The sequence below is a fragment of the Dreissena polymorpha genome, chromosome 1, assembly GCF_020536995.1.
Source record: "Dreissena polymorpha isolate Duluth1 chromosome 1, UMN_Dpol_1.0, whole genome shotgun sequence".
In the NCBI taxonomy this organism is placed as follows: Eukaryota; Metazoa; Mollusca; class Bivalvia; order Myida; family Dreissenidae; genus Dreissena; species Dreissena polymorpha.
Window position 1 is genome coordinate 163,123,745 of NC_068355.1, and position 72,089 is coordinate 163,195,833.

General features: G+C 34.8%; 3 long non-coding RNA genes across 3 annotated transcripts; all 3 read left to right on the forward strand.

Annotated features, from left to right (window-relative positions):
• Window positions 1-18,802: 18,802 nt before the first annotated feature.
• Window positions 18,803-57,099, forward strand: LOC127858768 (uncharacterized). Its single transcript, XR_008039047.1, has 5 exons — window positions 18,803-21,309; window positions 48,150-48,243; window positions 50,354-50,503; window positions 52,464-52,581; window positions 54,426-57,099. It is a non-coding gene; the product is annotated as an uncharacterized LOC127858768 (long non-coding RNA).
• On the forward strand, window positions 26,146-27,472 carry LOC127858773 (uncharacterized). Its single transcript, XR_008039049.1, has 2 exons — window positions 26,146-26,344; window positions 27,350-27,472. It is a non-coding gene; the product is annotated as an uncharacterized LOC127858773 (long non-coding RNA).
• Window positions 57,100-62,438: 5,339 nt separating the features above from the next.
• Window positions 62,439-66,655, forward strand: LOC127858778 (uncharacterized). The gene is made up of 3 exons (XR_008039050.1): window positions 62,439-62,747; window positions 63,231-63,391; window positions 64,040-66,655. It is a non-coding gene; the product is annotated as an uncharacterized LOC127858778 (long non-coding RNA).
• The last annotated feature ends 5,434 nt before the right edge of the window (window positions 66,656-72,089 follow it).

Consider the following 72,089-nt stretch of genomic DNA (forward strand, 5'->3'; position numbering starts at 1 on the left):
ACTTTTTGGGATTGGGAACATAGCGAATTTCGGCTATAAAATTGGGGCAAAATAAACCCTGTTGGTGCTAAGGAGAAAATACTAGTAGCAAAAATTTAGATTTATGATGAAGACCCACATCATAAGCTTAACGCTAAATATATGAGTGTACCTGTCACTTTATGTGTGAGACAAAAAATAACAACTTACTTATTATCACGAATTTACTGTTATCAACAAGAATTGTTTTGCCAGTAAATAATTTACCAAACCATATTTAAATAAAATGTAATCAAATATTTTTCACCTGATTTTAATTTCATTATTTCGTTTATTTTCAATTCATTTAATTCATTTTCATGTTTTGAAAGTAAAAATATTCAGTCATTATGGAATGTGGCATAAAACATATAGACAGCAGCTGCGTATTGCATGTGAATGAGGCAGTTTCCACATGAATATGATTATAAAATAACAACCCAATTATTAAACTGCATGTACATCCCAATTGATTAAAGTCAAGTTTTTGTATGTTCAAGCTCATAAACAAAATAACACATTCAGTATGTTCATTTATACCCTTATCTTCTCGCTCTTGTTTCTGTGCACTCAACACATATAGTATTAGACACACTGTTATGATTTTGCATATATTCGGATATGTTCCTACCACGCGTTTGTTCGTTCAAAAACACGCTCAGTCATGGCACTAAATGTCAATGAGTTGACTTCATCAAAGATGTAGAACCAAAAATAATACTCCACTCATCCAGTACGCCTTCTATGAAGAAATAATAACAAGCAGTCATCAAATAACATGAATACCGTATCCTACACTTTCGCTTCTTATATGGTCTTCAAAAAATTAATCAGAGACAGTTGACAAGACTAAACTGCTTTTCGCTTATTTGCAATTTTTTCAAAGTGTCAGCATAATGTGTAAATAATAATGGTAATACACAACATGGTCTCAGGTGTGTCAAATGAATTTTTAGGCAAGGATTATTAATTATTGATATAAGTTTGTCACGTAATTACGTATCGTTCGTGAATAACACACAGTAACAAACAAAGTTCATTTCTGTTTTCATCAAGATTTATTTCTGTTAAATAATTTCTAACACAACGCTTCTAATGTTCATGAAGTACAATTTTACAGCGCGGCGGCCAATTGGTCGCCACGTGCGGCCAATTGGCCGCCACGTCAAGACAGCGTGACTGCTCTACTCGATTGTCAAACTAGGACTCTAGAATTCTCTTCTTACAACAAAGCACAGCATTTTATTCCAAGGTACATGAACATCAAATTTAGATATTTCTTATCTCATTCTTGGTTGGTTAACTGTTCTCTTCCCCCGATATTCTAAACCCACCCCTTTGAATAACCCTTGTTGATTGGATGAATGCTCATGCATCTATTACAGCAGAAAGTGAAATACACAATTATCACTTTGGGAACAGGAGACCTCATTTCATTTGCATACTTGATCATACAAACAGATGCTCTCTATGGACAAACCATATTAGTAGTGTGAAACCTAACACTCCTATAATCGATTACGTAAACCCCGATACCCATAAGATACACATTTAATCCGAACTTGTATTTGTTATGTACATTGGGAAATTGGATATTTCAATTATTTAGATTTCATTATATACCATATCTGAATTGGGACTTGTTATGTACGAGCCGAATTGTTAATCAAGGACTGAGACAAATCAACATATACTCCCGATAATTGAACTACATTGGAGAAATCAAACCATCCTTCCATAATCAATTTTTCAAACTTCATTACATGTCCCATCCGAACTGACATCTGTTATGTTTATTCCTAAATACCCGCAACATACAGCTAATTTACATACTCAAACATATTATTAAAATATTTCCCTATTATTAAATCTATCTGTACTTAAATTTCTATCATAAGAATAAAAAATATGGTTATGTCACAAGTTCAAGTGTACAGCACACTCTTTTGTAATAAAAATATTGCAAAGTGTGCTACTGGCACTGAATTATGCACATTTATATTTAAGCAAAAATTAACATTTATTGATATAATAAACAAGAAATCTGATACTTAAAAGGATCTTTTCACGCTTTGGTAAATTGACAAAATTGAAAAAAGTTGTTTCAGATTCGCAAATTTTCGTTTTAGTTATGATATTTGTAAGGAAACAGTAATACTGAACATTTACCATGGTCTAATATAGCCATTATATGCATCTTTTGACGATTTTAAAACCTAAAAATTATAAAGCGTTGCAACGCGAAACCATTGAATAATTTGGAGAGTTCTGTTTTTGTCGTTAAATTTTGTGAAACTACGAAGATTGCTTATATAAGGTATAAAATACATTCAGTATATGTACACGGCGGAATAGCTCAGTAGGTTAAAGCGTTTTTACTTCAGGACTCTGGCAGGACTCCAGGGGTCACTGGTTCGAAACCTGGTCCGGGCAATGTTCTTTTCCTTTTTTTAAATTTTATTCTTGATTTTTTACTGGAGCTTTTACGATCCAATGTTTACATTTATCGATATAAAGCATTTAATGAATAAGTTAAAAAATGCCAAAATCTGTGAAAAGGCCCCTTTAAAAACCACTTAGTAGATATTGTTTAATGTACAATGTATTACTCAAAGTCATCATCACACAATGAGACAACACAATGGTTTCTAAACAGAGTGTGCTTTTTAATTGTGGCATACATTTTATGAAATAATACTAGTAATAGAAATACAGAAAAAAGCGTCTAGAGCTGCCTGGGAACTATCATTTTTAATATCAATGATATTTTACGATTGTGTGATGATGACTTTTTCGCGAATTCGGAATTAAAAACGAGGTTATGAAACTTATACTTCTGTTCCGAAATAGCCGTTTTTGACAGTTTTGAGCACGAAAAGTCAGTTTTTCATGATTTAAAATGGCCGTTAATGTAAATATTCACGGCCATGTCAGGTTTGTGAATTGGCCGTGTGAAAATTGTGAATTGTCCGTCCACGGCCAATCGCAAAGAAGGAAAAAAAGCCCTGACTTATTGTATTTTTCTGAATCCTCAGGAATTAACAGTTGGTAAAAACTATCGCTTATGGCATACACAGATTGAACATTACTAGGTTGGTCAGGGTTTTTTCTCCACTTTTTGGGAAGATAGCCTATGGCTTTGGAATTGGGAATTTAAATTAATTAGCCTTTTTTCACACAAAAATCCACTGATGAGGGAAATACTAAATTTGATATAACTCTTTATAATCATTCAAATTAAAAGAACAAAATCATATAATACTTTGTATGATGAATTGAATTAAAATTGAGATAAAATACGCATTAGACACTTCTTTCTAAAAAAATTTTTTTTTTTGAAAATTGGGAATTTTTTGCCACATTTTGGGAAAAAAGTATACTTTTTGGGATTGGGAACATAGCGAATTTCGGCTATAAAATTGGGGCAAAATAAACCCTGTTGGTGCTAAGGAGAAAATACTAGTAGCAAAAATTTAGATTTATGATGAAGACCCACATCATAAGCTTAACGCTAAATATATGAGTGTACCTGTCACTTTATGTGTGAGACAAAAAATAACAACTTACTTATTATCACGAATTTACTGTTATCAACAAGAATTGTTTTGCCAGTAAATAATTTACCAAACCATATTTAAATAAAATGTAATCAAATATTTTTCACCTGATTTTAATTTCATTATTTCGTTTATTTTCAATTCATTTAATTCATTTTCATGTTTTGAAAGTAAAAATATTCAGTCATTATGGAATGTGGCATAAAACATATAGACAGCAGCTGCGTATTGCATGTGAATGAGGCAGTTTCCACATGAATATGATTATAAAATAACAACCCAATTATTAAACTGCATGTACATCCCAATTGATTAAAGTCAAGTTTTTGTATGTTCAAGCTCATAAACAAAATAACACATTCAGTATGTTCATTTATACCCTTATCTTCTCGCTCTTGTTTCTGTGCACTCAACACATATAGTATTAGACACACTGTTATGATTTTGCATATATTCGGATATGTTCCTACCACGCGTTTGTTCGTTCAAAAACACGCTCAGTCATGGCACTAAATGTCAATGAGTTGACTTCATCAAAGATGTAGAACCAAAAATAATACTCCACTCATCCAGTACGCCTTCTATGAAGAAATAATAACAAGCAGTCATCAAATAACATGAATACCGTATCCTACACTTTCGCTTCTTATATGGTCTTCAAAAAATTAATCAGAGACAGTTGACAAGACTAAACTGCTTTTCGCTTATTTGCAATTTTTTCAAAGTGTCAGCATAATGTGTAAATAATAATGGTAATACACAACATGGTCTCAGGTGTGTCAAATGAATTTTTAGGCAAGGATTATTAATTATTGATATAAGTTTGTCACGTAATTACGTATCGTTCGTGAATAACACACAGTAACAAACAAAGTTCATTTCTGTTTTCATCAAGATTTATTTCTGTTAAATAATTTCTAACACAACGCTTCTAATGTTCATGAAGTACAATTTTACAGCGCGGCGGCCAATTGGTCGCCACGTGCGGCCAATTGGCCGCCACGTCAAGACAGCGTGACTGCTCTACTCGATTGTCAAACTAGGACTCTAGAATTCTCTTCTTACAACAAAGCACAGCATTTTATTCCAAGGTACATGAACATCAAATTTAGATATTTCTTATCTCATTCTTGGTTGGTTAACTGTTCTCTTCCCCCGATATTCTAAACCCACCCCTTTGAATAACCCTTGTTGATTGGATGGATGCTCATGCATCTATTACAGCAGAAAGTGAAATACACAATTATCACTTTGGGAACAGGAGACCTCATTTCATTTGCATACTTGATCATACAAACAGATGCTCTCTATGGACAAACCATATTAGTAGTGTGAAACCTAACACTCCTATAATCGATTACGTAAACCCCGATACCCATAAGATACACATTTAATCCGAACTTGTATTTGTTATGTACATTGGGAAATTGGATATTTCAATTATTTAGATTTCATTATATACCATATCTGAATTGGGACTTGTTATGTACGAGCCGAATTGTTAATCAAGGACTGAGACAAATCAACATATACTCCCGATAATTGAACTACATTGGAGAAATCAAACCATCCTTCCATAATCAATTTTTCAAACTTCATTACATGTCCCATCCGAACTGACATCTGTTATGTTTATTCCTAAATACCCGCAACATACAGCTAATTTACATACTCAAACATATTATTAAAATATTTCCCTATTATTAAATCTATCTGTACTTAAATTTCTATCATAAGAATAAAAAATATGGTTATGTCACAAGTTCAAGTGTACAGCACACTCTTTTGTAATAAAAATATTGCAAAGTGTGCTACTGGCACTGAATTATGCACATTTATATTTAAGCAAAAATTAACATTTATTGATATAATAAACAAGAAATCTGATACTTAAAAGGATCTTTTCACGCTTTGGTAAATTGACAAAATTGAAAAAAGTTGTTTCAGATTCGCAAATTTTCGTTTTAGTTATGATATTTGTAAGGAAACAGTAATACTGAACATTTACCATGGTCTAATATAGCCATTATATGCATCTTTTGACGATTTTAAAACCTAAAAATTATAAAGCGTTGCAACGCGAAACCATTGAATAATTTGGAGAGTTCTGTTTTTGTCGTTAAATTTTGTGAAACTACGAAGATTGCTTATATAAGGTATAAAATACATTCAGTATATGTACACGGCGGAATAGCTCAGCTAAGGTTAAAGCGTTTTTACTTCAGGACTCTGGCAGGACTCCAGGGGTCACTGGTTCGAAACCTGGTCCGGGCAATGTTCTTTTCCTTTTTTTAAATTTTATTCTTGATTTTTTACTGGAGCTTTTACGATCCAATGTTTACATTTATCGATATAAAGCATTTAATGAATAAGTTAAAAAATGCCAAAATCTGTGAAAAGGCCCCTTTAAAAACCACTTAGTAGATATTGTTTAATGTACAATGTATTACTCAAAGTCATCATCACACAATGAGACAACACAATGGTTTCTAAACAGAGTGTGCTTTTTAATTGTGGCATACATTTTATGAAATAATACTAGTAATAGAAATACAGAAAAAAGTGTCTAGAGCTGCCTGGGAACTATCATTTTTAATATCAAAAATTCATTTGACATGCCTGATTGCAAATTGTTAATTTCACTATTTTCACATTGTTTTCGCACCTGATATTTGTTATGCTGTATATTCTTTTTGCTTACAGACATACAGAGTCTCTTCACAATAATTGCAGTTTCTTTACAGTCCACTAACGTTGAACATAACAGAGTCACAATTGCTAATGTTTCAGTCCCGGTCAAGCTTTATAGGTCCAGAATTGCTTCGTTGTTTAGTACAAAGCACGCAGTCAGTTTTGCTCGGCAGAATGCTGCATAGAATGTGTGAAGTCCAGCATTTGACAGAGCAGCTTCTAAAAGAAAATCAAAGAGGATCCATAAAATGTACATATGAATTAGTCTATTTCCAATGTGTATGTAAGCACAGTTTGATGTTTTACAGTTTGAAACAGTTTGGTACGAAAATGATCGAGTATGAGTCGGACTCGGAGATGCAATATTGTTTACAATCACAACGTAACTTAATACATCACAAAAGAAAGGGTCTTTAGAATAATCACGTAGAATATACTCAAGAAATAACTCCAAAACTTAATAAAATGATAACTTTTATGTGCCATTAGTTTGACTGAATAATAATCATAATGACCTTAAATTTAAAATCGGCGAAATTTTGTATGTGACGAAAACAGTTCCCATGCTATCAAAGGTAATCTTTAGCAATATAATTATAGATAGATGTTTTATTTAACCAAACGCAATATTTTAATTGAATAACTACTTACCAATCGAGTGCAATTTCCATTAATTTATTAAATTTCAACAATGTATCCACCAGAGTATGTCAGTTTCAGTTTTCACTTCTTAATGACGTATTGACGAAAGCTGCGAGTGACGTGACACAGACATGTATAGTTGTTGACGAAAGAAACGCGGCCGTTCATGTTGTGAACAAATTAAACTTTTTAACAATTGTTTATTTATGAAAAGGGATAATAATATTAACTATAGAATATTGGGTTCATTGAAGAAGTTAATTCGAAACTAATTTTATTCGATATTGTAACCAGAAGTACGCAAATAATTTAGACGGGTTATCTTTTTTAAGAATTTGTGAACAACATCTAGTGCAATTTTCAATTTGCAATGCATTATGGGAAACAGGAAGTGTCACACAGGGAGGCAAACAGACATATTTTGATCGTAGAAAATCATATAATGCAAGGAGATAGAGTACCATTACCTACAAAATAATAAATTTCTTGTCGTATTTTTTATTGAGGAATGCATCTACGTGTCATGTAGCGTTTGTCGAAGTGCCTATGTTGCTCCAGCGGTCTTTGATTTTCCATCGCGAAAATAGATGACGGCAGGAATTATTTGACTTGATAGCCTATAAGGTAATGTCTCTCTGTATTTCAGAAAACTACAAATAAACGGTCAACGCCCGCTTCGCGGGCTTTTGCCCGTATTAATAATATTTAAAAGCAAAAAAACTTTTTTATTTAATGAATTTGTGGAATTTAAGGAAAAGTTAATAACTTTACAACTTAAAAAAACTGTGCAATCAATTCATTAATAATAATTAATATAGTGATAAACTATTTAAAAAAAATGTTTGCATGATATTGTGCTAATCTCATCTTATCCCCCTTTAAAGATGTCACCTAATCTCATCAATGCTGATTAAAGGGCTTGTATATTGCACCCATTATAATCTAGCTGTTATCTTGTGTATTACACTTGCTAATCTAATCAAAGCTTGTATATTGCACCATAAGTGCCTAATATCTTGTATTATGGTAGGTGTGTGTTGTTATTTAATATAAGTGAAATAATGAAATTGCTGTCACATTATTTTGGCTACAAATTAAATTTATTTTTAAATTGGGATGATGAATGGTACTAGTAAAGATCTATGACACACTGATAGTTATTTATCAAAATTAAAGATAACACAATAGCCATGTATCCCAGTAAACCTGTTTAAAGGCAGGTGTAAACAAAATTAGACTGTAAAAAAATAAACACTAGGTATTGAATAAAATCTATATTTTTCTTAAGCCTTGTAACTCAGGGCTTTTTATGTCCCCCACTACTATAGTAGTGGGGGACATATTGTTTTTGCCCTGTCTGTTGGTCTGTCTGTTGGTCTGTCTGTTTGCGCCAACTTTAACATTTTGCAATAACTTTTGCTATATTGAAGATAGCAACTTCATATTTGGCATGCATGTGTATCTCATGAAGCTGCACATTTTGAGTGGTGAAAGGTCAAGGTCAAGGTCATCCAATAAGGTCAAAGGTCAAATATATGTGTCCAAAATCGCTCATTTTATGAATACTGTTGCAATATTGAAGATAGCAACTTGATATTTGGCATGCATGTGTATCTCATGGAGCTGCACATTTTGAGTGGTGAAAGGTCAAGGTCAAGGTCATCCTTTAAGGCAGCGATTTTCCTCCTTCTTTATAAAGTACCGGTAAACGGTACTTTCCCAATCGAGCGAAAATTCCCAAATTCCCAATCGGCATCTGAAAAAATCACAATCGGCGTCCGAATTTTTTCTCAAAACGATCGAAAGTTTCGTAACAAAACCCAACTTTCGGCGAGCGAACAAAGAAAATCGTATAGTTGTGTGTAACCATGCGCTCGATTAATATCGGGTTTTATTATTCAGCGCGTTTAATCAATAGAGTCGTTACTGTTTGCGGTTCTTTTGTCAGGCAGCCAGGGTACTGTTTGACGTCGTTTTGAAACCTTATCATAGTTTGAAATGCCCTCCAGCACTGCCTCTGTGGAAAGGTTGTTCAGTCTAATGAACAATCTTTGCACGACCAATCGGAACCGTCTATCACAGGACACATTGACAGCTCTAATGATGCTGTGCAGAGATGGATGCCAGCAACTGAGTGATGATCAAACATCAAAGATTGTTGAAATTTTCAAAAAAATGAAAGAAAGAGACATTGCTTTATAAGAGATTAAAACAACTAGTAATTGATATTGTGTCTTCTATATAATATTTTGTTATTTATATCAACTTTATTACTTTAAGTAATGGTCATTAAGGCATGCCTGCAAATGATTATTTTAATGGGTATGTTCAATTAAGTTTGAACTGTATGATGTATTCAATAAGACCCAAACTTCACGACGCGATTTTCCCAATTTAAGGATTTCACGACTCGATTATTCCCAATTTTGAGGTTTTCACGACTCAATTTTTCCCAATTGGACCGGTACGGGTACTTTTCCCAATTGGACAAGGAAAATCGCTGTAAGGTCAGAGGTCAAATATATGTGGCCCATATCGCTTATTTTATAAATACTTTTGCAATATTGAAGATAGCAACTTGATATCTGGCATGCATGTGCATCTCATGGAGCTGCACATTTTGAGTGGTGAAAGGTCAAGGTCAAGGTCATCCTTCAAGGTCAGAGGTCAAATATATGTGGCCCAAATCGCTTATTTTATGAATACTTTTGCAATATTGAAGATAGCAACTTGATATTTGGCATGCATGTGTATCTCATGGAGCTGCACATTTTGAGTGGTGAAAGGTCAAGGTCAAGGTCATCCTTCACAAGGTCAAGGTCATCCTACAAGGTCAAACATCATATAGGGGGACATTGTGTTTCACAAACACATCTTGTTTCAGCTGATTTTAAAGCTGTTATTCAGTCATATTTCCAATGGAAAAACAATACATCTGTTACCCAATTCCAGTAAAAAAATCACAAAGGATATCATAGTTTTAATTTTAAAAATTGAGAAAACAATATAGTATTTTCTAAATTTTGGTTGAATTAACTCTTGAATTCCCAATTTCATGAGTAAAAAGAGCAGTATATTTTTTTATGGTTTATTTTGTGGATATTTTCACAAAATGAAGTTGTTTTTAATGGTGTAACAGTATATACTGGTAATAGAAAGTTGATAGTGATATTGACTGATATTGACATTATCAAATAGAATATTCAGGATAATTGCTTTATATTGATGTATTTACAATTTAAAGCGGGTATATACGATTTTTTATATGTGTTTAATTGTAATATATTGATAAAATATGTTACAATAACACAAAATAGGCAAGACAACTTATACATTAAAGCCAAATCTCATAAAATGCAGCAAAGACAAATTAGCGCCCCGAGCCGATGGTGACGTACATATTTTCCTACAATAACCGAAGCATTTGTCTTTGTATTAGGATCGGAGATAGTGTTCGTGTGTCGTACGAATAGATATCGTTGCAGGAATTCAAATAAACCGTTAAGCTAAGTTTAGATGCACATCGTACATGTATGGTATACATGCTGGCGAATTCGGCTGTACAGCCGTTTTCAATTTCAGAATTAAATATCTGGCTTATTTCGCATTTTTCGACATATGTTCTTCTTAACTTTTATTTTGATTTATATTGAAATATATATATAATAAGTTTTTTACACAGTTTATATAAATTCATAAATATTTGACAAAATCGTATATACCCGCTTTAATGTCCTAAGTGTACAGACTTGGCCTTAAATCATGCTAGATCCTTTCAGCAGACAATTCAAGTTTCCTCTATCTTTATAATAATACTAATATGAAATGATTATTTTATTTGTATTCCATATTACCGACTGTTTGGGTATTTCTTAGAATAAAGGAAAAATAAAGTTCAAGTACATATATCATGTTGACAAAACACAAGAATTATTGGTAACATGTTTTAATAGGATTTTATCAACTGCAAAATACATGTACATTTATCAAAAAAAAATCTGCCACTTGTGACATAAATCACATTCAATAGCTTCTTCTTGTTCACTAACAATGTTCTTGCAATCTAAACAAAGATCCGACGTCGTGAATTCTAACACAAGAACATCAAAGGTGTGCTTTTACTCAATTTATTAATACAATTGTTAAAATTGTTTAAGTAACATACTATTCCACTTTAAATGACCATCTAAGAACATCAAAGCTGTGCTTTTACTCAATTTTTCAATGATCTCAATTAATAAAAGAAAAATTTCAGGCACTTAGAAAAACAATTATAATTAGATCTATTTAATTGGTAAAATTTGTTTGAGGCTTCCCTAAAAACAACCATAAAAAAACACCCAGTCACTTTTACCAAATACCTATAAAATGGATTCTATAGGTCTTTGTTTTTACTCACTCAGGACTCGACTTACATAATTTTTTTTCAAATAATTAATTATTAAGACACATAAAATGCACTGAATTTTAATACTAATCAATAAAGTTAATTTTTTTCACATATCCCGTCATTATTACAAATAACTACTTCTAATATACATGTTCATATTAATGTGGATGTTTCACCCCCATTTTGTGGGTGAAACGTCTAGGGAGGAAACGTCTGGGGAGGAAATCTTTGGGGGGAAACATCTGCCACCCTCTTGTTGTAGTGTCTATTCTACAATAGCCGCCATTTTGTTTTGTCTGCTAGAGGTTACAATAACCAGGGAATCATTGTTATGAATTCTTGAAGGTAGTTTGCTGGAAAACTTTACAGATAAATCATTCAATGATTGAACTGTTAGTCATTTGTTAAAACAAAATGTTTTTGTCATTGTAAGTATTTCAATTTTAAGGTAATTTAACGTAATTTCTTAGGTGTTTGATAACTGGTTTGTCCACCATATATCTGCTGTCCTACCTTTTACAATTTACCCAAACAGTGTTTTTTTATGGCAATTTCGGGGCCGATATTCGGCCCCATTCCACTAAAAAAAAAGTATATATTTTCCTATTTAAAGCAGACTTCCCCAAACTTTGCAGAAAGAGTTTAGGCATTGTATTACACACTCATTTTAACCATGGCATGCTATTGTACAACATGTCTTGTCTGAAATAATCTTAGATAAAAAATATTTGCAGGAAATAATTTTTCCATTGCGAATCGTTTGTATCTTTTTATCTTTATTCTGAAATGCCCCTCTTAAGAATAATGTCATGTATAGCTGGTTTAGAATTAAGGATGATGATATGTCCTGACAGCATTTGTCATGTCATTTACTGTACTTCTTAACCTACATGTATTTGAATATTCAGTCCCCATATAACTACGCCCATATGTTGTGGACATTTTCACACAAGAATACAAACAGGAATATGTATTGGAGTTTGCTGTTTAAATTGACAGTCAATCGGAGGGTAACAGGTTTGTTTTTAACCAGATGTGAGGAACTAAACGCAATTTGCAGGGAAAAAAAAATATCCCTTTATACCACTTAAGTATATTTGCATCACAGGAGCTCTGGTGTCGTGAGGTTGAGGAAACTAGTGTTGAATCTAAAACATTAAGCATCATGAACTCAAAAGTGAGAAGCCAAGTCAGACACCGCCTAATGTAAAATAATCTGTCAGATGTTTGGTCTGACAGGCTAGGAAATTCTGTCAGACTGAAGGATAATTTCTGGATTCCACTTATTAGCATACCTGATAATAGCATATTTATGTTATTAGCATATAGAATGTCAAAGCACATATTAATTCCTTTAAATTTTAATGTATTTTTCTTCTATTAATAGCATAATTTTTAACCCCAATATTTAGAATTCACTTAAAGTCTTTATAGCATAGAAAATTCTCAGAATGCCAAGAAAATATGCTTTAAATCTGCTAAAATATGCTCAAATGCAAATACCTTACAGGGCTGGCGAAATCTCAAAAAAACTATCCTTGTCCACGGACAACCATTTAGGAAATTTAACTTGTCCGTTGCTGAACTACACTTGTCCGTTAATGTTTATATAAATTATAAACGCATTTATTGATTTATGTAAAAAAATGTGGAATATACCAAAATGAGTATGATTTGCTAGTTTTGTTTATAGTTGTATTTCAATAGTACATTCATTATAGCAGTATTTTATAAACCATATAAAGACTTTCTAAAACTTTTAGTCTTGCAAAGCTATTGGTATTAAAACATCTTAACAAATTAAACTAGTCCAAGATGTCGACCTCATCAGACTGAGGCTCTGCGCCGCTACTGGTAGCAATTTGATTATCATCAACTGTTAACCATTGAAAACCTGTGAGCCAAGTTTCTTGAAAAGTTCTGGTGCGTTTACTTAGATCATATTTTTTATTATAATCTTTCTAAGTTTTTTTGGGAGGTGGACTGCTCAAAGCTTTTGGTTTCTGCTCCGTTGTTGAAAATTTAAAAAAACTAAATGTTCCATTTTTAGCTCATCTATTTTTTGAAAAAAAATTATGAGCTATTGTCATCACCTTGGCGTCGGCGTTGGCGTTGGCGTTGGCGTTGGCGTTGGCGTTGGCGTCGGCGTCCGGTTAAGTTTTGCGTTTAGGTCCACTTTTCTCAGAAAGTATCAATGCTATTGCATTCAAACTTGGTACACTTACTTACTATCATGAGGGGACTAGGCAGGCAAAGTTAGATAACTCTGGCGTGCATTTTGACAGAATTATGTGCCCTTTTTGTACTTAAAAAATTGCAAATTTTGGTTAAGTTTTGCGTTTAGTTCCACTTTTCTCAGTAAGTATCAATGCTATTGCATTCAAACTTGGTACACTTACTTACTATCATGAGGGGACTGGGCAGGCAAAGTTAGATAACTCTGGCATGCATTTTGACAGAATTATGTGCCCTTTTTATACTTAGAAAATTGACAATTTTGGTTAAGTTTTGTGTTTAGGTCCATTTTATTCCTTAAGCATCAAAGCTATTGCTTTCATACTTGCAACACTTACTAACTATCATAAGGGGACTGTGCAGGCAAAGTAATGTAACTCTGACTGGCATTTTGACAGAATTATGTGCCCTTTTTATACTTAGAAAATTGAAAATTTGATTAAGTTTTGTGTTTAGGTCCACTTTATTCCTACAGTATCAAAGCTATTGCTTTCATACTTGCAAGATTTATGAACTATCATAAGGGGACGGTGCAGGCAAAGTTATGTAACTCTGACTGGCATTTGGACGGAATTATGGGCCCTTTATACTTAGAAAATTGAAAATTTGGTTAAGATTTATGTTTTGGTCACTTTACCCCTAAAGTATCATAGATATTGCTTTCATACTTGGAACACTCACAAACTATCATAAGGGTACAGTAAAAGGACAAGTTGCATAACTCTGGTTGTCATTGTTACGGAATTATGGCCCTTTTTTGACTTAGTAACTTTTAATATATGGTTAAATTTTGTGTTTCGATCCACTCGAAGTATCAAGGCTATTGCTTTCAAACTTCAAATACTTACATGCTATCATGAGGTTACTGTACCTGGCAACTTGAATTTTACTTTGACCTTTGAATGACCTTGACTCTCAAGGTCAAATTATTAAATTTTGCTAAAATTGCCATAACTTCTTTATTTATGATTAGATTTGATTGATACTTTGATGAAACTACTCTTACCTGACATACCACAATAGACTTCACCCAAACCATCCCCCGTGCCCTCCCCCCCCCTCCCCCCCCTCCCCCCCCCCCCCCCTAATTTTTTTTTTTTTTTTTTTTTTTTTATAAGATCATCTCACAAATGACCACCACACCCTCACACTATACCCCCACCCCACCCCCCCCCACCCCCCCCCCCAAATTTTTTTTTTGATTTTTTTTTTTTTTTTTTTTTTTTTTTTTTTAAGATCATCTCACAAATTATCACCACCACACCCTCACACTATACCCCCCCCCCCCCGATTTTTTTTTTTTTTTTTTTTTTTTCGCTTTTTTGGAAGATAATGTAATAAATGTCCACAACCCCACACTATACACCCCTCTTCACTCCACTCCTCCCTCCTTTGTGATTGAAAATGAGAGTCCCTTCACCTTTAAAAAGAAAATAGATGAGCGGTCTGCACCCGCAAGGCGGTGCTCTTGTTACCATTAAGGTTACGCATGCGCAATTAATTTCCTTCTATATTACATATTAAACAGTTGAAGTTCGATATCAATGTTTACCATGATCAAGCAATGACCCACTATATTATCATACATCATTGGAAAGATAAATGCATAATCTTTTGAAAAAATGGATGTCATTAAATTCTATACGTTGTAACTCAAAATATTCACCTTAGAATAGGCAAACCGGTTTTGACAGCTGTGCAGGCGACCATTTTAGGCTCAATAGTATGACCTACTTTCAAAGCCAGGAACCATCAACAGATAAAGTAGAGCACAAAAATGGCTTTTTTTCTTATTGCTTACAAATATACCTTCAAATTGATACCAAAACATTCCATTTGCAATTTTTTTTACAAATCCTATGCAGCATGCACTGAACAGTGTGTGCTAAGTATCAAACTGACTGCATGTAACCCTGCAAACAGGAGTTCCGGTTTGGGGTTATGTGACCTTAAAGTTGTCTTAAATAACAAGGTAGACCGTGTTTTGGTTATCTTACTTTGATACTTTTTATTTCCGTCTGATTGTAAAAATAAAGAAACCAGTCTGTACACTGTCTAACAGTCGGGCCGAATGTTTAAAATGCGGCATGCTCCTAGTGTCTTATAGAATAAGAGCGATCACTGCGCAGGGGAGAGCCCGTATTTTAGCTTGATTGCTCCGCAAATAGCACTGACAATGTAATCGCATGTCAACATCCGGTTTTGTAAAACTTAATTACGGCTTTACCGGTAATACAATGTATTTTTTTGTATACCTGGACCCGACTTTTAAAAAACTTGTTGTCCACGGACAACTTAATTGAAAAAAATCAGTTGCCCAGATAAGCAAATGTACGACTCGGGCAACTCGGACATTTGATTTCGCCACCCCTGCCTTAGAATACAATTCCATTTGATAAATAGTTATCTTAAACATCAATCATATACAACGTTGCATTTAAATTTCACTTTGACTATCAATAATTAACAGATTTGACTTATTGTATGCCCCCAGTTGCTATATTTATGCTAAAATGTGTGTTCCTGTTAATTGCATATTCCTGTTAGTAGCATAATTTTTGCTGACATGGTATGCTAAGAACAGGAATCCACTGTAGCAACATATTAATCAGGAATTATGGTTTGAATCCGTGAACTATTATTTTTAATGGTGAAAGAAAATTTCCATGGCGCGTTTTCAAAAATTCCTTATCAAGCTCGGTAAAAGAACACACAGAATAGAAAATTTATTACAGCGCCAACTTCCGGGTAAAAATGATTGATTTGTTTATATTCCGTAAAGACAAATGCTGCATCATATCATATGGGTGATTTAAAAAATAATGAAGCCTAAATAAAACATGCATTTATTTTTTTACCATTAAGCATGTTTGAGTTCTTTTTCTATCTTACCGAAGTGTTTCAATGTGATTAACTTAAATGTGAAAATTCTTCTCAATAACTTGCTTCATTAACAAAATTTATTGAAAAATATCCTTAAAATTGCCCCTAGTGTACTGGTTTTGCGTGACATTGTATGTAAAAGGCAATTTTCAATTCTATACTTCAATAAAACTTTCAGAAATATAAGGTATTGCCAGATTTGTTTGTTTTGGATTAAGCTTCAACACCTTATTTCGGAGGTTTTTTTTTTAGGTCTATCATATTTTTCTTTTACTAAGTTCATGCCTTCTATCAGGTAAATTTGTGTCCGTGAACTCATATGAGCTCTTAAGGGCAATCATGGCCCGCTTGTTATGTTAAATAGCTACTTTATTTCAAAAATCTGTAAAATTGATAATTTTTAGATGTGTGAAAACAACACAGACTTCAATTGGTATTAGTCTAATTAAGTCTACAACAAACATTCGACATTTTGCAATACATGTATAGCAAAACCATAATTTATATTTAATGAAATTTTATATAATACAGTTTAGAAAATGTCAATATGTGTGTCACACAAATAATAGAACATACATTATGCCACAGTGGATGATTGGTGTTTGAGACGCAGTTCGTAGTTCGGAAGACGCGCAAAAGCAACTCACAAAGTGTTGATTATTTTAGTGTTTATTTTCATAAATTAACAGCAATAATAACAATTATCTTTAGATAACACAGTTCTGACACACAGTATTAATTGTTTAGTTAAATTAATGTTTGTTTAGAAGAAATGTTTTCTTGTTACGTTTAATGCAATTTATATATGTATCACAGAATAACACAAAGTCAATTTAACAAGGACTTGACACATTTTTATCCCCCGCCAAAGGCGGAGGGATTTAGTTTTGGTGTTGTCCGTCAGTCTGTCATCCGTTAGTCCGTCCATCACAAACTTTTCAGGTCTATATCTCAGAAACTGTAATTATAAGATTGCATCATGAAACTTAATGAATTTATAGATATCAATGAGGAGAAGTGCCGTGCAGAAGAACCATAACCCTACACTTTCTTAAATAAGGGTTATTGCTCTTTGTTGTTTTTGTATGATAAAACTTTTCAGGGCTATATCTCAGATACGATACAAGATTTCAACATGAAACTTCATGGATGTATAGATATTAATGAGGAGAAGTGCCATTCACAAGAACCATAACCCTTTTCTTTCTTAAATGATAGTTATTGCCATTTGTTGTTTTTGTATGATGTAACTTTTCAGGTGCTATATCTCAGATATGATACAAGATTTCAACATGAAACTTCATGGGCGTATAGATTTTAATAAGGAGAAGCTCCATGCACAAGAACCATACCCCTACACTTTCTTAAATAAGAGATATTGCCCTTTGTTTTTTTGTATGATGTAACTACAAAAAAGTAAGAAAAGGCACAACCCTACAAATTAGCTTTCTTTTAGTTATTCACCCATCAATAAACAAAATTTATTTGGTGGGGGATATCAATTAAACGAATTTTCTTGTTGTTTATATTATAATAGTGAGGACTTCATATAAAATTTATTTATCAAAATGAAGACTTGCCCTAAATTAGTTGTTTGCAAATAAGAATTTCTCCCAAAAATCTTTATATAATTTTTAGTGAGGACTTAAGACACACAATTCATTTGATGAAAATAAAGACTTGTCCTACAATTTTTTTTTTGAAAATAATAATTTTCTCAAATAAATGTGAGAACTTGATACACAATTCATTTTATCAAAATAATACTTTTCCTTCAATTACAATGTAGTTTTTTTTAAATAAGATTTTTCTCAAAAACATTCTGATCAATCAAAATGAGGACTTAACACAGAACTTATTTTATTATAAAAGTGAGGACTTGACACACATATTGATTTATCATAAAAGTGAGGACTTAATGCACACTTCATTTTATCAAAATGATGATTTCCCCCTTTAATTAGTTTTTTTTCAAAATAAGATCTTTCTTAAAAAAAATCTTATCAATCAAAATGAGGACTTTACACAAAACTTATTTTGTTATAAAAGTGAGGACTTGACATACAATTGATTTATCATAAAAGTGAGGACTTGATACACAATTCATTTTATCAAAATGATGACTTGCCCTTCAATTAGGTTTTTTAGCCGGATTTTTTTGAAAAAATCTCGGCTTATAGATTGATGTTGTCGGGCGGGCGGGGGGGGCGGGCGGGCGGGGTGGCGGCGTGCTCGAAAATGTTAAAGTTCTTATTTCATGGTATAACTTTGGTATGCTTGGACCTAGAGTCTTCAAACTTGACATGAAGGTTGGCCAGGATTAACAGATGACCACTGGTCATTTCAAGGTCATTCATTTGAAGGTCAAGGTCACTGTGACCTTCAATATAAATTTTTTTAAAGTTGTTATAACTTTGGTATGCTTGGACCTAGAGTCTTGAAACTTGACATGAAGGTTGGCCATAACTAGTTAGTAACCACTGGTCATTTCAAGGTCATTCATTTGAAGGTCAAGGTCACTGTGACCTTGAATGTAAAAATGTTAAAGTTCTTATTTCATGGTATAACTTTGGTATGCTTGGACCTAGAGTCTTCAAACTTGACATGAAGGTTGGCCAGGATTAACAGATGACCACTGGTCATTTCAAGGTCATTCATTTGAAGGTCAAGGTCACTGTGACCTTCAATATAAAAAATGTTAAAGTTGTTATAACTTTGGTATGCTTGGACCTAGAGTCTTGAAACTTGACATGAAGGTTGGCCATAACTAGTTAGTAACCACTGGTCATTTCAAGGTCATTCATTTGAAGGTCAAGGTCACTGTGACCTTGAATGTAAAAATGTTAAAGTTCTTATTTCATGGTATAACTTTGGTATGCTTGGACCTAGAGTCTTCAAACTTGACATGAAGGTTGGCCAGGATTAACAGATGACCACTGGTCATTTCAAGGTCATTCAGTTGAAGGTGAAGGTCACTGTGACCTTCAATATAAAAATGTTAAAGTTGTTATAACTTTGGTATGCTTGGACCTAGAGTCTTGAAACTTGACATGAAGGTTGGCCAGAACTAGTAAGTAACCACTGGACATTTCAAGGTCATTCATTTGAAGGTCAAGGTCACTGTGACCTTGAATGTAAAAATGTTAAAGTTGTTATAACTTTGGTATGCTTGGACCTAGAGTCTTGAAACTTGACATGAAGGTTGGCCAGAACTAGTAAGTAACCACTGGACATTTCAAGGTCATTCATTTGAAGGTCAAGGTCACTGTGACCTTGAATGTAAAAATGTTAAAGTTCTTATTTCATGTTATAACTTTGGTATGCTTGTACCTAGAGTCTTCAAACTTGAAATAAAGATTGGCCAGTACTAGAAGATGACCACTGGTCATTTCAATGTCATTCATTTGAAGGTCAAGGTCACTGTGACCTTAAATGTTAAAATGTTAAAATTGTTATAACTTTGGTATGCTTGGACATAGAGTCTTCAAACTTGACATGAAGGTTTGCAAGCACACTTAGATGACCACTGGTCATTTCAAGGTCATTCATTCTAAGGTCAAGGTCACTGTGACCTTGAATGTAAAAATGTTAAAGTTCTTATAACTTTGGTAGGTAAAAATGTTAAAGTTCTTATTCCATGTTATAACTTTGGTATGCTTGTACCTAGAGTCTTCAAACTTGACATAAAGGTTGGCCAGTACTAGAAGATCACCACTGCTCATTTCAATGTCATTCATTTGAAGGTCAAGGTCACTGTGACCTTCAATGTTAAAATGTTAAAATTGTTATAACTTTGGTATGCTTGGACCTAGAATCTCAAACTTGACGTAAAGGTTTGCAAGCACACTTAGATGACCACTGGTCATTTCAAGGTCATTCATTTCAATGTCATTCATTTGAAGGTCAAGGTCACTGTGAACTTAAATGTTAAAATGTTAAAATTGTTGTAACTTTGGTATGCTTGGACCTAGAATCTCAAACTTGACGTAAAGGTTTGCAAGCACACTTAGATGACCACTGGTCATTTCAAGGTAATTCATTTGAAGGTCGAGGTCACTGTGACCTTGGATGTAAATATGTTAAAGTTGTTAATACTTTGGTATGCTTAGACCTAGAGTCTTCAAACTTGATATGAAGGTTGGCCAGAACTAGTAGATGACCACTGGTCATTTTAAGGTCAAGGTCACCGTGACCTTGAATGTAAAAATGTTAAAATTCTTATTTCATGGTATAACTTTCTTATGCTTGGACTTACAGTCTTCAAGTTTATTTTCTTACATTTGATAATGAAATTGATGGAAACTTCAAACAATATGTTACTAATTTGCTAATAAAAAAATTGAGATCAAACTTTCCTAATTGTCAATTCAAGTTCATATTTGTGACCTTAAATGTTATTGTTGTTCATGTATATGCATGCATTCAAAACATAACACAAGGTTTGCTCATGCCTTGAAAAGTACTTACATTTCATTTTGACCTTTGAACAATATTTCAGTAATTTAAGTATTGCATTGACAAAAACACGAAAGGTACTTTCCTGTCATTTAAATAAAAAATCCGGCTTCAATGCGGTCATCTCCGACCGCGGAACTCTTGTTGAAAATAAGAATTAACCTCCAAAAACTCTTTATTTCATCAAAATGAGGACATAACATACAATTCTTGGCAAGAATGTCTTATGAATCATTACCTGAATACAATAATTAGATGGACACTGGACAGTTATGTAGATTGATGTTGTGATTAAACATGGCTTTCGATTTTGTTATGCAGGAGATGATGCCAATGATTCACCATTAGAAGACATGACGGTAACAGTGGTCCAGAACTTGGCTCAACCAGAGTTCCACCAACATTCCAACATGCACACAACAAGCAAAACATACCAAGGTACTTGGGAGAGAAAATATTTGGTGCTCATATTCAACCATTCTTGTAAAACTTCAACACGGACAAGTTTATGGAAGTTGTGACAAAGGATTGCTCTCTTTCTTGTGAAACAGCTGGTAAGGCTGGTGATGCCCCAGATGCACTAGAAGACATTAATTTTTAGCTTGAATATTGTATATGAAATATATATAGTGGAGCTATCCTACTCAACCAGGGATCGGCTTCCCGTAAGCGTTAGCGTGCAAATGTTAAAGTTTGCGTACTACCCCAAATATTTCCTATGTCCCTTGACAAATTTCTTAAATATTTTGCATACTTCTTTACCAACATTACCCCAACTTACAAACAAGAGCAGACAACAGTTACTGTATCAATCATTTTGTAAGAATAATGGCTTTTTTTCCACTTAGAATATGCATATTATTAATAACTCTTATGTTAAAGTTTGCATACCACCCCAAATATTTCCTATGTCCCTTGACATATTGCTTTAATATTGTGCATACTTCTTTACCAACATGACTCAAATTTGACCCTGCCTTGGGGGGTCAAAAAATTGAAAATTTGCTTATATAAGGCCTATTTTGTGCAAACTTTAAAAATCTTCTTGTCCTAAACCGTATGGCATAGGGCTACCAAATTTGGTATGTAATGACATCTTATAGTCCTCTACCAAGTTTGTTCAAATTAAGCCCCTGGGATCAAATTTGACCGTTCCCCAGGGGTCACAAAATTGAACATATGCTTATATTGGGCCCATTTTGTGCAAACTATAAAAATCTTCTTGTCCATAACCATTGGGCCTATTTCTACTAAATTCGGTAGGTAGTGACATATAATAGTTCTCTACTTAGTTTGTTCAAATTATGCCCCTGGGAACAAATTTGACCTTGCCCCAGGGGTCACAAAAATGAACATATGCTTAAATAAGGCCTATTGTGTGCAAACTTTAAAAATCTTCTTGTTCTTAATTATAGAGCCTAGGGCTACTAAATTTGGTAAGTAGTGATATCTAATAGTCCTCTACCAAATTTGTTCAAATTATTCCCCTGGGCTCAAATTTGACCCGGCCTCGGGGGTCACAAAACTGAACATACACAATGTATGACGTTTACCAGTGGAGATTACTGCGGCCGTTTGGCTGTGACCAACAACAACATCAACATCTTGTAAACATGAGATAAAACCCTGTCATTTAGTGCCATTTTAGGTCAGATGGTGACTGCTTACAAAGGTATTGAAGTAAGAACATGTGAATGTTTTTCTTACAAACTGAAAAAAGTCGGGTTTTATTTAAATATGTCGAAAGTGACCATATATCCGGATAAAAAATATTTTGGATGACATGTTAATTTCATGTCTTTTTTGTAGTGTTTAAACCAGTTTAATAATATATTATTGATTTTAAAAACACAACTTCCATGAACATAATTATTTCAAGGAAAGTCAATATATGATACTGCACGGTAAACTCAAACTTTGTATCCAAGAGAAGGTGTTGAAATTAATGAAGTGCAATGTTCTTAACTATCGTATATGCTGCTTTTTAATAACTAATGATTAATTGTTCCATTTGTGAATCGTGACTCATGAATTGTGGATATGATTGTCAATTGCTCAACAATCCATATATATTTCTGACCATTTTAAAATTTTCTTAATATTAGTTATGAATTGATCTTAGAAGTCAAATGTATTACTTAATTAAAAACATTTATAAATATAAAGAAATAATCTTTAGATTATCATAATATTCTCAGGCCTGTTGGTCTTAGGGATGTGTGGGTTTATGAGCAATTTCTCCTTTTATCACAATTATTTCTACCCAACCTGATCATTTCCTTCATATTCCGTTTAAATTTACTTGACGTCTGCAACCTCTTACAAATTGGGAAAGTCCAAAATGTGTCATTTGGTAAAGGGTTAAGGCATTTTGATTCCTATGGGTCTTGAGAATCTGTTTCAAATCAAATGCGTAGATTTGATCTTCAGCATCTAAAAATATGTGAAATAGAAAGAACGACAATATCTTTTGGAGAGATAAATGTACCTACGTTATAAGTAAAGGACCTGTGCAACAATTCCCGGGCTTTTAAGTCTGTTTAGTTAACACGGTAGTAAGTTTTTCCATTTATAAAAATGCTCACCCTTCCAACTTTAAACTCCCAGTGGGAGGAGGGATAGAAAGAGAAAGTCACATGCTTGAGTACATTTCAACCCATGCGCATTGCACGTTTTTTTCGCAAAGAAAAAACAGTGGAGCAATACAGGGCCATTATGGCCCTCTTGTTTTGAATATACAGTTATTATATATGACTTATTACTTATTAAAGATCTTTGCTAAAAGAATATACAAACAAGACTTAATATCTCGGCTATCATAACTGATTTATATAGTTATCATTTTAGTATTCAGATATTACGTACTGATATCCATATACAAATTCTGGCATTCATTTATTTTCATTGTCTTGACACTTTCTTCCAACAAATAACCACTTACTGTTAGATCAGCAATATTCGGACTGGGAAACTCTATCTAAAACCATGGAAAAGCCTAACCCCATTATTGCAGTTTATGGTTTATGTATAAATATGTGAAGTACAAGTATGATTATAAAATTAAGAAATTTAGAAGCACAAGATAATGTATCACTTGTGACCAACTCAATAGCTTTACAATAATTTTGCAAAACAGAAATGTACATGGAGTATTAAATTTAACGTAGATTTATTGGAATGTGACCTACATTTTTAAAAGCTGAATAACAGATCTATTAACATATTTCTCTCGGACAATACTTATAATGGCACAAAATTGACATTGCTTATTTGATGATTTGAATTGATAACACTCTTAAATAATTATAATGGACATGCTTTTAATGCCTTAAAAATGTTCTTTGGTCCAATTATGACATTAAAAAATCATTCAGTAACCATGCTTCAATAGCTCGTATAATCAGATTACCCTACCCATTGAATACCTGAACATTGTAATATATATATGATATAATCGCTCCGAAAATTTCTTTGTGTGAGTGTAGTGTCAGGCAATTTGAAAAGATCTACAATCAATTGAATTTCTTTCATATCATACCTGCCAAATCACTCGAAGCCTTTGAGTAATGGCTGCAATATGAGAACCATAGCTGAAACTTTCAATTTAAAATCCACTGGTGATTAGCAATTTAACGAACTTGTTCGAACATTTGGCCATTATTGAGGAGGGCATATATTAGTTACACCTTACCTCTAATCCTGAGTTCTTGTGTGTGTATGTGTGTGAGTATTCTGTATGAAATTAGTATCATCTCTGTAATTTGTGCATTCCTAGAAGGATTTCAATGTCATTTCATATTTTATATTTGCCTGACTACTGTACAGACACCGTGTACTTAAACAAAAAAGCCCGTCAGCAGTCAGGGTTTTTTTTTAGAAAAAGGGGAAGACGCTGGACGCTGGGTAAAAGGGGAAAATCGAGCGCGAAAGAGACATATTTGGGAAAAAAATAAAAACTGTTCATTTCAATGTCTATAACTCGCCAAGAGACTTCAGGTTTTTTTTTAGAAAAAGAGGCATGTCTCTGACCTTTTTGTACTTAAACACATGAACAAGTATGATATTAAAGTCAAAGTCCTAAATAAAGTTGCAGGGATAGATCTTATAATGGGAAATGTTTTCAACGGGGGCCGTGGAACGATGTCCGACAGTATTAATCGATGTTGATTACATGTACCTCCAAATCCTGCTGGGTTTCAATGGTTTTTAGCTCACCTGAGCGATAGCTCGGGGTGAGCTATTGTGATCACTCAGCGTCCGGCGTCCGTCCGTCCGTCCGTCTGTCTGTAAACAATTTGTAAACATCTTCTTCTACTAAACCATTGAGCCAATTTCAACTAAATTTCATGTGGAGCATCCCTAGGTCATGGGACAAAAGAATTGTTTAAAAAAAATTGATCACATAACCAAGATGGCCGCCATGACCATATATGGTAAAAACCTTAAAAAATCTTCTTGTCAGAAACCGCTCATCAGATTTTCAAAAAATTTCACAGGGATGACCTTTGAAGGCTCCCCTGAAAAAGTTGTTCAAAGAAATTTGATTCGTCAAAAAACATGGCCGCAGGAGCTCGTTGAACTTTGCATGTTTATTCGTTTTTGCCTATTTTGTGAAAACTTTCAAAAATCTTCCACATTTTTTGTCCGATCCTTTCCAAATTTGCACAGTGTCTTTATATCAATGAGGACATGAACCCTACAAAAAATGAGCATTATTGGTCCATGAAGTACAGAATTACCTCCCCTTGAATTGAGAAAATGGTGTTTATGCAATTAAGTCCAAATTTTTCATCCAATTCTTTCCAAACTTGTTTATATATCAGATTAAAGAGAATAAAATTTTCTTTCTTATGGTTTTTCTTTCATGAAAATCCATAAAGGATATGTGTTATTAATCGTTGCTTAATTAATGAACAATGCGAATTATCGGTATTGATTTTTTTCCTGACATGCCGTCCCAGATATTAACCGCTTTCAGCTGTAGACTGTGCATCAATACATCGCCGTGTTATTGACCTGAAAAATTCATACGCAGTCGGCATTAACACCGGTCATCGAGACAAATTACTGATGTGAAAACAAATCGTACATCGTAGAGGATTAAATAAACAATTACATCTGATTAAAGATTAAAGATTGCTGCCGATTTAAATCAATTTGAGTACTTTTTGCGTATATTTGATGCAGAATGGGAAGCTGTGTTAAGACTTAAGTTGAGAAAAATGGCAACGAGATACTTGCCTGTTGGTAGCTAAAGAAACTTCAGCATACAGTTTATAATGGGTGGCCATTCCCCGCTGTAGTCTACGGGCGGGTAGTGAACTGGTTGAGAAAAGTGGAAGCTTGTGGAAAAGCGGTTTGAGAAGTTTGTAAGAAAACCCTGAATTATCAGTCTTGTGGGAAGAAGGCATTGCGTCTCCACGCAGAGGGCCCTTATCACATAAAGAATATAAGAACCATCAAGACCAACCAGGTAGGGTTTTTATTTTTTTAAACTAACACCCCGAATTTGGTCGTATTTTCTGTTGCTAAAGTTTACTGTTAGGTTGTTTTGCATAAAAAATCGGCAAGATAGATCTAGCAAATTTGCCAATTTTTTTATATTAATAACGTATGATTCATTGATTGTGAGCTTTTAAAACATTTTGACCTTTGAATAAAGCATAAATCAGGAAAAGAATTTTAACAGTAATTGAAAATACGATCAAATACGCCAAATACTTCTTTACCAACATGACCTTAACCTATTAACAAGAGCAGACAACTGTAGCAAATTTGCCAATTTTTTTTATTAATAACGTATGATTCATTGATTGTGAGCTTTTAAAACATTTTGACCTTTGAATAAAGCATAAATCAGGAAAAGAATTTTAACAGTAATTGAAAATACGATCAAATACGCCATTTTTGCTGACTGGGACAGGTCTTTTTTAGTTAAATAAAATGTTTTATTGTCCCCAACATATAAGCCCAGCAGCAAGAAATGTTTTTTTTTTTACTTTTTGTAAAACAAATATGGGCAACCTACCGTAATCCAAATTCGCCGACACCTTAACTCGACGATGCTCTATTTTTATCGATTAAATGGATGATTATTGTCTTGGAATCATTTCAAAGTAATACAGCAGAGTTTAAAATTATTATTTTGTGCTATTAAACATTCATTATTTCTTAAATTATTTGCTAAATATTGCTTCATGTAACCGTTACATCGTCAAATTTGGGTCACACCAGGATACAATTATTTAGCATTCAAACAACGATTGGGATAAAAACTAGGGGAACCCATGCTGAAATTTTCAATTTTAACTGTTTAGCAGAAGCCACCATACCCAATTTTCTTAGGTGTATGTGGAGGCTTCTGGCAGCATGATTCTGTGAATATAAATGGTGACATTTGATTCTGCATTAATTAAACATGTATTATTGACTTTTTTAAAGTATGTGTGAAAAATATAATTTGTAACCACTGTTACAGGTTTTATCTGGTTCTTCAAAAGCAACACCTGCAGTCGAGTCCATGCCAGACAGAGGGTGCATGTGAATGAATTGCCTTTTGACTAACTTTGTGTTCTTTATCAAATACATGAAGATTTTTAAATATATGTGTATGTTGTTTTTTTAAGAAAATAGAATCACCAGAACAGGTACAGGCACCCTTTAAATGTGTCGAATCCAGGAGCTTCTGGGGGCCTCTGGCCCCCTTGTCCCCTGGACCCACCGAGGGCCCTGCGGCCCCCTGGCCCCCAGCTTTAAGTTCAGGATTTTCAAAATATCCAACTTTGACCCCAGCAAATGCTTTGCTAAAACTTTGGCTACAGTTTCTAAAATTTGGCTACACAAAATTCCATTTGGCTTAAATGTTGGCCACAGAAATTTTTGGGCAAGAGGAGCCCTGTTTGGATTGTATTTGGGTCATCTGGGGTCAGCAACTAGGCACTAGATCAAATAATAGAAAAACCTTGTGTAGACTATAGAGGTCACAGTTTTCATCAGATTTTATTGAAATATAGTCAGAATGTTTGTCTTGTTAAAATCTGGATTGGGATTGACTTTGGGTCATCTAGGGTCAAAAACTAGGTCAGATTAAAAAAACAAACTTTTGTAGACAGTAGAGGTCACAGTTTTCATTAAATCTTTATGAAATTTTGCCAGAATATTAATCTTGATGAAATCTGGGTTGGGATTGTATTAGGGTCATCTGGGGTAAAAAACTAGGTCAAATCATAGAAAAACTTTGTGAAGACAATAGAGGTCATAGTTTTCATATGATCTTAATGAAATATGGTCAGAATGTTTATCTTGATAATATCTGATTTTGGATCGTATATGGGTCATCTGGGGTCAAAAATTAGGTCACCGGGCAAATTCTAGTAAAACCTTGTGTAGATGAAAGAGGTCACAGTTTTCATCACGTCTTAATGAAATTTTGTCAGAATGTATTAATTAATGAAATTTGGCTTGGGATTGTATATGGGTCTAATAAAATTTAAGTTCATGAAGCAAGGTTAGTCAAGAGAGCGATTCAGGGCCATCATGGCCCTCTTGTTGATGATTCATTCTTAAAAAATGCGTCAACGCAATTAATATTTTCCGAGTCCGAACGTTTTATTTTGTTCGTGTATGAACGCCAATTGTGAGACTTTTTTCTGTTTTAACGTTTATATCTTGGCTTTCACATAACCCGGATGAAAATTGACTGGTTTCCAGTAATAAATTGACGAAACACCCTTCTCGCGCAAGACCGGAATCCAGTAAAATAGTCACATGATTAATACGATTAGTTGCCCGGTTTCCATGACGTAATTTAAGAGCTATATATAGAATCACTGGAATTCCCAGATTTGAGTGTTCGTCGGGAGAGAGAGAGAGCGAGATCGTTGTACATGGTACAAATTGGATAAGTGTCGACTTCCCAAAAGAAAAAAACATTTCTTTGAGGGTAAAATATTATATTTTGGTGAAAAATTATATTTTTGGAGGGGAAATGGTAGTTTTAGGGGAAAAATTATGGTAGGGGAAGATGCCGAATATCGGCGTCACTTTCTTAGTCAAAAAACACCCTGGCAGTGTTCACTTTTCTCGATGGGTGACACTTCCCGGGAGATGGACACGCTACTTACCGCGTTGTTTGGCCGTAATTCACCTTGTTTCGCGATGAAAAGGAGTCGGCAACATGAGAATCGGAAATATGCATTCCGCAAACTAGGATACATTGTAAATAACAGAAATAATAAATATTCGGCCGATGGGGAAATGGCAATGACTTCGCAAACTGGAAATCTGAAATTCAAAATTCAGCAATCCGGTACAAAGATAGCGACGATCACAGCTTCATTACTTTATTTGTCCGTTTCACCGATTTTAGATTTTTAACCGCGTAGAGGTTAAACCACTTTCGACAGCTAATTGGTGTTTATCTGTTGTGTAATGTCAATAAAGTTGTGAAAAACTAAAGAGTCAGTGTTTATTACATGTATTCCCTATCAGAGCTGTATGTGTAAGAAAAATAAATGAAATTATGAAGATGATTTATATACATGCTTACGCAGTGTAACTGTTAACAGATATTCATTTTCATTTTTACCCGTTAAGGTTATCAGAAAGTCCCCAGGAAGCACTTTTTTTACATAATTTGTATGACACAATAAAACATTTTTTGTACATGATCGTATTGCATTTAATCTAAATAAAATTTGCTCGTCGAATGAAAGTTGTGTCCCATAATGCATTGTACTCTTTACACTTCTGATGAATGGTGTAGGCCTCAGATTTTGGTCCTTGAGAAAAAAAACTGTTGAAAACATGCCCCCGGGGTAAATTTTGACCATGCCCCATTACGCAGGTGAGTGATAAAGGGCATTTTTTCAATCTTGTCTAAAAAATTTCATAAATATAACAATGCTTCATTATAAATTTCTGCTTGAAAAGAGAGAATATGTATTGCTTAAATAAGGTTTATAGTAAATTAAAAACAGTGTTATTTCATGTATACCCCTTTAAGCTACTGTAATCCTTTAGTTCAGAAACATTTCAAACAGCTTTATGGGGAACAAAATAATGTTCTATGGTCCAACCAGTTTGTATAATGTTTTAAAACTATTCAATATTCCCCACAGGATTTTGAATAGCTCAACAAATGAGATATTTGACACCTAAAGAAGATTCCTTTGTGTGAAATAGACATGCTCAAATATCCACAAACATTTTTTATGCTCCCCAAAAATTTATTTTGGGGGGAGCATATTGTCGCCGCTTCTTCTGTTCGTCTGTGTGTCCGTCCGTGCACAATTTTTGTCCGGGATATTTCTCAGCAACTCATGACCGGAATTCAATGAAACTTTATGGGAAGCTTCACTACCAAGAGGAGATGTGCATATTATCAGCAGGTTCTGGTCGGATGATTTTTCACGGAGTTATGGCCCTTTGAAATTTTCCATTAACTGTACATATAGTGCAATTCTTGTCCGGGCTATTTCTCAGCAACTAATGACCTGAATTCAATGAAACTTAATGGGAAGCTTCACTACCAAGAAGAGATGTGCTTGTTATTAGCAGGGTCTGGTCGGATGTATATTCACAGAGTTATGGCCCTTTGAAATTTTCTATAAAGCAATTATTGTCCCCCCCATCTATTGTGCCCTCAAGACGTTTCCTTTTATCTGAATATATAGTGCAATATTGTGACAAAAAAAAACCTTAGGGGAGCATTGATCACCGGTCTCCGACGGTTTCTTGTTTTATTATGTTTCCTTTAAGCTGAATAATGTTCAGTATGATATTTAAGCAAATTAGCCAATGGTTTATTTAACCCATTCCAATAAGAATTGGAAACTTATCAACATTTTATTTGTATAAGGCCACGACTTTTTTTTTATTGGTTTACAAAAATTATTTTGAAAATGGTCCATCGGGCGGTCGAAAAAAAAAAAAAAAAAAAAAAAAAAACATCATTGGAAAAATAAGTTTATACTAATAACATCAGAACAAAGACATCATATCTTTTATAACCTGAACACAGAGACGAAAAAACAAATTATGCAATGAAACACATCTATATCTTCAAATGAAATGAGTCACCTAAAAGCACCTTTTGTAACATCAGGCAATTTTAAACACTCCATTAAATGACATGCGTTCTTCTCCCATTAAAACGAAAAACTGCGCTTCATTTCCGTCATTCGATGCGCACCATTACGCAATGCGATGCCCGTTGCATAAATCTTATATAAGATAAACTACTCATACACAAAGTATGTGTTTGCTCTTATTGTACTTATGGCATCGTCCATGAAAAAAATCGAGGTAGATCGATCCCCGCGTCGTCACGGTAATGTTTGTTAAAGTTGTTGTTGTCATGAAAACTCGTTGATTTACAACGCAAAACGTCTTATTTGAACTGACGCGAATTAATACAATCATATTTGTCAACTTGGCTTTTGCTTTATTTTGATAATTTAATCCAAAGTTTAATGTTAGCAAGTGTTTTTACTGGAATTGTAAACAAGGAGCCAGTTAAAGTCTTCCCAAAATGTGCAGTCTGTGTGAATTGACAGTTTGACGTCATCAAAGGAAAGCCGCTTGCTGTCTGAAGCAATAAAGCGACATATTTCGCGCCGACAAAATTGGCTTCCTTTGTCTAGCAATCAACATGCCGAACCAATCGTGCGTTTGTTTCTCAATTGCAATCCTCCAATTTAATAATAGCACGTGCATAGCTCCGCCTTCGAATCTTTTGCAGAGAATGGAGGCGGAGTTTAACGGTTAATTGAGCTAGTATTTTACGCAAGTTGAGTTCCGATTTGCCGAAATTACTCGGCCCTAAGCATTAAATCGACAAATACATTTATCAATGATTTTCCGAGATATACCGATTTGTTCCGATTTCCAAACTTTCTGTACAGTTCCTATAAACTATGGCGGACGTGTTTACAAAATTTCTAAACACATATATCGTAAATAATGGCAGTGTTTTATTGGATTATTTATACTAAATATCAAATTGCAAGGTAATACTTTTTTATCTACTATAATATCGGGTTTGTTTAATATAATAAACATTTTAAACAATATAGTTGCGTCATAGACTCGGAAATAAATTTTGATGCGGTCGACATTTTACTGATGCTGATTTTCCTATTGTCTGTAATTAAATAAATTTTGAGAAGTGCCCATAAAAGGACTGGTACATACTGTGTCACATTGACAAATATCCCGATCTCTGTAATATATGTGAACCAATCGTTGATTGTACTTACTTGATTTTATTCGTAACCGTACTCAAACCGGATCGGTTTTTTTCTCGTTTCGCTCGTTTTTCAGTGCGGTCGGGAATAAAATATAAAAAAAAAAGACGATTTTCCGATTTTATTTTTTTTCCCATTTTCCAAAAATTAGGGTCGGCGGTTTTGTAAACCAAGAAATATAAAAGTCGTGGCCTAACTTTATGTGCAATTTGCATGTCAGATTTTTGTGAATTAGTAGCTTTGATATTGCAATTGTTTAATTACTGTAATTTAAATCATACTTACAAAACCTTTAAAATCAATGCTATTAAGTTTCTATATATGAAGAAGACGACGCAAAAGAAGAGGATAAGGATGCATTCTACGACGCCCTTCAAAGTGTTTTAAAGGACATCCCCCAACACGACATGCTGATGTTGCTCGGCGACTTCAATGCTAAGGTTTGCTGCGACAACAAAGACAAAAAGAGGACCATGGGAAGACATGGAGTGGATGTAATCACCAACAACGGGGAGAGACTAGTCAATTCTGCCAACAGAACGACTTGGTCATAGGAGGGACCCTGTTCGCGCACAAGGAGATCCACAAACTTACATGGACATCACCAGACAGCAGGACCCAGAACCAGATCGACCACATCATCATCACCTACACAAGGTCGATATATCGTATTAAATATATCATGCGTCGCCGCGACTGTCAAGAAAAATATTGTGCGTCGCCGTGACTTTTAAGAAAAATATCGTGGGTCGCTGCGACTGTCAAGAAAAATATCAAGTATCGCTTCGTGTTTCTCTCTTCGCCCTTGATGAAAGAAGTGCAAGATTATATATGGCACTATCAGGATTCCTTATGTTTTAGTATTTGCTCCTCGTTGTCCTGGGTATTGAACCCTCAGGGCAGAAAAGTCTACATGGCGTATAGTGGTTATGTTTTAGTATTTGCTTCTTTTTGTCCTGGGTTTTGAACCCCCAGTGCAATTTTTGTTTGTATGCCCCCAGTAGGGTGGAATATGGCAGTTTTACTGTTCATCCAATTGTCTGTGAAGTGAACTATTTCTAAATTTGTTAAGTGCTTGATTTAAAATATGTAATTACCACTAAGTGTAGATGTAAAATGACACAATTTTCAATCGAAGTTATGTAAATGTTCCTGAATTATTTGCACATGCACTAAACCATGGCAGATTTGCAAAGCCTCTGACAAAGCATAAGATGGTTTACGTGGGTAATGTCTTTGACATATCTTTCTTTTCTTTTTTATTTGAGACATCGTCAGAAACAACGATAATTATTTGTAAAAATGGTTGAGTGTATGAGTGCGCATTTGTGTGTCTGTTATTGTATGCGTGTCACGTGTGTGTTTGAGTTTGTACAGACAGTAACTACATCATTCAGCATGCAATTTTAAAATTAATAATTACAAAAGACCATCATTAGGAGGCGGTGTTTAACATGTAACACCTGTCTACCTTACTTAAAGGTCAAGGGCACACTTACAGGTCGAAGGTAAAATTTGTCCAAACTGTTACTTTGTCATTAATGGAGCAATAACTGACAACAAATGTTCACCAGTTTGTGTTAAGACCCATGTTCCCGGCTCAAAGTCAGACTAAGAGGTCAATGGTCAATCCAAACTGATACTTCAATAGTAATTATGCACTTCTTAAATAACTTACCAAATGTGTTTAACAGTTACATGTAGAAACCTCTTTCATGTTCCCTTAAAGGTTAAGGTAACACTTAGATGTCAGTTGTCATATTTGAGCATTATACAGCTTGGCGAAACTTAAAAATGGTCACGCATAAGGCATGTCTAATTACAGCGTATTATTTTCAGGTTTGCAGCAATGATATATTTTGATGTCAGATAGATCATGTGTTATTGCTAATTTAAACAAATTCATTTCAACATGCAATTTCAGCTAAGTAACCAGTTTATGTGATTTGCATAATAATAGCGTGTTCATGTCAACTTGTCAGTGTTATAGTTTATTGTACGTGTATTTCATATTCCTTTTTATTCACTTGTTTGAGAAATGGCTAAAATAAGGAAACATCAGACTTAATCCAAAGCATAAAGTTGTCCACCAAAAATGGACTGAATACAATTTAACATTTATGCTAACTAAATGGCAGTAATAAAAAGCTTGATGGGACAGTCAAGGTCACAAAGATGGCTTTGGACAGCTCTGGTTTGTTTACACCCCTTTTCAGTGTTTACATCCTGTATGCCAAGTAGTAATTACTCTACCTTATTATTGCACATAGCTTTTTAAAGGTGTTTATGGAAAGGGGTTTTATCCTCTGTATTACACTTGCTTTTTTCTTAATATTTTGTTATGTATTTCCTTTTCATTTTATGTGATTCAATTGAAAGATGGAATTAACAAATTCCAAAGCAGGGTATTTATCATACAAAGAAACATGATATTCCCGTGGTAACTAAATTTACATTTATAAAGATATAAAAATTTAACATTTCGTAACCATATCAGCTATAATCTCTTTTCAGTCGAATAAAACTTTACTGCCATCTCATGTGGTGAATTAAAAAATAACATTTTTTTGGTGTTAATATGATACCATTAACAACTCTGTCATATAATTTTGATATCACATACCACATCAATTATGTTAATTTGTTTAGGATAGGTGGGTTTATTTCAGTTGGATAGCATATATTCAGGTGTTCAGTAGCCAGGTAGGCGCCTTGTATACCATTAAAAGCGGGATAGCATCTTAAAATGTCACATTCAAATGAAATATCACTTTTCACATAGTTTATAGTCACAATAAAACATGTTTGTCTATATTTGTGTATTTGGTATTGCAGGGTATGTTTGTATCACCTGTAGTGATAGCTCTATTCTGTTTACCCTCTGTATACAAAAAACGATCTTAATGAGAAAGGACAGAAACAAACATGTACTGGTATTATTTCTGTAATGCCTTTCTATAATGGACAAAGAAATCTTGATATAATACTCTTAATTTTTCTTTTTTGTTTGTATTCAGTGTACTTATTTCATATGCTAAACCAGGAAATATGAATAAAAGTATGTTTTCATATAACCTTGAAACCTGTGTTGAAAAAGCGAATGGTTTTTTTTAAATTTAGGACAATTTTTAGGTCTGTGTAGCCCTTATTTCACTAAAATGGACATGTTTAATTTTCAATAATCAGATTTTTCTTGTGATCAGATCGCATTAAAAGAGTCGAAAAATTGTCAATAGGTCAAACTAAGGATATCTGAGCTGAGATTCAATTTGTTAACTTATAATATGATTTGAAAAAATCTCAACAAGATGCTATGCAAACTATGTGTAATTTACTGATATTTTAGTCATAAAGCACAGTGTATTAGAATTTATCATACCACCACATTGATATCTGCCTGATAAAACGTTGCATGATATATTTTTAGCTCACCTGAGCACAACGTGCTCATGGTGAGCTATTGTGATCACCTTTTGTCCGTCGTGCGTCCGTCGTCATCATTTGCCTTGTGAACACTATAGAGGCCACATTTATTGTCCGATCTTCATGAAACTTGATGAGAACATTTGTCCCAATGATACCTCGATCGAGTTTGAAACTGGGTCATGCTGGGTCAAAAACTAGGTCACTAGGTCAAAAAAAGAAAAACCTTGTGAACACTGTAGAAGTCACATTTGATGCCCAATCTTCATGTAACTTTGTCAAAATGTTTGTCATAATGATATGTTGGTTGAGTTCAAAAATGGTTCTGGTCCATTGAAAAACATGGCCACCAGGGGGCGGGGCAGTATTCCTTATATGGCTTTGAAGAACAAGAAGTGTTACATATGAATCTTATTTGACTTTTCATTCACTTATCCTAGACTACTCTCTATAAAACTCATTTTTACCTGTGTCCTGCATTGTTGCCAGGTGGTAATTGTGTAACACTCCTGGAAATTGACCCACATTAACTGGTCACTTTCATCAAAGACCTTTGTGTTGATGTCAGATGGAAACCATTCATAAGATACATAAGACATTACAACTTGAAATGTTTTACCCCTACAATTTTCAGTTAGTCAGTAGTTTGTGTGTGATTATGAAAGATTTTTTATTTTAGCAGGTTTTATTGTTGTTTCAATTGGAAAAATCAATGCAAGGTAAGTCCTCAAATTGTTCCAGTTGTTTAAAAACACTTTGTCAAAAATGTGAACAATTTGGTAGTAAAAAAACAACAACTTATCACATCTTTTAAGAAGCACAAACAACTGTTTGAAGAAAAGTTGATTTGCATTTGTTTTTGCAAAAATAATATATTTATGATACAGATTTTTTTAGCATTTAAATTACAAATAGTTTGATAGTTGTTTTGATATGATACGTTTTCAAATGTCTTGTGTGTGTTTACTTCTATATTTGCACACTTTTATAACTATAAGAAAGATCAAGTGACGTGTTGTACTATAAAAGATCAGTATTTAATTTCTAGTAGCTGTACATATTCTCATACTCATTTACTTTTTATGCCCCCCTTTGAAGAAGAGGGGGTATATTGCTTTGCTCATGTCGGTCGGTCGGTCCGTCCGTCCGTCCACCAGGTGGTTTCCGGATGATAACTCAAGAACGCTTGGGGCTAGGATCATGAAACTTCATAGGTACATTGATCATGACTCGCAGATGACCCCTATTGATTTTGAGGTCACTAGGTCAAAGGTCAAGGTCACAGGTGAAGGTCACAATTACTGGAAATAGGCATTTTAAGGATTTAGCATGGTTCAAACAAAGGAAACAACTACGGTTTATGCATGTTCTTTTTATTACAGATTTGCCTCCCTTTAATTCATTCAAAATCTCATTTTACAGCTCAGATTCCAAATCTGACCTGTAAATGAGCCCCATATTTACTGCCAGTGCTAGGTAACCTTTTCCAATTTGATCATTCTTAAGTATTGGTATTGTAATGCTGCTACTGCTGCTGCTACTGCTACTGCTACTACTACTACTACTACTACTACTACTACTACTACACCACCACCACCACCACCACCACCACCACCACCACCACCACCACCACCACCACCACCACCACCACCACCACCACTTATTCTACCATGTCAACTATTACTACTTCTACTACTACTGCTACTACTACTACTACTTTTACTACTACTACTAATACTACTACTACTACTACTACTACTACTACTACTACTACTACTACTACTTCTACTACTACTACTACTACTACTACTACTACTACCACTTCTACACCACCACCACCACCGTTCACAGTGACAAAAAACGTATTCACACAATGGCTGCTACTACAACCTATAGCCCATATACGGGGGGGGGGGGGGGGGGGCATGCATGTTTTACAAACAGCCCTTGTTTATAACTGACTTTGATATATGAAAACAATTCAACATATTTTATTTAATCATGCAAAAATTATTTTATAAAAACACAATACATTTGTGTTCAGTATCTAAAAGTGTTCTTGCTAAACAGATTGTAAACAGTCATCCCCTAAAAGATGTTGAGATGCTTATCTCATGATCTCAAATTTGGACAACAATTTGTTGAAAAATGTACTTCCATTTTCTTTTGCTGATGCTCATTATTAAATTACTGTCCTCATATTACTTTAATCCAAAATAATTTAAGCTTTGTCGCAACGGGTAACAAATGTCTATTTTAAAACATTTAAACACACGCACACAAAACTACTGATAATGCATATATGTATATATCTGCCGAAACAGCAAACCTCTTCTTTTCACAAAACAACGTTAGCAACCCTTGTTTCCTGGATACGACGGTTGAGTTCAAAAATGGTTTTGATCCATCTAGTAACATGACCGCAGTGGGGGGGGGGGGGGGGGGTCATTTTCCTTATATTTATATACTGAAAAAGCCTGTGAACACTCGAAAAGTCACAAAAGTCACATGGTTTGGCCAATCATCATGAAACTTGGTCAAAACATTGGTTTTATTGATAGGTCGGATGAGTTTGAAAATGGTCGTGTTCAGTGGAAAAACATTGCCGCCAGGGGATGGGGCAGTTTTCTCTATATGTTTGATAAAAGCATTTTCCTTATATATATATTTTTTTTTAAATCTGGGTATTAAAAACATGGCTGCCAGGGTGGGTGGGGTAATTTTCTATATAGGCCGATTGTGAATACTTTGGAACACCTTATTTTTAAAGTCAGTCTTGTCATACTAATAATTTGAAATATTTGCTGAAGAGTTTTAATCTTTGTTTCTTTCCATCTAAGTCTCTCAGGTGAGCGACCCAGGGCCCTTTGGGGCCTCTTGTTTTATATCATGATCCACAGGAAGTTCTTATATCAGTCAAGTGTGGAGGATTGTCATATTACTAGGAATCAACTACAAAGTAATCATTTTTAGTAAAATCAAATCAGATTTAACAAAAACAACAATTTGATACCAAAATGTAATATATTTTAAACCCAAAATGCAACACAAACAGCAAAAAACATTTTTTACAAATATTAAGCGCGCGTGCTAATGATGTCATTATTAACACGTCAAACGACAAAAGTGATATTCTTTCCAGCTAAGTAAACTGCAGCTTTTTAGCGTTGTTTCATTATTTCTTTAAAATCGGTGACGTATATAAACAGTAAAACAGGTCTTAAACTCTTAGCTTAATGTTTAACAGAAAAAAAGCTCTTACAGTTTTAGTCCAATCTCCATGAAACTTGGTCAGAACATTAATTTTGTTCTAATTATATTTCAGCTGAGTTTCAAAAAGGTTCCGGTTGGTTGAAAAACATGGCCTCCAGCGTACGGGGCCTTTTTCCTTTTATGGCTATAGTAAAACCTTGTTAACACTCTAGAAGTCATGTTAATAGTCAAATCTTCATGAAATTTGGTCAGAACAATTGTGCTTATGATATCATGGATGATTTCAAAAATGGTTCTGGTCTGTTGAAAAACATGGCCGCCAGGGGGTGGGGCATTTTTCACTTATGGTTAAAGTTGTTCTAATGAAAACTCGGCTGAGTTAAAAAAAATGGTTCGTCGAAAACTATGGCCACCAGGGTGCAGGGCTTTTTTTCTTATATGGCTATAGTAAAACTTTGTTAGCACTCTTAAAGTCAAATGTTTAGTCCAATCTTCAAAAAAAAAATTTAACATTTCAAAGCGGCGTTCCTATGCAGCTGCACATTGTGAGTGGAGGAAGTTCAAGGTCATCGGTCAAGGTCAAGGTCATCCTTCAAGGTCAAAGTTAAAAAAAAAATCAAAGCAGCGTTCTAATGAAGCTGCACATTGTGAGTGGTGGAAGTTCAAGGTCAAGGTCATCCATCAAGGTCAAGGTCATCCTTCAAGGTCAAAGGTCAAAAAATTAATAAATTCAAAGCGGCGTTCTCATGAAGCTGCACATTTTGAGTGGTGGAAGTTCAAGGTCAAGGTCATCCTTCAATGTCAAAGGTCAAAAAAAATAATTTCAAAGCGGCGCAATAGGGGGCATACTGTGTTTCTGACGAACACATCTCTTGTTTATATTGTTATCTCTAAATTAAAGAACACGTCAAAAGCTCTTGTAAATTTTTCCATATTAATATGCATTAACAATAAACAGTACTACATTATTGATTATATGAGCCTTGTTCTGGGAAAACTGGGCTTAATGCATAAGCCTAAAGTGTCATCCCAGATTAGCCTGTGCAGTCCGCACAGGCTAATCAGGGACAACACTTTCCGCCAAAACTTGATTTTCGGTAAGGAGGGACTTCCTTGAAACTAAACATACCATAAAAGCAGAAAGTGTCGTCCTTGATTAGCCTGTGCAGACTGCACAGGCTAATCTGGGATGACACTTTACACACATTCATTAAGCCCAGTTTTCTCAGAACAAGGCCCATATTTTTGTTTATGAAGCATACAGTAGAAAATGTAAGTCTCTGTGAAACGTTGTCAATCATACATAAATAAATGACAGTTTGTAGTTTTTGTTATTTGTTTTTGCTTTAACTTAACTGCTGTGAAAAAAAATGCCATGGAGTTATTAATAAACTAACCACCGTACATTTTCTTGTTTTTGTTTTTGTACTGATTGACTTTGATACTCAGTCTCATGTACAAACTATCATACGCCAGATTGTGGCTCTGACGTAAATCACTGCTGCTTATAAATTTATTTTGAGCTTAAAAACAAAGATATTGTTAAAATGAATTACTTTTACAAGATGTATTGCGAATAAAATAGGTCAAGTCGCAACAAAGGGTACCACAGCACAGTTTGCCAAAGAGCGTTAGCCTTACAAATGGCAAGCTCGGTTTTAGTGGTTACTCAATACGCAATACGGTTATGCAACAAGGATAAGCGCACCCGACTCGATATTGCTTTCAAGTTTTGTCATTCTTGATGACGTGTGTCTTTAACATAAACGTAATTAGTTTTATGACGGGATACGAAAGCGCTTAAATTTTCAGGGTTGTGATGTTATTTTCTCATTTAATCAATTTAAAAGCGTTAACATGGTCCAATCAGTTCCTTTGAAAATACATATTTACAGACGTAGGTTCATACTGAGACAGGTTCAAGGACAGACGAGACAAGAAAACATATTCTTTCACTAGCGGCCAATATTACATGACTTCTGCCATTGGGCCTAGCACCATCACAGTTAAATCATGAGGCTGTAATGAAGCCTGATTCTCTCCACTAGCAAACTTTCGGCTCATAGCCCTATTGCGCAGCCGTAAAATAAGCCAAATACAATGCAAAAACCACCCACATCTGCAGCGTTCGGACAACACATCACGGTGCGGCTTCACCGCGCTCACCAACAGCGGTCCGCGTCGATTTCTTTGAATGTTTAAAATGATCGCTCTGATGGACATTAGAGGCGATAGCATGGCGCACCCACAGCGATCCTGTAGACTGCACGGCGCGCACATCGGCGTTCTGCTTTTCTGGACGCCATAGAAGCGCCCGTTCCGGTGTTCCTTGGGTTTAACAAGTCACTAAATTGGTCGCACTTGACTGAAGAAACAAATCGTATCAGTTATAAGTATATGAACCAAGTGGATATATTTCTAACATTGCTAACTGTAACTCCGTGCTTTCAAGTAGCCACATCAAAGAAACATTTCAACGCATTTATGGAGGTACGGTCAACGCATTTTGCAATCGTTGCTTTAGTATTTAACGCAATAGCAACAGTAGCATTTTTATATTACCGGTAAATTGCGATTTTACGCATTAAGGCAATTCTTATTTCGTGTTTGCAGTTATTTAGTCAAACTTAAATTTGACATATTTAATGGGGAACATTAACTATGACTGCTCACTGCAGTAATGTAAAAATATACTACATAGCGCTATTGATGAAATAGTGGATTTGAACTGGGTCGATTCTACGAAAGGTTATATCGCTGAAAATAACCCTACATTACATTTTTTCTCAATTCGTTGTCAATTTTTTCTATGCATCGAACGTGTAATCACAAAACTAGTATATGGTTCACACCTAGAGAACTCTATTTTAAGGATGTTTGATCTTAGCAACTACGTCTAGAAACGCACTTTCGAAATAACTTGTTGCAAGTTACTATATATGTGTAAATTTATTTAAGTTCGTAAACTTATGCATTGTACCAGAAATGGCTTCCTGGTGCAAATAGTGTGCTGCTTAGAAATTTATCAAGAGCTTAAAAATGAACAGTATTTTGATGAAAGTAAGTATTTTTAATTTGTATTGTAAAACACCAGAGTCATACAAAGGGTACCACAGCTTGGTATGCCAAAAGCGACTTGAGGGTAAGATGTGCGCTTTAAAAATGATAGTTACACTTAAAATTTCAGTTTTAAACGTTACTAAATATGGTAATGCTATAAGGATTCTTTATGTGTAGAGCTAGTACAAAAAAGAGTACCTGAGGCAAACTCATAAAAATAATTTACAACGTAATAAACTTGGTCAGAAGATTAGTCTCAATTATATCTTTATTTAGTTTGTAAATGGTTTTGGTTGCTTTAAAAACATGGCCACCAGGGGGCGGGGCATTTTTCCTTATATGGCTATATTATGGCTATAGTAAAATCTTGTTAACATTCTAGAGGCCACATTTATTTCCAATCTTCATGAAATGTGGTCAGAAAATTGGTCTCTTGGATGAGTTCGAAAATAATTATGTTTGCTTGAAAAACATGGCTTCCATTTAGGGGAGGGGCATTTTTCCTTATATGGCTATAGTAAAATCTTGTTAACACTCTAGAGGCCACATTTACTGTCCGATCTTCATGAAACTTGGTAAGAAGATTCATCCTGATAATATCTTGGACGAGTTCAAAAATGATGCCGTTTGGTTGAAAAACATGGCTGCCAGGGGGCGGGGCATTTTTCCTTATATGGCTTTATAGTTAAACCTTGTTAACACTCTACAGGCCACATTTATTTTCCGATCATCATGAAACTTAGTCAATAGATTTGTCCCAATAATACCTTGTTATCTCAGGTGAGCAACTTTGGGCCTTTCAGGCCCTCTTGTCTTATTTTGAAGTTCGACTATTATATATGAAATATATATAGTGGAGCAATCCTACTCACCACGGCGTCGGCGTTAGTGTTCCCGTTAGCGTGAGCGTGCAAATGTTAAAGTTTGCGTACCACCCCAAATATTTTCAATGTCCCTTGACATATTGCTTTCATATTATGCATACTTCTTCACCAACATGACCCCAACCTATAAACAAGAGCAGACAACTCTTTCAAGCATTTTGTAATAATTATGGCCCTTTTTCCATTTAGAATATGCATATTATTGATAAATCTATGTTTAAGTTTGCGTACCACCCCAAATATTTTCAATGTCCCTTGACATATTGTTTTCATATATTGCATACTTCTTTACCAACATGGACCCAACCTATAAGCAAGAGCAGACAACTGTATCAAGCATTTTGTAAGAATTATGGCCCTTTTTTCACTTAGAAATAATATGCATATTATTGATAAATCTATGTTAAAGTTTGCGTACCACCTCAACTATTTTCAATGTCCCTTGACATATTGCTTTCATATATTGCAAACTTCTTTACCAACATGACCCCAATCTATAAACAAGAGCAGACAACTGTATCAAGCATTTTGTAGGAATTATGGCCCTTTTTTGTCTTAGTAACTGAATATTTTTGTTAAATTTTGTGTTTAGATCCACTTGACTTCTAAAGTATCAAAGCTATTGCTTTCAAACTTCAAATATTTTCTTACTATCATGAGGGTACTGTACCTGCCAAGTTCAATTTGACCTTGACCTTTGAATGACCTTGACTTTGAAGGTCAAGAGTAAATTTTAGTTAAATTGCCATAACATCTTTATTTATGATCAGATTTTATTAATACTTTGACAAAACAACATTTACCTTAATACCGCAATGGATTCCACCCAAACAATACCCCACGCCCCAACCCAGAATCCCTGCCCCCCCCCCCCCTCCCGCCCCCCCCCTAAAAAAATTTTGTTTTTCCTTTTTTTATTTTTTAAAAATTTATCTAATAAATAACCACACCCCACATTATACCCCCCTGACAACCCCCCCTTCCCCCCCCCCCCCCCATTTTTTTTTTAATTCTTTTTTTATTTTTGAAAGATCGTCTTATAAGTTACCCCACCCCACATTAAACCCCCCTCTCACCCCCCCCCCCCAGACTCTTATCTTTCTCTTGATTACATGATTATAAGTGCCTGTGAGATTTGTCAGACCAACTCTCTGTATGCAAAAATGATTATGATGAAGGTGGTAGTGGCGGTTACTTGCCTTTTTCATGAATACATTGCTAATTACATCCCGTGAGATTTGTCAGACCAATTGTATGTATGCAATAATGATGATGATAAAGGTGGTGTAGGTGATGACTTGTCTTTCTCTTGATAACATGATTATTAGTGCCTGTGAGATTTGTCAGAACAACTCTTTATGTGTCCAATAATTATGTTGATGAAGGTGGCAGTGGTAATGACTTGATATGTCTGTGAGATATGAATGCCAAAGTCTTTGTTTTACATAACATGAATTTTTATGTTAAAGTGGTGGTTCTTCATAAATTCTACATGTCCTTTGCAAATGATGACCTCTACAAAGTTGTTCAAGGAGTACCATATTGCCTGCTGACAATCTTTTGTTTTATTGTTAACTTAAACTGTACTTAATTCTAGCATGCCACTATACTTGGTTGAAGTAATTTGAGCAAATTTCTCACTGTTTAGTAATGTATACATTGTTTAAGGTACATCATAATTTCACATTTTGTAGGTGGACTTCAATATGTTTGATCTACTTATGCTGCCACAATCTAAAGGCAACAATCACTGGGTTTTGCTGGTTGCAAGTGTTAAGGTCAGAATACACTAAATAGTTTCCCTATATAATTCAATGTGAAAGCGACAACTTTAGGCCAAAATAAATGCAACATTTTGCACATAGAGACCCCGATAACCATACCTTTTCTTAAAGGCCATTCTAAGCGAAATCGATTTATGCAATAAAAAAGATAGGTCATGTACAATACAAGAAAGAACTTGACACAAATCAAAATCGACTGTTTTTGCAACTTTTTTTTCGGCCGTTTCTTAGTGGAGTGTAACCTTTTTCAGTGTGATGGTTTACTATAGTCTTCAAGTTTATCATATTTCAGGGATTCAGTAGTGAACACCTATTCATGCCTTACCATTATCTCCGAAAGGTAACACCCGAATACTAGATAAAAGTGTAAAATATGCCTTCCTGTCAACTATGGTATTTTTTTTAGAGAGTACAGCTTCATGAAACGGTTATTTAGGTTACATTACACTAAATCATTGTGTTTCCCTCCGTGGTCCATTCAAAAGTAGTGCCTATTACTAAACAGTTCCTTTTCTCTTCTTGAATAAAAGCCATTTAACAATGTGAGACATGTCTTTTGTGGATATTTGTAATATCCTGTATATGTCTGGAGTACTTTGATGCCTTGGATTGGAAGCTAACTGAAAAGATGAACTCTTGGGGTGTCTTTTCTATTGTGTGGGGCATTTGTCGAAATTAGGCTTGCAAAACAGGTTTTTCTTCGGTGGGTGCATTCAACAGCGATTTACTTTCTTAGAAGTTGCGAGACGGTATGTTTTTGAATGCAATTATTGGAAGAGGACACATCCATCTTCAAAATGATACCAGGTTCGGAAAAATTGATATGTCGGAAAGACAAGAAAAATGCGTTGAAAGTTGTCAGATTTATAATGGGACCCTATGGGAATCCGAATTAGTGTAATATAACCTTTAAAAAGCACTTTTACTGCAATGTCAAGGTCACAGAGATTCGTCTGCAGACAAGATAAGTAGAAAATGAGTTTTAATGATTTTTTGGATGATTTGGGTGCAAGAATAGATGAAAGATGCCAATATTTTGGTTCAAAGGGGTGTTTTAGGTGGTTTGGGACTGTTCGGGATGGGAAGGGGACTCGGTATGGAAGGATAAGGGTTAAATTTCCAACTGATCTTGTTAGTAAATATTATTATGTCCATAGATTGATGTTTCAGGTGGAACACAAGATGCCATATATGCCAAATGACATGCATGTATCTCATTTATGCCATTTTTAGCTCATCTATTTTTTGAAAAAAAAATTATGAGCTATTGTCATCACCTTGGCGTCGGCGTCCGGTTAAGTTTTGCGTTTAGGTCCACTTTTCTCAGAAAGTATCAATGCTATTGCATTCAAACTTGGTACACTTACTTACTATCATGAGGGGACTGGGCAGGCAAAGTTAGATAACTCTGGCGTGCATTTTGACTGAATTATGTGCCCTTCCTATACTTAGAAAATTGAAAATTTTGGTTAAGTTTTGCGTTTAGGTCCACTTTTTTCAGAAAGTATCAATGCTTTTGCATTCAAACTTGGTACACTTACTTTCTATCATGAGGGGATTGGGCAGGCAAAGTTAGATAACTCTGGCGTGCATTTTGACAGAATTATGTGCCCTTTTTATACTTAGAAAATTGAAAATTTTGGTTAAGTTTTGTGTTTAGGTCCATTTTATTCCTTATGTATCAAAGCTATTGCTTTCATACTTGCAACACTTACTAACTATCATAAGGGGACTGTGCAGGCAAAGTAATGTAACTCTGACTGGCATTTTGACAGACTTATGTGCCCTTTTTATACTTAGAAAATTGAAAATTTGGTTATGTTTTGTGTTTAGGTCCACTTTATTCAGAAAGTATCAAAGCTATTGCTTTCATACTTGCAACACTTATTAACTATCGTAAGGGGACTGTGCAGGCAAAGTTATGTAACTCTGACTGGCATTTGGACGGAATTATGGGCCCTTTATACTTAGAAAATTGAAAGTTTGGTTAAGTTTTGTGTTTTGGTCCACTTTACCCCTAAAGTATCATAGATATTGCTTTCATACTTGGAACACTCGCAAACTATCATAAGGGTACAGTAAAAGGACAAGTTGCATAACTCTGGATGTTATTTTTACGGAATTATGGCCCTTTTTTGACTTAGATACTTTGAATATATGGTTAAATTTTATGTTTCGGTCCACTTTACTTCTTAAGTATCAAGGCTATTGCTTTCAAACTTCAAATACTTTCATGCCATCATGAGGTTACTGTACCTGGCAAGTTGAATTTTACCTTGACCTTTTAATGACCTTGACTCTCAAGATCAAATTATTAAATTTTGCTAAAATTGCCATAACTTCTTTATTTATGATTAGATTTGATTGATACTTTGACAAAACTACTCTTACCTGACATACCACAACAATAGACTCCACCCAAACCATCGCCCGTATCGCCCGTGCCCTCCCCCCCACCCTTTTTTTTTTTTTTTTTTTTTTTTTTTTAAGATCATCTCACAAATGACCACCACACCCTTACACTATACCCCCCCCCCCACCCCACCCCCTCCCCAAATTTTTTTTTTTAAACGGTTAAAACACAAAACTATTTATTTTGATTATTTTATGTTTGAAATACCGTCCAACCATTGCACCCAAGAATCCCCCCCACCCCCACTTCCCCCACCCGAATCCCCCCCCCCCTATTTTTTTTTTTTTTTTTTTTTTTTTTTTTTAAGATCATCTCACAAATTACCACCATACCCTCACACTATACCCCCCCCCACCTCACCCCCCCCCCCATTATTTTTTTTAAACGGTTAAAAAAACACAAATATTTATTTTTATTATTTTATGTTTTAAATACCGTCCAACCATCGCACCCAAGAATCCCCCCCCCAACCCGCCCCCCCCCCCCTCCCCCCGATTTTGTTTTTCCTTTTTTTTCGCATTTTTGGAAGATAATGTAATAAATGTCCACACACCCCCACAATGCACCCCTCTTCACTCCACCCCTCCCTCCTTTGTGATTGAAAATGAGAGTCCCTTCACCTTTAAAAAGAAAATGAGCGGTCTGCACCCGCAAGGCGGTGCTCTTGTTCTCTTTGTTGTAGGCCTGACCATTTGTCCCTTGAGCCGCAGATAGTGAACAATCAGCGGCTGTCTTGCTCTGACTGGTGCATTGGACATGATTTAAATGGGCATCATTATCCTGATTGTTTAATTTAAACATGAATTTCTGTTTTCTGGTAAAAGCACTTACTAAGTTGTGTATTTACAGTGGATATATGGGTGCGGTGCATGCAGTAGACTACTTATTTACATATGTACACTATTTACAGACTTGCGGCCAGTGGAGCAACATAGCCGATGAGTTAGTAGCACTAGTTCTTCAGAAAAGTAACTTTCTTTTCTATTTATGAAGCACATTTAGCTGTAGCTGTGGTCATTTAGCTGTGAGATGTCACTGAAATCTGGCTTTGGATCTGTCAAGCCCTTAGAATAATGAATTTCAGAGTGAAGAGCATAGCGCCTTTTCCTAGCCAAGTACCGGGTAGCCTTACGTCTTCTCTGAAATGCACATGTCTTCTTTAGCATGTCATTATGTTTGCTTTTAAGAAGATAGGCAATAACCCTAGAACCTTTAGACAAATGAGCACCTGTAAATTCAGATTTTACTATTGCAGAGTCAGCCAGACCATAATGGAGCTTAAGGATTGTGCTGTGGATGCGGCCTGTGCAGTTACGGGAGAAAGTCACTGTCTTGGGCATTGCGGTCTGGTAAGCGCGATTGACAGCCTCACACTTTTGGGTTGAGGTCTGAAGCCTTGTACTGTCAATGCTTTCAGGGCCAAGTACAATTTGGATGCATGTCCAGGGCTCGACATTAACTTTTGAAGCCACTTGTCCAGTCGGACGAGTAGACCATAATTTCACTTGTCCTGACCAAAAAGCAACTTGTCCTGACCATTATATCTTTATTCTGCTCAGTACTATGCAAAATAATGAAATTATACAAAATGCTCAAATCATTAAGACTTGAATCGTTCAAATTACATGTAAACATAATTGTAGGCAATTTCAATACAAAAAGAACTGACTAAAATAACAGGAAAACTCAAAATTATTGATTTTTAAACATTATACAAAACCATTATACCTGACAAAAAGTTGTGTGTTGCCAATATCAAACAGAAAATGTTAAAAGTGATGTATATGTACAGTACTTAACTGATATTTAAAAAAAAAAAATCATTCTATACATAGGGAGGACGTCACTACGTTAATTGTCTGTAAGATCGGTGTGTACCCGTGTCGTAAAATGCACATTCTTTACAAGGGAGAATATTCTTGTTATCTTGGCAAAGAAAAAAGTGTTAAGGGTTGCTTCCCTTGTGAACAGTTCAGTGTAGTACATGTATCACATGGAACTATCGGAATATCTCGGGCTTCGACGATATAATGTATACAAAATACACTTGGAAAAGTTGAGTGATATCTCCACAGAAATAATGGCTTTAAAGGCATTTTTTCTAAGTTATACAATTATAATGACCACTTGTCCTGTCGGACTAGCAAATTTCTTTATTTACTTGTCCGGACTAACAATTTGGTTGTCCCGGACAGTCGGACTACCTTTAATGTCCAGCCCTGATGTCTTAAGCAGAGCTTCATCAGATATTGCTATCTTGAGCCTTCATTTCTCTGGCAGATATAACTTTGCTTTGTTCTTGCCGCCAGCAGAACCACGACAGGCCAAACTATGCTTTGAGCAGTATGCTCCACAGTAGCCCTTGTAGCATAAAATAATACTTGAAATTACTTTGGGCATATGATTTTTAATTTTCTTTATATTACCTTTGTATTTTGTGTGTGCTCTTGTCAACTCAGACATGCATCGTGCTCGGAATGACAAAGCAAACCTGTTTTGAAAGTTTGCTCGCTTCGAAGCGTGTCCAGCAAACATTCCACTGCTAAATTGAGCCTTATTGATAGCTCTCTTCAGAGAGTTACCTAAGTGCCTCAAATCTTTGAAGTGAACTGTTTGCTGGACCTGAGCCTTATCAACCCCAATGTGGCCCTTGGAGTCACCATCCCCAGTGAATGAGGCTATGTTAAGGTCTGTGTTAATTTTCCGGGCAACCTGCTCGTTCCACTTTTCTTCGTTCCCAATAACGTCCGTCTCAGACATGTTTGCCGTACATTTTCCGTCATGGTTTGGACAATCCACTGCAATTCCTTGGTTACGAAGGCGGCTGGCAACCATGCATAACTTGTTAGCGACATGAACACCAATGATCCTTTTGGACCGGGTGTTGTTTTCGCACTTGGTTGTAACGGCAATCGTACCACCTTGGAGCGGGGTGTGTCCACCAGAGTTGAACAGTGGGTTGTTATAGCAAGTGTCACCCTCCACATTCACTTTGGTTCCATCCTTTAATCCACACAGCCTATTGTCCTGCTTGATCTTATCCCTTATGTCATGCATGTCTTTCTCATTGAGGGCTACCATTGCCTCAGACACGTTACCAGCAGCCCGATGCATCGCGGATACATTAGGGGGGGCAATATTAGCGTGTGCCAGAATGCGACTCATGCCAGTATTGGATATGGGAGTGGTCATGAGACCTGTTTGTAAGCCGACATTGATTTTGGCAGGTTTTCTGCCCCGTTTGCCGGTTTCCAACTCCTCATACAGCCTATAGTACGGGCTTACATACGAGCACGAGTCACATTTTAGCCGCTCACTAGAGCCAAGTCCCCAGTTCCTCGAGTTTGCCGTGTCAATCATGAGAAAGCCATGGCATGATGTCTCCTCTATATGTTTCCTTATTTCAGTATTGAACATAATGCCAAGTTCCAGGGGCCTATAAATTTTATTTGTTAATAGGTCTGGATGAACCTTACCTGACTCCGGGTTTGTTTACTCCTCAATCCTACTCTGTGTCCTGGACCGCGGCCGCAGAGGACGATCCATCAACATCCTGAAAGGTCAACACTTCATCAAGCTAGGAAATTCGATCCTGATAGTCATCCCCAGGTAGTCGAACAAATGAACGCTGAACTACAGAGGATTCATACCCAAATGACTTTCCCATCATGACACTAGTGTGACCCTTCGCATAGGAATTCTTTAGCAAACATGCTTTTTGCTTAGAGACTCTGGGCATTTTTGCTACAACTTAAGCTATCACCACTGGGTTTGAGAGAGAACACTGAATGAAATGTAGCTAATAAGACCTTTATATAGGAAAGAGACTATCTGGATGTGCAAAAAACATCACATCGCATCGTAAGCTGTCGAAGAAGCAATTAGCACCTTTTTGAGTGATAATTTTGGGTTGTAGGCTTGCATTGGCTTGAAAGCTGCAAATTTTGCCTCTTATCATCATTCCGTTCATTCTTTAAGCTGCAGTTTGAATGTTTAAATTGTCATTAAAGCTAATAATAATAATTTTCTTAAAAAACATGAGTGAGTTTTTCATTGAAAAAAAGGCTTAAAATTAAAAAAAAAATCTCATTTTTCATGAAGAAAAGTGTACTGATTCACAATTAATACATTTATTGGGGCCTTTTCCTGATGTATTGATTAATTTTGCATGCAATGGTACCAGTTTTTGCCATTAAAGTTACGCGTAATAATTATTGGGGCCAAAAAATCAGCTGTTGTGACTAAGACTAAAAATCATGCATTTTGACACTGCTGCGGCCAATTTAGTCGCCTCTTTTAATCGCCATTTTAAGGCCTTTATGCCCATCCGAATGAACTCAAATTGCATATTCATTGTAGAAATAGTTCAAATCTCATGTGGAGAAAGTTTGAAAAAGATAGGGCAAGGTTGGATTCCCTTAAAGGTTACATTACACTAAATCATTGTGTATCCCTCCGTGTTCCATTCAAAAGTAGTGCCTATATCTAAAGAGTTCCTTTTCTGTTCTTGAATAAAAGTCATTTAACAATGTGAGACATGTCTTTTGAGGATATTTGTAATATCCTGTATGTGTCTGGATTACTTTGATGCCTTGGATTGGAAGCTAACTGAAAAGATGAACTTTTGGGGGTGTCTTTTCTATTGTGTGGGGCATTTGTCGAAATTACGCTTGCAAAACAGGTTTTTCTACGGTGGGTGCATTCAACAGCGATTTACTTTCTTAGAAGTTGCGAGACAGTATGTTTTTGAATGCAATTATTGGAAGAGGACACATCCATCTTCAAAATGATACCAAGTTCGGAAAAATTGATACGTCAAGAAAAATGCGTTGAAAGTTGTCAGTTTTATAATGGGACCATATGGGAATCCGAATTAGTGTACTATAACCTTTAGTGTACTGTAACCTTAAGTCCAGGAATGTAACCATTTACCACTCGTTGGGTGGTAACAACAAGGCCTTGTTCGATTTGTTCTGGTAAGGTTCAAAGCTGTAATTCATTTTTTGTATTACCTGCTTGATATAGCAGTCACAGTAGCAGTTGGTGTATGTTTATTTTTATGTGTGTCTCTGAGCTTATCCAAACTGTGATTAGATAATTGAATATGCCATTTTTAATATAGCTTACCACATATGTTCTCCATGTAGAGAAGCTGCAGCGCATGCGTTAACAAGAGATCAAAGGTCACATTTAGGGATGATTGAGCTTTTTTGGCCAGTTCCAGTTATCATTCATCAGGCAATATACCAAACAAGATATTCAAAAAACTTTGTAAATCTTATTTGTTTTCTATATTTGGATCTTTATCTTAAATATTAACTTGTAATGACCACCAACACTTTAAAAATGATAGGCTATATATTAATTTAAGCTTGCTTTCTTAGTTCATTCTTATTTATTATTGTGTCCTATCTCTCACACTTATGTGTGTCAAATAATGTGTTAATAGATTCACATATTTATATGCTCGAAAACTGATTACCAAAACAATTTGGTATAGATAAAGTACCGCTTAAGTATATAGGCACATGATTTTCGTTGATTTTTACCAACAAAATATTTGTTGCAGCCAGTTCATGTGTCAACGAGCGCAAATTGTGAAAGATGGCTTGGAAAAATGGGAGTTCAAAGCGCCACCTTGCAACAAACAGCGCGATGGAAACAGCTGTGGAGTGTTTGCATTGATGGTAATAAATAAGCTTTATATGATATAATAGTATTATATATATTTTTATACTATATAGGAGTCACTCTGTCGGTCTGTCTGTCGGTCTGTCCCGAAATTTCATCCGATCTTCACCAAACTTGGTCACAAGTTGTATCTTGATGATGTATAGGCCAAGTTTGAATATGGGTCATACCGGGTCAAAAACTAGGTCACGGGGTCACTTAGTGTGTTTTAAACTGAAACTGACCATAACTATGTCATTTATTGTTAGATTTTAAAATAACTTGGTACATTTGTTCACCATCATGGGACGGTGTGTCGCGTGAAAAAAGTACGTCTATATCTCCAAGGTCAAGGTTACACTCGGAGTTCAAGGGTCAAATGCTTGTCCGGGCCATAATTTTATCATTTATTGTGAGATTTTAAAATCATTTGGCAAATTTGTTCATCATCATGGGACGGTGTGTCGAGCGAAAGAATTACTTCAATATCTCGAAGGTCAAGGTCACACTTTGAGTTCAAAGATTAAAAATGGCCATAAATGAGCTTGTCTGGGCAATAACTATGTCATTCAGTGTGAGATTTTAAAATCATTTGGCACATTTGTTTACCATCATTGGAGGGTGTGTCACGCGAAAGAATAACGTCGATAACTCCAAGGTCACACTTTGAGTTCAAATGTCAAAAATGGCCATAAATGAGCTTGTCTGGGCCATAACTATGTCATTCATTGAGAGATTTTAAAATCATTTGGCATATTTGTTCACCATCATTGGACGGTGTGTCGCGCGAAAGAATTACGTTGATAACTCCAAGGTCAAGGTCACACTTTGAGTTCAAAGGTAAAAAATGGCCATAAATGAGCTTGTCCGGGCCATAACTATGTTGTTCATTGTGAGATTTTAAAATCATATGGCACATTTGTTCACCATTATTGGACGGTATGTCGCGCGAAAGAATTACGTCGATATCTGCAACGTCAAGTTCACACTGTGAGTTCAAAGGTCAAAAATGGCCATAAATGATCGTGTCTGGGCCATTACTATGTCATTTATTGCGAGATTTTAAAAATACCTGGTACATTTGTTCACAGTCATTGGACGATGTGTCATGCAAAGAATTATGTCGATAACTCCAAGGTCTAGGTCACACTTGGAGTTCAAAAGTAAAAAAATGGCCATAAATTTGGACGGCATGTCATGCGAAAGAATTCAAGATTTCAAAGGTTGAAATGGCCATAAATGATAATGGCATTATAATTCTAAAAAAATCGCCATAAATTTAATTCTCTTGTTTTGTAAAGACAGCATGCAAAATAGTCTGTGTCAATGCGGCATTTAGGGGTATACATCACGTCTGTGACAAAGCTGTAGTTTGCTTAGTAAAGATCTGCATTAACTTTTATACAACAAAATAATGGGAGAATGTAGAATATAATCATCGTACCTTTCTGTTGGTGCATTGGTCTTTAGAGCCTTGCATTTTCTTTTAATTTATAAAGGTCATGATATTTCAAACTGTGTTATAAAGTCCCACTTTTGTCAAATAACCCTGAAAATTAGGTTAAACAAGAAGATTACTCATATTTTAATTTATTAATGTGTCATATAATTAAATAAAGCATTCTCTTTGCTCCATTATATTATTTTGTATGAAAAGTTGTTTTTCAGTGTCTTAATGTGATTGTATATTTATGATGCATAAAACATGAATACTTTTCACTGTCAAACTATCGTTCTTGCAATTATATTTTCAGAAATAGTATTTTTTGTGAACACTTAATCTAGTGAAAATATGCTTTTCTTATTGCAAACAAATGTTGTTTTTTACGTTATGTATGAATGACTTTTACTTTATTTCCAGACTGCCGAATGTTTGGTCAGGAAAAAAGCATCCCACAATGTTTCGACAGGCCCATGTTTCAGTTTATCTAGACTAGTCGTGAAACTCGGACTTCTGATTCATGGAGTTTGGCAAACATATCTGTGCAACTGGATCACTCCACTGTAAAGACCCGCACGGCATTAAAATGGATATCATGCGGCGTTTGCAAACGATGGCTGCATGAGGTCTGCGTCTCACAACCTACATCCCAAGATAGCTTTGTGTGTGATGTTTGTATTGCACAATATAGTTGATGTATTGAAACCAGGCTTTAAAAATAAAACAAGGTCAACTACAATTTAAAACTAGAAATGGCACGGCAGAGGCCGACGAGTATCCCCACGCCGCATGTTTGACCCAGGGGCCCTAGGGTTGGTAATGGGGCCATGCATAGTCGAGGCTTTGTTGATTCTGGTGGCGTGAAAATGTTAAAATGGAAGTCCTTAATACAAGAGTAAAATTCACTTGGATTTTGGTCCTCATCCTGCTCTCCTAACAAATCTAATACTGAATCAACTTCACTGACGTCCATTATGTACATATCATCCTCATGAGAATGAGATGGCTGAAAATGCTCTGCCAATCTTCTTGCTTCTGCTTTGGAAAAGTTATGTTTTGAGGTTAAATGGTTGACTAAATAGTAGCGTCTCAGAAATTTTCTATCGCAATCTTGTACACAACAATGAAAATGTTAAATTTCATGTCGTGTCTTTGATGTGCCTGTTCAAGAGTCCTTTTTGCTTTAAATTGTTTGTCACATTTTTCACACTTGAACATTTTGAAAGATTTTCAGTAATGAGTCTAAAAGTGTGATTGAACAGATTGAAAGTCTCAGCCCTTTTATAGATTCTTGAGGCTCTATTCCATGAGTTTCTCATGCTTTTTATGCTTGACTGCATTCTATCTCTTCTCTCAAATACAGGTGTCCCTTTGCACCAATATTTTATAATCCCTTGTATAAACATTAGATGGATGAGCTAAACCATTTCACAGATGAGTAAACACAAATAATTGACTACTTAATACATCTCTGCGCCACTACTGTGTAACTCTATATATGTTTTCAATACACAAGCTTCATTGTTGAATAATTCCTTTGTCTGATGAAAATGCTTGCACTTCTTCTGAATGGGTAGATAACCTCTTAATAGATTTCGAAATCTAACTGCGGACCATAAGTTCAAGGTCTAGGTCACAGGGGTCAAAACTTTTTAATGCGCATTGAAAGGTCTTGTCCAGATACACATGCATACCAAATATGAAAGCAATATCTGAAGGAACACAGTAGGTATGAGCCTTTTTCGAATCATGTTCGCAGATTTCGAAACCTAAACGCTGGCCTAAAGTTCAAGGTCACAGGGGTCAAAAATTGTATGCGCATGGTAAGGTGTTGTCCAGATACACATGCATACCAAACATTAAAACAATATCTGAAGGGACACAGTAGTTATGAGCCTTTTTCAAATCGCGGTCGCAGATTTAGAAACCTGAACGCTGACCTCAAGTTCAAGGTAGCATGTACAAAATTGTATGCGCATGGAAAGGTGTTGTCTAGATACACATACATACCAAATATGACAGCAATATCTGAAGGGACACAGTAGTTATGAGCCTTTTTCGAATCGCGGTCACAGATTTCAAAACCTGAAAACTGGCCCAAAGTTCAAGGTCAAAGCATGGAAAGGTGTTGTCCAGATACACATGCATACCAAATATAAAAGCAATATCTGAAGGGACACAGTAGTTATGAGCCTTTTTCGAATCGCAGTCGCAGATTTCGAAACCTGAAATCTACCCCCAAGTTCAAGGTCATAGGGGTAAAAAATTGTGTGAGGATGGAAAGGTGTTGTCTAGATACACATACATACCAAATATGAAAGCAATATCTGAAGGGACACAGTAGTTATGAACCTTTTTCAAATCGTGGTCACAGATTTCGAAACCTTAAAACTGACCCAAAGTTCAAGGTCAAGGGGTAAAAAATTGTATGCGCGTGGATAGGTGGCGTCTAGACACATGTACATACCAAATATGAAAGCAATATATGAAGGGACACAGTAGTTATGAGCCTTTTTCGAATCGCGGTCGCAGGAAAATCTCTGACCCGGCCCCACCCTGACCCCAATAACTTTTGGCCCAGGGGTCAGATCAAAATTCCGTCGCTGTCACTGTCGCATATATGCTCATAGCTACCATGTGTGTAAGTTTCAAGGTTCTAGTGCTAATAGTGTAGGAGATAATAGTGTCCAGGACGGACAGATAGACAGACGGCGGAGCTAAACACAATGTCTCCACGCTTTAAAAAAAACGTGGGGATAAAAAAAAGGTAAAGATGAGCACTAAAATTTTGTGTGTACATGGTTTACCTGCATAAATAGTTAGAAATTGCATATATATTAAAATTTTAGAACAACAAAGTAAATGTTGAAAATGGTTCATGATAGTTCTATGTATATTGTTAAATCACTCATTTTAGGGCAATTATAATTTTTTGTTTAAAAAGGCAATCTTACTCAACATCTGCGGATTTAAGGTGATACATGTATTGATACTGATTTTAAGTTGATGCCATGTTTTATACAGATAACTTGAATGAACCGATAGTTTTCAATTCATTGCTTTGTAACTGAAATAATAAATTTTTCACCACCTTCCTGTTACTTTTAATTTAGTGTTTTGTGGAAAATGAGATTTTCATGTAAAAAAGTATGCATTATTCAAGATAGATTAAATCAAAGACAACTGTACCTGCACATTGATAATATTTCATTCCTTATGTGTGTAATTTCCTATCCTTGACATGCATAAGTAATCATGTAAGAAACAATTTGTTTGCAGCTGGTTGTTACTGCATGTGTAATTTCTAATCAAAATGATGGTTTTAATAACATGTGATTCAATGAGAAATGCATTTCTCAACTGTAACATTTCTTAATTTATATATGAATCATATTTACTATATCATGTGCTCATGCATACATGTTGCTTGTTGTTGATGTCTTAATGAACCAAGAGTATATTATCAATATGTGTTGTTGCTCGAAAATATGTTTTTAAAGCAGGAAGTGCTTTGGGCTCGATTAATCTGAGAACTCAACAAAATATTAAAAAAATCCTTCTGTGCCTTTTAGTTCTGAAAACAGAAGTAGCCAGTTGGTATTACAAATCTCCTAAACAAGTACAGCACAATGAAACTTAAGGTTCTATAATCCTAAATTTTTATAAAATCTTTATATCCACACAAAAATATTGATGATTGTGGTGCTCAGATTGCAAAACCACCTGTTTTGCAAAAATAATGCAGATGGTTAGATTATGATAAGTGCAAGAAAAAAAGAATAACTCTGGAGATAATAATTGATATGATAATCATTGCTTGACAGAATCACAATTGACCTAGATATTTATTTATGTAGTGATGTATTTTTCAATGAGTGCCTTAAGATTCCAAAAACATATTGACTTAAAATAAATAATCGCAATGGCGGAAATGACTTATCATTTCATGTTCATGAACCGGTTTTAAAATACTTTGTAGACCAGAGCTCAACATTAACCTCAAAACCAACTTGCCCTGCCGGGCAAGTACTTAGAAAATCTACTTGCCTTGTATCTACTTGCCTTGTACGTAAAGTCACTTGCCCAAACATGAAATATCACATTAACTGTAAACCTCATATTATTTAATAAAGATCAAAATAATACACCACAAAACCTTTTTTATTTTTGAACATTTAACAAATGATTACAGCAATTAAAATCTAAATGTAATGCTCTTTGTTCTTTTTTGCACTTGCCTGGGCGGACAACTAGATTATAAAATAACTTGCCCGAACCCAACTTTTACTTGCCAGGGGCAATAGGACAACTGTTAATGTTGAGCCCTGTAGACTTATCTGCTAGGCGGTGAGGACTTTTAGATCACCTGATAAACTTCAACTATATTTGCCCTAGTTCAGTAAACGACTAAAGATATGCTAACATAATACTGATGACTGATGAGTCCGTTGTGACTTATATTCTCAATGCTACTTAAAATATTTAGTCCATTTCAACGTTTAGACTAATAATAAGCAAATTGATATCACCCGCCAAATAAATTTTGATTATTGATGGGTGCAGAACTAACAGAAAAGTTTATTTGAAGGGTTGTACCCTTATCCCTCTTATTGAAAAGTTACAACATAAAAAAAACAACAATTGGCAATAACTCTTATTTAAGAAAGTGTAGGGTTATAGATTTTGTGCATGACAGCTCTCCTCATTGATATCTTAACATCCATTAAATTTCATCTTTAAATCGTGTAAAGTATCTGTGATATAGTCCTGTAAAGTAACATCAGACATGTACATATGTACTAGGGTTATGTTTTTTGTGCATGGCACTTATTCTCATTGACAATTATACACCCATGAAATTTCATGTTGAAAATTTGTATTTATAGTTTCTGAGATATAGCCCTGAAAATATACATCATACAAAAACAACAAAGGGCAATAACTCTTATTTAGAAAAAGTGAAGGGTTATGGTTCTTATGCATGGTTCTATAAATGAGATATAGCCCTGAAAAGTTACATCATTAAATAACAATAACAAGAAAGGGCAAAAACCGTTATGTATGAAAGTATACGGTTATGGTTCTTGGGCATTGATAATTATACACCCATGAAGTTTCATGTTAAAATCTTGTATAGTATCTGAGATATAGCACTAGTTACATCATACAAAAACAACAAAGCGCAATAACTCTTAATTCAGAAAGCGACGGGTTATGGTTCTTGTGCATGGCACCTCTCCTCAGCTATATTTATACACCCATAAAGTTTCATGTTGAAAACTTATATTGAGTTTCTGAGATAAAGCCATGAAAAGTTTGTGAGTGACTGCACTGACTGACAGACCGACGGTACGTTTAAGTATATTTAGCGTACCAGGGGTACATTAAAGTATACTTAAGAGTACACGGGGTACTTTAAAGCATTACCCGAGCCGAACCGACAATTACCAATCGAGCTTATTGACAAATTAAATAAATGATGATAGTGGTAACTATGATTGTGTGAAATATAATACAATAGTTTTCCTGAATTGAGTGTACATGTGAATAAGCTAAAATAATGATAAAAACACTGATTGGGATTAAACATTTCTGGAACTGAATTTGGTTCATAATCAGTTTTTAACTTTTTAAGCTGAAATAATATATATATAATATATATATATATATATATATAATAATATATATATATTATAATGTGAAACTATTTTCTTAAATCAATGTTATATCTTTGTATTAAAACACTGCAACACCCATGACTGTAAATAAGCCATTACCATTTTTCTTTACAACGTAATGCATGTACATCATCGATATATATAACATTTAAAACGAAAATCGTTTTCAAATTCAAATGTTTGCATGGTGTTAGAACTACTGTTTTGATATCTTTGTTGTGAACAACGTGTTTAGGTTCAACGTCCGAAAAAAGATATCCGAAAATAACTGCAAGCTGTTAAAACGCGAAATTAAGTTGAATTGAAACAACATTGCGTTAAATATTATTTTTCATCAATCTGACAATTTTCACGGCGACTGATCGGAGCAATCTCACGGGGGTACTTTGAAAATCGTCAGATTTCCGATTTATGTGACAGATCTCACGATCTGACAATATTCACGCTACACCGGTCTATTTCCAATCGGGACTCCTCGGACAATTCCGCCATATCGGCGATCGTCTCTCGGGTGTATTTGGTGGAAGGATATGTCTAACGCCTCTAGGCGGAAGATATTACACCGAAAATATAGTTCGGGTTACACACCATTAAATTTGCACTGAATCAACCGATAATATAGATATATAAGGACAAATATCTTTAAGGAGTAATATAATAGAATATTTATTAATGTTATTGTTTAAAATTAGATATTTTGCATGCAAAATATTCAAATTTTAATAAAATGCTAAAAAAGCCTATTAATTGTTTATTGAAGGGAAAAAATCAACATTATTCAAACTTAAAAGAATCAGTTTTTCTTAAATTATATTCATTGCAACATTGCTGATGTTCAGCTGCAGGCGACAAACTTTGAGATTTAATCAATATGTCTATGTTCTATACCATCAACAATTGTACAACACTGTACAGTGGTACAGAGAAAACTTTTTGATGTAATATAAGAAATAGTAAACTCCACGTTGGTCCCAATGGCATTATAGTGACCAGCCAGGCAGTCACAAACTGTATATTTCATGAAATGGAATGAGTGGGGCTTGATTGAATTTGAAAAACGATTCTTTCTGTACATTTGATGATGGCAACCATACAGTACTTCTGGCAGATATTGTTTATACTTTATCCTAGGCATTTTAATTCCAGATGTTGTTATAATCCCGGCCAGGCAACTAGCTTTTCAAAGCCTTAAACAATCCAGTGCCATTAAAATTAGGGACAGTGTAACAATGTTCAGTTTTGTAATATTAATATATTATAAGGCATAACTTTGCCCTTGGAAATGAACTCAATTCAGAATGGCCTCTCAAAATAAGACATACTGTATTGGAAATGTTAAAACTGAGCTGTGGTGTTGTTAAAATTTATATTATTTATCTTTTAAGAAACTTTAAGATACATATCACAGGCAGGTTTTGGGTCGGTACTCTTTAGATGGGAAACAAAAACACTAAATATGGTCGACAGTGCAGGCAACAATTGTAAAAAGATATTTTCCATCCATGACTGCCATTACTGACATGAAGTTATTTAACTGTAATATGTCTGGAAACAGTGTCAGTCACACTTTCCTAAATATTGATTTGTCCATGCATATGTATATATATGCCATACAAGTACAGTCAATTTACAACATTTAACAATTGGAAAACAATTATCACAGGATTTGGATCACAATGCATTGATATATCACATTTTGAATATCACAGTCAAAGTTAATCATTTAAATTCAGTTATAAGTAAATAGTGTATTTGGCAGAGATCTGAAATAACAAGTAGTTACAAGATGTTTAAATCAAGACATTATATATATATACCACAGGATGTCCCATGAAAGGTTTGCAACTTATTTCCAATGGGGCCCTATAGATGGGTGGAAAATGTACAAAAATGGTGGCATTAATATGCATAAAAATATCATTAATTTAAACTTGAGACTATAGTCTTGAGATCAAATAGTAATTAGCATATATTATTAGAGAGCATTAGTTACACAATGTATACTACTATTTTGTGACAATTTGTCATTACATTTAAATGTACATACAAATACTTTATTGATGACTTATTTGAACAACAGTAATATATATATATATATATATATTATAACAAACCACCCAGCAAACATGCCCATATCGGCCCGATATCGGCTAAATGATGGAATATCGGCAGAGATTTGCCGATGTTGGGCCGACATCGGACTGACATTTATGTTAAACAAAAAATATTTTGTTAAGAGATGAGAACTTTTTGCAATTTTCCATTTTAGTGAATCCATCTTGTTTAATAACGTTTAATTAGGTCGCATATTATTCAATTTATATTTATAGGACAATGTCGGCCCGATGTCGGCCCGTTGTTATAAAAAATACTTATAACTCCACAGTTCAAAGTATGATATCGGCCCAACATAGGCCCGATATCATAATTAACACTCAAGAGAAAAGGTAACTTTGATTATTTTCTTTTTAATTTCTTGTTGCGTTAAATTTAATTGTCTATGTCTCTTTTAAAAACCGTGAAAGATAGGTCGCATATTATACAATTTATATTTATAGGACAATGTCGGCCCGATGTCGGCCCGTTGTTATAAAAATACTTATAACTCAACAGTTCAAAGTATGATATCGGCCCAACATAGGCCCGATATCATAATTAACACTCAAGAGAAAAGGTAACTTTGAATATTTTCTTTTTAATTTCTTGTTATTAAATTTAATTATTATGTCTCTTTTAAAAACCGTGTAAGATACTTGATATAAAATCAATATTATCATGTCCAGGAAGAGTAACCGTTGTTAAAAGGAAATACACAGGTTGCTTCCCTTGGCTCTTGTGCAGTGAATCTGCCCAGGCTTATGAAGTAAACAAAATAAAGTATGTCAACTAAATTTATATCACATAATGTTATAAAATACCTTTCATTTAATAAATATATTTGTCATATTACTTTTTATGTAAATATGCGTTTGAAATATTTGACTTTAAAATATATTCAGTCCTGTATGATCATACAAATAGGCGCGCGACAAAGCTGCATTGACTCAATTTCGAAATTATCAAGGTAGAACTATTCTGTCCTGGACTTTTTTATTTATTTTTGTTCGGAAACAATTTTATTTCTTTATTCACAAGATCAGACCATTTTTAGAGTGCTTTTATTCTGAAATTGCTATCTGTCATCAAATGTCACATGTTTTCGCGACTGTTCAATGTTTGTTTAATTTCATGAATGAATAGCTAGTCAGCTATAAGTTGTTTCATAAAATTCTTTCTAATAAATTTTGGTGAAACTGAGAACACTCCGTGTATTATATTAGCAATGTCAAAATCAAGGGATAAAACATACTGGCACTCGTACAGACAGGTAAAAAAAAATGTTTCACTTAAATCATGTTTACAATGCTAAGGGAATCATGTTCCAGTACACCCAATGCAACAGGCCATTTGGCAGCTATTTCTTAGGTAATTACTTATTGTTCTTTTAGTATACAACATAAATTAATGAACTGAGAACTGTGTACAGATGCTTTGTGTTTCTTTTCAGGTGAGCCATTTGTCTGTATTGGGTGGCCGAAACCGCGCTGATGTGTGCCGGCGCATTCTGAAGCATTGCATGTCAAATGAGGTGGCCAACCAGTACAGCTGGCATGGGAGGAAGAAAAAGGCAGTATTTGGAAAACTTTCTATTGGCTGATGCTGTGCAGAGTAAGTTGTCATAGTATGTGTAAAAAGATAAGGTCACAGTTAGAACTAATTCATAGTGCCAGTTACGCGGTCTTGGTAGTTTTCAGACTATACCTAAGGGTTCAATATAAAAAACCGGGTCTGTATACAACCACGCGTTCTAGGCACCTTTAATTACTATGAGGGGGGTGTAGGGGAGGTAATGCAATCAAATGTCGCAATAAGGTCTTATATCGAAAACCACAATCACGTCTGAAATTGAAATTTCATGAACCTAGCAATTAATGTCGCTATATATTTCCTTGTATGAGACGTAAAATAAATGACGTATTTATATATAATACTATATAAGGTACCCCTATACACCTTAATTTGTGTTAATATCGGGTAAAAAAGGGTATGGAGATACATGTATTTAAAGTGGGAACCCCATGACCTATTTCTTAATCAGAGACCCCGTAACTGGCCATATGTGTGAATATATATATACATACAGAATTACATCCGGCTGTTTTCCTTTTTCAAAAGTAGTCTTCATATTGTAATTTAAAAAGGGTTAAGAAATAATATTGGTTTATAAACTGCCCAGTATCGTTAATTCTTGCAACACTGTTTGAACATATAATGGATATAGAATAATATGAGCCTACATGTCATTACCATTTTCAGAAGCTGTCATGCGGTCCTTGAAATGCACAGCTGCAGAAGTTGAACATGAGTGCAGGGAATGGTTTAGAACAGCCTCTGACCGTGACGGTGGAAGAAAAAAGAGGACAGCCAAAATAAGTGATGAATAGTCCCAATGAATTTTAACTCGTGTGTGTTTTAACTTTTAATTTAGTCTCCTGCTGCAATTTGTTATGATGTAAAGGTCTCTTTGAACTTGAAATTAATGATTTTACACAACTTTTCTTTTAATATGTATACTGATGGAAGCAGTGTATATTTTTTTTTTTTTTTTTTTGCCTTTATTACCTAAATAGCTGTAACTCTGTGTGTTACTTAGGTAAACGTAACTTTTCAATATATTCTTGTTCTAATTGCAGTGATTTTTTTTGCTTAAATTTGTTACAGCCTGTGCCTTTTTAATTGGGAAAATTAGCGCGATAAACCGTGAAATTGGGAAAAATAGCGCGATAAACCATGAAATTGGGAAAAATTAAGCATTATAAATAGGATTATAAGTAACAGAAGTGATATTGTTTTTAAGTGCATGTTCAGGGAGTTTTCTAGAAAAGGAGTCTGGTCAAATTGGGATTTTTTTTAATCAATAAAAGTGGCAAGTTTGGGAATGATTATGGACAAAAATGACTATATTCAAGTTATATATTTTGTAAGATGTTTAAAAAATAAAGTTGAGACCTTGGAAGTTGGGCTTTTTTTGGGAAATTTTGGTCAGATTTTTGGGAAAAAAACATGTAATTTTGCGATTGGGAAGCAGCCGAAAATCGGCTGTAAATTTGAGCAAAAAAAATCACTGAATTGTTTTCATTTGTCATTTTTGAAGAAAACAAGTTTCATGTAGTTTGTATTAATATTGAAGACAATTTTCTTGTAATATTTTTTATTCAAAACTTTCTAGAAATGCCCATAATTTATGTCTAAGTTTAGGGGACATACAAGGTGTTTATTTCTGAAAATACTCAATTATAAAAATCAATTCCCTCAATTCATTTTGAATTTGATAAGTGACAGAACTCAATTATTTTTATTTTCAAGTGATCATTTCCTGGTGAAAACAAATAATTTTAATATATGTTAGTTTAAGGTATTTATAACCATATGTAAATAAGTCCCAGTAAACTACTCAATTATATATCATTCAGCAATATATTGCTCTGTCCTACTGCAATGTATTCATTAACAAATACTGGCTGCTTTATACTGCATATCATTATTAGTTCTCTTTAAAGGAATGGTCTGACTTAATGGCTTTTTTTCAGTATTTTGGGGATGTGATCCCATTCCATGAAATTGGGAAATGTTGTGTCAATATATATATTTACCTGCAGTTCAGAAAAAGTACAACTGATTAACTACAAGTCTTATTCCACATTTCACAGCTAGTATTTACCATTTAAGACTATTCAACAATGAGGAATTGCTTGACTTGATTTAGGGGGAAAAAATGTGTTCTGCCATTGACAACATGGCCCATTACCTTAAAGTGAGATTTCTAGTCACTTGTACATTTACATTTTGTGCCATTACTATGTTTTGTTTTTTTTTGCTGGATAGCAATTTCCTGAATTTACTTGTTACAATTTTTGTGTATCGTATGACTGCTATGTTGTATTTTGCTGACTAGTCTTGTTACTATTTTTTGTGTATCATATGACTACATTGTTGTATTTTGCTGACTAGTCTTACTTGTTACTATTTATTGTGTATCGTATGACTACTATGTTGTATTTTGCTGACTAGTCTTATTTGTTACTATGTTTTGTGTATCGTATGACTACTATGTTGTACTTTGCTGACTAGTCTTACTTGTTACTATTTTTTGTGTAAGGTATGACTACTTTGTTGTATTTTGCTGACTAGTCTTATTTGTTCTTATTTTGTGTGTATCTTATGACTACTATGTTGTATTTTGCTAACTAGTCTTAATTGTTACTATTTTATGGGTATCATACGCTATCCATTTTAAAGAAAGGGTTATTTGATTAATTGCCAGGGTATATAGACCAGTTTTGATAATATGGGTGATATGAACCATTTATACATGCATGTTTGGTAATTTTCCATGTATACAATATGCATGTTGGATACGTTGGTTTTCTTCATAATTCTCTTATTTTATTTTCATTTGCTGAATATTCTATTACCAAAATACAAAACTCAAGTCATTTGGTCATTTAACATTTTGTTTCAATGTGTTACTTTTTCAGTTTCTGTACCTGTAAAATTATAGAGTCTGTTTAAATAATTTCTTTTACATTTGTTGTTAGTCAATGTATATATTAATTAATTTTACCCCATTAGAATAAAAATGTTGGAATTAGTAATAAATCAGCTTAATATTTTCAGTTTCAAGACAGTAGTATAATTAGCAAATACTGTATTCCAGTTTGGTTGAAAAGAATGTAAAAATAAAATGTTGTCTGAAGAAAATGTTCTTTCATTTATTTAAGAAACTGTTTTAGGCCCTTAACACTACCAACAACAATTAAAAACAATTGAGGCTAGACAGGGACTGAGGAATGGTTAAAAGTATGTCGGCACCATGCTGGCTCAAGAAGGTATCGCCGATATACATACCAATGTCGGGCCAACATCGAGCCGTGTTGCACTCCCGATCTCGGGCCGATATCAGGGGTGTCAATTTTCCGGATTATTCCGGAAATCCGGATTTGAGCCGTCCAGGGTTGATTTTGAGGTGAATGTAAATCCGATGAGTTTGTTTAAGGCGGGTGGGGGTAGGGACAAAATTCTTTTAGTGCGGGATCATTTCAGAACGAATATTGTTATAGCATCGTCGGCATTCCGGACATTTGCGCTTGGTACCGATTTTATTTATTGATATCTGATTGGTAAGCGGCTGGCACTGACATGAGCAGGCACTGGCAAAGTAAAGCACTGCAATATCATATTTTAAAACAATATGTTAATCAAATTATATATTGACTGCGTATTTGCTAGGTTACTGGTTACTGGTTTTCATTTTCTGCAGTCAAACGATATGCATATGTTATTTCATTTGCAAATGATGTATCGCGACATGTTTTCGGACAGTCGTTTTCGGATACGCTGGTTTGTTAATTACATTTCGAAGTTCTTAATATCATTTGTTTAGAATGACAAATACACCTGCGGTGTTACGGATGGTTTGGTTAATAATATTTCGCATTGTACTCACCAGAAATTGCACCTAGAAAGACTATAAAAAAAGAACAATAAGCTAGGGCTCGGGGGGTTGGGCCCTCTCTTCCCTTTATCCTACGGCTTAATTTTCCGGATTTCAAATTTGGGCCAATTGACACCCCTGGATATACATACCAATGTCGGGCCAACATCGAGCCGTGTTGCACTCCCGATCTCGGGCCGATGTAATTACCGATGTCGGGCCGATATACATACCGATGTCGGGCCAACATTGCGCCGTGTTGCACTCCCGTTGTCGGGCCGATGTAATTACCGATGTCGGGCCGATATTGAAATAAATATCGGGCCGACATCGGACCGATTTAAAATGTTTGCTGGGCAATATATATATATATATATTATATATATAATATAACAAACCAATCACATAAAACAATAATTTAAACAATAAGACTACTAGTAACAAATAAAATCAGCATCTTTTTCAATTTCAATCATATTGTCTGTGAGAGAAGTTTTCACTCTGTTTTCAAATTCATATTTATTCTTTTATAAGAATTTTTACATCAGCAGGTAAACAGTTCCAGTCTTTGATCGTTTATAATTAAAAGTAGTGCTGGTAAAACCATTCACTTGAGGACATTGAGGTAAATAAAAGTTATCTTTACTATGTCTACTGTTATCACTATGTATATCAGACACTAAACTAAAATTATTATACAAAAAAGGTCATGTAAGAAGGACATTTCTTGTTAACAATTTTATAAACATGAATGAGTGTTATTTGCTTAACTCTGTTTTGAACATTTAAGCAACCAATATTACTAAAATCTTTAACTTTCAAAGATGTTCTAGAGTCATATCCATGAATAAATTTAACAACTTTATTCTGTACAACTTGTAATCTATTTTTTAACTGTTTACTAATACCATTGTACTATGAAGAGCTAGCATAGTCAAAATGGCATTGAAGCAATGAGTTACATAACAATGTTCATAATTCCGGGCCTACATTTTTTTTTTGAAACATGAAAAAATTAAAATTGCTTCAACTTCAAAAATGCATAAAAATGTTGACCCTGAATCTGCATTTCATATTGACATGATCCTCAGGCAATGGATTCTGGTCTTGTTCAAAGGACATATCTTCCAATTATCAACTCTACTTCTTTCTATATAGACATGCAGACAGTATTATTGGAAAGAATTCCCATGGTTTGACTTGTGAATAAGCGAGTGTTACAATTTTAAATGTTTCTCTGTTCCATATTGTTTTAAAATTTAGTTCTCTGGTATAAAGATAATACAGTAAAATTTAGTTCTCTGACATTGAGATAAAAAAGTAAAATATCAAAGAAATACAGGCCAAAGTCTTATATTTTCTTACCTTATTATTTGTCTAGATATGCTTTAAATCTCACCACAGGCGTTATTGGATTTAAAAAATTTCTGGGGGAGGACCCCCGCACACACACCCCGTTTTTATGTAACATATTCGGGCCTACAGCTCAAAAAATGCTAGCTACGCCCCTGAAGAATCTTATTCTTGAGTTCACCTTTTTTAATTATATTATTAACAATAGATGTAGCAGAAAGATCAGTGTCGAATATTGAACCAAGGTGTTCAACAGATGATTGAGAAACAATAGTGTGATCATTACATTTTACATTAAAATTATGAAGTTTAGATTTCCTTTTGGAACCAAACACTATACATTCAGTTTTTCCAAGGTGTAAAGACAGTTTGTTATCCACTAACCATTTAATACAATTTGCAAGTTCTTTACAAAAAACACTACTGATGATACTAGGATCTTTGTGAAAGTAAAGGATGACACTTTCATCGGCATATAGAATAAGTTTACATAAATACAATAATCAACAAGAGCACCGCCTTGCGGGTGCAGACCGCTCATCTATTTTCTTTTTAAAGGTGAAGGGACTCTCATTTTCAATCACAAAGGAGGGAGGAGTGGAGTGAAGAGTGGTGTATAGTGTGGGGTTGTGGACATTTATTACATTATCTTCCAAAAAAGCGAAAAAAAAAAAAAAAAAAAAAAATTCAGGGGGGGGGGGGGGGTTGGGGGGGCGATGGGGGGGGGGGGGGGGGGGGGTTTGGGTGCGATGGTTGGACGGTATTTCAAACATAACCATTTTTAAAAAAAAAATGGGGGGGGGGTATAGTGTGAGGGTGTGGTGGTTATTTGTGAGATGATCTTAAAAAAAATAAAATAATAATAATAATAAAAAAAATTGGGGGGGGGGTGGGGTGGGGGGGGGTGGGGTGGGGGTATAGTGTGAGGGTGTGGTGGTCATTTGTGAGATGATCTTAAAAAAAAAAAAAAAAAAAAAAAAAAAAAAAATAGGGGGGGGGAGGGGGGGGGGAGGGGGGGGAGGGGAGGGCACGGGGGATGGTTTGGGTGGAGTCTATTGTGGTATGTCAGGTAAGAGTAGTTTCATCAAAGTATCAATCAAATCTAATCATAAATAAAGAAGTTATGGCAATTTTAGCAAAATTTAATAATTTGACCTTGAGAGTCAAGGTCATTCAAAGGTCAAAGTAAAATTAAAGTTGCCAGGTACAGTAACCTCATGATAGCATGTAAGTATTTGAAGTTTGAAAGCAATAGCCTTGATACTTAAGAAGTAAAGTGGATCGAAACAAAAATTTAACCATATATTAAAAGTTACTAAGTCAAAAAAGGGCCATAATTCCGTAACAATGACAACCAGAGTTATGCAACTTGTCCTTTTACTGTACCCTTATGATAGTTTGTGAGTGTTCCAAGTATGAAAGCAATATCTATGATACTTTAGGGGTAAAGTGGACCAAAACATAAATCTTAACAAAATTTTCAATTTTCTAAGTATAAAGGGCCCATAATTCCGTTCAAATGCCAGTCAGAGTTACATAACTTTGCCTGCACGGTCCCCTTATGATAGTTCATAAATCTTGCAAGTATGAAAGCAATAGCTTTGATACTGTAGGAATAAAGTGGACCTAAACACAAAACTTAATCAAATTTTCAATTTTCTAAGTATAAAAAGGGCACATAATTCTGTCAAAATGCCAGTCAGAGTTACATTACTTTGCCTGCACAGTCCCCTTATGATAGTTAGTAAGTGTTGCAAGTATGAAAGCAATAGCTTTAATGGAATAAAATGGAACTAAACACAAAACTTAACCAAAATTGTCAATTTTCTAATTATAAAAAGGGCACATAATTCTGTCAAAATGCACGCCAGAGTTATCTAAATTTGCCTGCCCAGTCCCCTCATGATAGTAAGTAAGTGTACCAAGTTTGAATGCAATAGCATTGATACTTTCTGAGAAAAGTGGACCTAAACGCAAAACTTAACCGGACACCGACGCCAACGCCGACGCCAAGGTGATGACAATAGCTCATAATTTTTTTTCAAAAAATAGATGAGCTAAAAATTACTAATATCCTATATCAGTGTTAAGGCATTATGAAATGGAAATGGTGTGACAAGTAACAAGAACCCTACACATTTACATCACAAAACATATGATATCTACAATTACTGGATATAATATATATGTTGAAAGTTAATATAAAGAGGGCAATACAAAAGAATGTACAAAAGTAGTAATAAAGATAAAACAACCAGTTTACAATGTTAAGATTTATGCAGTTGTTGGCAATAAGAGAACAATTACCATTCTTAATTTTGAATTTTGCAAGTGTAAATACATGTATGTAAATCAGAACACAAGAATTTGTTTCCCGGTCACTTTGAACTATATAAGTGCCCAATGTTTACCCTCAGTGAATTTGTAAAACCAACTTATATGTGCTGTCTGTCCGAAAACTTAAACATTTCCTATAACTTTTGCAATATTGAAGATAGCAACTTGATATTTGGCATACATGTGTATCTCATGGAGCTGCACATTTTGAGTACTGAAAGGTCAAGGTCATCCTTAAAGGTCAAATATACGGCTTCAAAGCGGCGCACTAGGGGGCATTATGTTTCTGACAAACACGTCTCTTGTTTTTACATGAAAAACCACAGACATTGTTGGAATTTGCCACATATTAGGCATTGTGCATACATTTTTAAAATCAATTTTCCACACAATGAAGCAGCTTTTTAAAAAGGCACCAAAAAATGTTCCTCCATCCCCTTTGCACGCTAAACAAAGAATCAGTTTTTAGCTCCACTGGCCAAATTTGGTCAACTTATGCCCCTGGGTCATATTTGACCCTGCCCCGTGGGTCACAAAATTGAAAATTGCTTATTTAAGGCCTATTTTGTGAAAACTTTCAAAATCTTCTCGTCCATAACCATTGGGCCTAGGGCTATACAATTTATTATGTAGAGACATTTAATAGTCCTCTACCAAATTTGTTCAAATTATGCCCCTGGGGTCAAATTTGACACTGCCCGGGGTCACAAAATTGAGTATATGCGTATAAAGGGTCTATTTTGTGAAAACTTTACAAATCTCATCCATAACCATTGGGCCTAGGGCTACCAAATTTGGTATGTAGTGGCATCTTATAGTCCTATACCAAGTTTGTTCAAATTATGCCCCTGGGGTAAAGTTTGACCCTACCCCGAGGGTCACAACATTGAACATATGCTTATATAAGGCCTATTTTGTAAAAACTTAAAAAATTTCTTGCCCATATCCATTGGACCTAGGGCTACCAAATTTGGTATGTAGTGGCATATAAAGTCCTCTACCAAGTTTGTTATGCCCCTGGGGTCAAGTTTGACCCTGTCCCGGGGGTCACAAAAGTGAATATATGCTTATAAAGTGCTTATTTTGTGAAAACTTTAAAAATCTTTTGTCCATAACCATTGGGCCTAGGGCTACCAAGTTCGGTATGTAGTGACATCTTATAGTCATCTACCAAGTTTGTTC